This window comes from Watersipora subatra, chromosome 11 (genome assembly GCF_963576615.1).
Source record: "Watersipora subatra chromosome 11, tzWatSuba1.1, whole genome shotgun sequence".
Lineage (NCBI taxonomy): Eukaryota > Metazoa > Bryozoa > Gymnolaemata > Cheilostomatida > Watersiporidae > Watersipora > Watersipora subatra.
Genome location: NC_088718.1, coordinates 35,882,918 through 35,943,865, shown reverse-complemented (window position 1 = coordinate 35,943,865; position 60,948 = coordinate 35,882,918). Strand labels below are relative to the sequence as shown.

Genomic DNA, 60,948 nt, shown 5'->3' with positions numbered 1-60,948 from the left:
ACTGGTCCTCTCATAAAGTGTGCTACCTCTTTTATTATTAAGAGAACCGTGCTGTAAGAAAGCAGTATTGAATTGTTATACAAACGGAAACAAACTTTTTACATTATGGATTGCAGCAAATAAATGAATTATGGTTTTACTTTATGACTCAAGTTAAAAGTTCACAAATTAAAACATTAATCTTACTTACAAAAAATTACTGGTCTTTTGGAGTGTTTACACAAAACAAGTGCCCACTGACACAGTTGGAATAAAGAGGTTCTAAAATAAAAGTATTAAAAGTAATGAAAGTTGAGCTAACATTTCACAGCAATCTTATCAGAATTGTATACAAAGAGCAATTACACAGTATACTAAAGCATTTATCAAGAAAAAGACAAATTACTGATAGAATTTGACATTATTTCAGTACTTACAGCTTTTGATGCTACATAATTGTCTATGATTCTTTGCAATCCAAGTTAAGATAGGTATTAGAAAAATGGCTGACTTATTGGTTCAGTTACAGCTGAAAAACTGAGGAAGAAACAAACAACCACTTGGCATAATAAAAACTGGCTGTTTGTGGTCACACAAAAAATGCATTAGTAGCGATGACACATATATGATACACACTACGCTACCTACGTGTATACTAACTATGTTTTCTTATGTTTGGCCAACTCAAACTGTACCCATTAATTACTTCCAATACAGTTACAGACAGGTTCTCAACTCATTTCAACTTACGTGATGTGAACAAATTGCATACAGCTACTACCAATTATTTTTTTAAATATCATTGCAAGCTGTTTTAACAATCTTCCACCTAATATCCGTTCTCTTAGCAGAGAAAGGTATTGTAAACACTGTTTGTCAGACTATTTATTTTATTGGCTAACTGTTGCTCTTTTTTGTTTTATGATTGTTGTGTGGCACACTTTGAAAAGCATTTCCGTTTAAAAAACATAAATATATATTTAAATATATAAATAGCACATATAGCTATAGTGAGACAAAAAACCACCTTGTAATTTACCTGTGAACTTTTTAATCCAGGTAGTAACCTGTAAAGATAGAAAAGCGGCTCTAAGGCTAATCTAAAAAAACCGTGTTAAACGTATACTATGAAGCAAATGACAGATAACAAGCATTCTATTTATGAAAAAACCGTTTTGACATGAAAGAGGTATTTAACTTTTTTATTTATAGATAGATTATGAAAAATAAAAATGTAAGAATGAAATCAACCAAAAAACAAGAAGCGCAGGACGCTGATTAGCGAATGTATAAACAGCAACTGTAGCCAAAAGTAACTTTGAAAATGATGATGGGAAAACAACTCTTAAAACACAAACAAAAGACAATGTGAATGGACAGCTTAAAAGGGATTGACATAGTGAGTCAATTGGCCAAGAAAGTGTTGTTAATTATGTCTGCACGTAATCGTAAATGACAAACATTTGCACCGTAATAACTTTACGCGTTCTCTATTAATTGTTAATTAGCATTTTATACTCTTGAGGAGAGATTTTGCTTAATTAAATTAAAAAAATTATGTGATATGCATGTAGGGCATAGCATACGAGGTATAGTAAATCCAGCATAACATAAACATCGGACAAAGGACTTTGCAGAGTGAGCACAACTCCAGGCTGCATAAAAAAACATGGCATATTATGTCAGTAGTTTTCCAGAAATACTGACAAATTTATTAATTTTTGGGTTCTACCTAGTTTTGGTTTGTTACTTTGTGATTTAATTTACGGGTCTATCCTTAACTACATACTTCGAGATTCAAAAAGTGACGATAAAAGCTCATCAATGAAATGAAAATAAAAAAGAGCAGTTTTATCAATGTTAGGAGCTGTTGTTATTACATAGATAAGTTGGAAAAAATGAAAGACAGTGGCATAGAACACATGCGTCCATCAGAGGGTGAATAAAAAACAGTCGAATACTAGTTAAGAAATATATTTCAAGAATATCCATCCCAAGCTAGTATATCGTTAAAAGCATAAAAATAGACAAATTTCTATTTAGACCCTACACCAGTGTAGGACAAGTCCGTAACCATAAGGAAATGTCTACATAGAAAGGCTTATAAAACTGATTCCATCCCCACACCAATCCATAAAATATCTCGAAAATAGTGAATCAGAGAGACAGAAGACGTAAATAAGGAGAGTAGTCAGAAAGTGCATCCAGACCACAAAACCAACTCTTTGGCGCTAATCTCTGGCGACGCAGATAGCTATACCCATACCTCCTCCGACACACAAGGCAGCCACCCCTTTTTTAGCGCCACGCTTCTTCATGGCATACAGCAGAGTAACCAGAATCCTTGCCCCAGAGGCACCGATTGGGTGACCGATCGCAATAGAACCACCTTAGAAAAGATGACAAAAAATTGAGGACAAACAACTCTAAAATGCGGCTGTATTGTTATGGTCATGGCTGTTAGTCCATTGTCATAGATGCAATGTGAATTTGACCTTGACCTCTGGCTCAGCCTAGACTAAGGTAGCATTTGGATTTCCTACGTGATACAAGTGAGGTGTTTGGATCCCAATTGCAATATAAGAGAAATATTCACTGTCATACACTGCCTCAGCTCTAGATTATACTGCCTCAGTTCTATATTATACTGTCTCAGTTCTAGATTATACTGCCTCAGTTCTATATTATACTGTTTCAGTTCTAGAATATACTCCCTCAGTTCTAGATTATACTGCCTCAGTTCTATATTATAGTGCCTCAGTTCTAGATTATACTGTCTCAGTTGTATATTATACTGCCTCAGTTCTATATTATACTGTCTCAGTTCTATATTATACTGTCTCAGTTCTATATTATACTGCCTAAGTTCTATATTATACTGTCTCAGTTCTATATTATACTGCCTCAGTTCTATATTATGCTGTCTCAGTTCTAGATTATACTGTCTCAGATCTATATTATACTGTCTCAGTTCTATATTATACTGTCTCAGTTCTATATTATACTGTCTCAGTTCTATATTATACTGTCTCAGTTCTATATTATACTGTCTCAGTTCTATATTATACTGCCTAAGTTCTATATTATACTGTCTCAGTTCTATATTATACTGCCTCAGTTCTATATTATGCTGTCTCAGTTCTAGATTATACTGTCTCAGATCTATATTATACTGTCTCAGTTCTATATTATACTGTCTCAGTTCTATATTATACTGTCTCAGTTCTATATTATACTGTCTCAGTTCTATATTATACTGTCTCAGTTCTATATTATACTGCCTAAGTTCTATATTATACTGTCTCAGTTCTATATTATACTGCCTCAGTTCTATATTATGCTGTCTCAGTTCTAGATTATACTGTGTCAGATCTATATTATACTGTCCCAGATCTATATTATACTGTCTCAGTTCTATATTATACTGTCTCAGTCCTATATTATACTGCCTCAGTTCTATATTATACTGCCTAAGTTCTATATTATGGTGCCTCAGTTCTATATTATACTGCCTAAGTTCTATATTATACTGTCTCAGTTCTATATTATACTGTCTCAGTTCTATATTATGCTGTCTCAGTTCTATATTATACTGTCTCAGTTCTATATTATACTGTCTCAGTTCTATATTATACTGTCTCAGTTCTATATTATACTGTCTCAGTTCTATATTATGCTGTCTCAGTTCTATATTATACTGTCTCAGTTCTATATTATGGTGCCTCAGTTCTATATTATACTGTCTCAGTTCTATATTATGCTGTCTCAGTTCTATATTATACTGTCTCAGTTCTATATTATGCTGTCTCAGTTCTATATTATACTGTCTCAGTTCTATATTATACTGTCTCAGTTCTATATTACACCGCCTCAAGTTTGAAGTTAGAAAGCAATGATAGAGTCGGAGGCAGTGACCCGTAAATATGTAAATGGAAAATTGACAGTCAAAAATAATAGCCGAATATTATTAGCAAAATTTGAAAACTTAATTATAAAAAGCATAATCAAGCTCCTCTCTTTCGAAGATGCTAATTCCCATACGTGTTTGTACGGCGAGAGAAAGAAGGGAGTGTTTTTCCATCTTTGACCACAATAATGTGCCACTCGATGATTGACAAATAACTGTCTAACCTGTGGACAAGCTAACTGCAATCTGTCAAAATATTACGTAATTCAGCTGGTTGATCTGAACTTGAGAGGATGTAGAACTGGTAGTAAAATATTCATAAACAGGAGATATGTGATCAAAATTTTAAGGATATGGGACATTACACTAAATTCCATCAATCACAAATAATTCAAAGTCTGTGGCAACGAATATCTTAAAAAGCTGAACACATTGAAATAGTATTCAGCTTCAAGTTGATTAGCAATGGGAGTTATGCAGTAAACAACTAACTACTACGCTAATATTTTGATAGGATAAAAAGAAGATCTATGGACATCTTCAGTCCCTTGATTTTTTCTTATGGGATCCTAGTAAGCAAGTGAAAACTAAACATGCCAAGGCCTTCTTTCAGTTTGTTCTTTCTCAGAGTCTCCCACAAGATCGTTAGGTGTACCATCCGACGTTTCTCAAATACATATTCTACTTATCGCTTTCAAGTGTCGGGCTGAGATGCTTTGGGGAACTGCTCTTTCAACTGAACTTACGCCCCAGTAGACTCAGCTTCAAAATTTCACGTTTTTTTTCCGCACTTCCGGTTTAGGTGGAATTGCGAAAATATTGGTCGCTTTTTGCATCATACGTATCAAGGCTAATTCCAAGTTTCAAGGTGATTTGCTTACCAGTTTTTGAGATATCGCCAAAATTCTGAGGGCGCTTCAAACCAACCAGCAAACGAAAAATGGCTGCTGTCAGGACACTAGTTTCTAATGACAGACTGATTAAAATTCTCGGTAATGAAGGATCACAATAGACAAAGCTAAAAAACCTCTTCTCCTCCAAAACAAGAGCTTTACACTGAAATTATTTTCATTTTATTTATAACAATAACACATTTTATCCGACTCGGTATACTGCAACCACTATGTTTCTTCAGTCATGTCTAAAGAAATCACTTCTTTGAAAGGGTGAAAAAGCTGTTTACTTTATTTGATTCCTGTTTTTTTTCATCGAGTTTTGCAGGCTTTGAGCTTTCAAAAGATATTAACCCTTTCACTGCCATCCCTGTAAAAATTTAGCCATTGGCTAACTGCCAGCCATTTTACCGAAAATTGCCGATATTGCTTCATGGTATGTATACAATATTTTTTTCAACTTCAAACTATCTAGAACACTTTTGTTATATATTTTATTTTGCTAACATATTAACAAATAGGGCTATACAAACAATTCAATGTATCTATATTTTGTGTGATGATAAAGCTATGTGAAGCTACGATCGCTACGAAGCTAAAACGATCCTCCACAATGTTCCTTACTTTTACTAAACTATTACTACCACCACCATCAGAGTCAGTGCTGCTACTTTAAATATCTGTGCAATCACGAAAATCTGAATTTCAATTGGCTATAATGTCATCAACATAAGTAATTATCTGTTTTCTGACTCGCGTGGTCCTTAACAAAACTTACACAAAAAATGTTCATTTTTAGGTTGAAAAATCTCAAAACAAAAATTCTAAATTGCTTCATTATTTTAGGCTAATTTTATAGAGAAATCTTCAGACAGCACTGTCAATATCATAAAAGTCCTAAAGACCGGGGGTTATGTTATCAACGAATAATAAAATGAACTTACTATGCAATTGCTAGAAAAGTCGCAAAAATGCGTCTACGGCAGTCGGCCATAGAAAACGCATAAATACGTCTATGGAAGTGAAAGAGATTAAGTTCGAAAGGAATTGCGCTATTTTAAACGCTTTCAAATCCATGAAAAGTTGTTAATATGGTCTAGGATCAAAGAACCTGCTTGTGTATACAAGATTACGCTTCAAAGTGTTCATGACGATGACAATATTTTTTTCAACTTCAAACTATCTAGAACACTTTTGTTATATATTTTATTTTGCTAACATATTAACAAATAGGGCTATACAAACAATTCAATGTATCTATATTTTGTGCGATGATAAAGCTATGTGAAGCTACGATCGCTACGAAGCTAAAACGATCCTCCACAATGTTCCTTACGTTTACAAAACTATTACTAAGTTTCCTAACAATCCATATTCATGTAGATAGCATAAAGCCGTGGTCACACGGGCACCGAACCGAACTAAATGACGCAAAACGACGTCGTTTTCAGCTCTAAAAAGTTCGGCTGAGGACATTTCTGGCCGAAGCGAACTATTTCGGTACTGCTCGAAATTTCGTGCCGAACCCTTGCTCTTATTGGCTGGTTAAAATTCTAGAATTCTAGCGAGCACGCGTCACATTTTTTCTTACGTGCGTGTGAGTAAAGTTAAAAAAGAAATGGGACGATACTTTTATTTCGTTAAATAAACAACATGAAGCAATTTACGACAAGGTTCACCCGGACTTGTGATTGGGTTGCATAAATGTAAGATGTTGCACTTAGGTTTTGCATAAATGTAGGGGAATGGTTGTGATTTTCTTTCGTGTAGAATATAAGTAATGTGTCATATTCATCCTGATGAACTATCGTTGACTGATTTATTTTTGTAAAACCACAGTACTATGATAAAGACTGTTTTTGTTTGTTATGTACTCAGCATAGAAAAACATTCATATGTTAATAAAAAAAATATAATTATGTTGATGGGAAGGGTTAGCAAAATATTTGTATCGAGTGATTTATTTTGAGCAGCCGAACGATCTTCTGATAAATCTGCTGTGTAATTATAATTTATAATTGTTCCTCAAAGTTTTTTTGTTTACAATAGAAATATTTAACTCAAATACATAACAACTACTAATGAAACCGTGTCCTGTCTCTATACGTATGGTATCTAGGAATCGAAGTTACTTCGGTGGCCGTGTGACATGTGCCACGAACCGAACCAGCCTCCGAACCGAACCTACGTCGGTTCGGTGCTCGTGTGACCACGCCTTAAGACTATCAACATCTGTCTGATGGGCAGCAGGTGCTAGCAGGTTGCACACAAGCTGCTTCGACATACATGTACATGTATCCATGGCAACTAGTTTTTTACATACCGTTAACGTTAACCTTGACAGCCTCACATCCCAGCTGTTTGACCACTGCGAGTGACTGAGCAGCGAACGCCTCATTCAGCTCAAAAAGATCTACTTGATCTATAGTCCAGTCTGCCTTTTTCAGCTGCAAACAAGAAGTCAAGATTAACTCAATCTCCCAATAAGTTGAAATCTATCCATTGAACAATTCTTAGTGAGACAGTACAGCAGCAAGTCACAAACTTGTCGTTCTTTGTTGTATGGCTCATACAATGGAATGGCATTTCTAAAATATAAACCTTGAGATAGTTCGCGATCGCTTTGCATCGTATTTATTATGGAAGAGTAGAGCACACTGCAGCGAAGGTTCAACTCAAAATACAAGATTACTTCCAATTTAGCGTTATACAGCTAACAGGTGCTTTATACAGCTAAGAGATACTTTATATACCTACCAGGTACATAAAGATACTTTATACACCTACCAGGTACATAAAGATACTTTATACAACTAAAAAATACTTCATATAGCTACTAGGTACTTTATACAGCTAACAGGTACTTTATACAGCTAACAGGTACTTTATACAGCTAACAAGTACTTTATGCAGCTAACCGGTACTTTATGCAGCTACTAGGTACTTTATACAGCTAACAGGTACTTTATACAGCTAACAGGTACTTTATACAGCTAACAGGTACTTTATACAGCTAACACGTACTTTATACAGCTAACACGTACTTTATACAGCTAAGAGGTATTTTATGAAGATAACGTAGCCAGTTCTATTTTATGATTATTATGCTTATTTATTGACCTATTATCATTAGGCTTAACAAAAGGGTTAAACTATCAGGGTTAACATCAGCGTTAACTTACGCTTAACAAAATATGACTGTTTTAAGTATCCTAGGACACTTATGTATTCGGGTCATCTAACTTTCGCGTTTCCGCGGAGTTATCCTCTCGCGAAAATTTCATGAGCGAAACTAAACTATCATAACGAATGAGCGAAAATGCGAAATTAAATAGCTTTGTTCATTGATAGTCCAAGAAACAAATGACAGCAAGCGATCAAATTGCACTATCGATCTCGCCTACACATTTCTATCTGCGGTTCACAAATACAAACTAGTCATAAATTGAAAAAAATTTTCTTACCAGTGAACTGGACCTGAGGAATCTAATTATGTTTGCTCCACTGCATTTATTTTCACATCTCTATATTTTCGCACTCATCAGAGCTGCGAAATTAAATTGCAGCAAAATTTTACTTTGTATGCTACTCACAAAACTAAATACTAGCGGAATATAAGTGTCCTAGGGTAGTACATTGTGCATATTAGTCGGCCATGATGTACTATAGTACACTTGAAGACTATTATACATGTAATATTAAACTACAAACAATAATCACGACTGGTTCACATGAGAATACAGTTCACACTCTTATAGCATGAACCTCCTTTTACATTAATTGCAGTTAAAGTAAAGAATTCATGTAAGCTCTATCACGCATAAGAAATTCATTAAAACAGTGTCATGTCGGTGCAAGTTCTCAAATTAGCTTTGAATAATAAGAATCACACAATTAGTGTTTAACATATCGTTTTCTCTCTCAGCTATACTAGCACCCTGGTAGTCTAGTGTACTGTGAGTGATCGGCAGGTGTTCTGTTAAAACACAGAGAATAAGTAGTTGCACAATACATAGATGAATTCGATGGTGCGGGCGTGAGAGTGTTGGTCTACCAAACTGAACGTCACGAGTTATTCTCATTGAAAGTGATGTTTTATCCTAACCCTTTAACCTTTGGAAAATGAGCTGACAGACAGACACCGCTATTATTATAGTAAAGATATATTTTGTTTTACTTTATTTTAGATGTAATTTTTTGCATGACAGATCTTGCTGTGCAAAGTAAAGTGAAAAGATCGATTTAAATTGACATAGAAGGCATGCGCTTCTCTTAACATGAAATTACCGTAATTATGGTCGTAAACCGGGTGAAAGTGCTAAAAAAAGGAAAAAGCTGTTGATACTAGCCAATAATACCACAGTTCATGTACAGTCATTACATCTAGTCATATCTAGTTTTTTCTTTTTCATAGAGTTGAGTTTGGGAAAGTCTTAGAATGTATTAGGCAATTTCCATGTACAGTGCACCCTCAGGATACGATTTTGATCTGCTCCAGGGTTGGCATCTTATGGTGAAAAAATCGTATGTAGGGGTATAGAAGCCATACCAAACATATAATGCAAACATCCCCTGGTAAAACCTTCAAAATTTTATATAAGTGCTGTTCATTCTTGTGCTAATTAGTACTATAGTAATTAATAACTATAGTTACTAATTACTATTACTAACTAGAGTTAGGCCTGCCTACAGCAGCTTAATTATATTTAGCGAATTTATTAGTTATAATATGCACTAAAATGTAACGGAACAATGTGCAATGAGCAGCACTACGTACCATAGAAATTTCCTGCTTTCAAGATGGACGTACATATAACAAAAACTTTGAATTTACCTCAAATGAGTGTGAGTGTAGCTTACTAAACACACATACTTAAAGGTTGACTTGCACAAAATTCACATTACAGTTATTTGGTATCAAAAAATTCACCATGTCTTACTCTGTTGTGTTGTAGGTGCCAAATATGTGGAAATGTGATTACAAGCTCTTAAAAGCTAAAAAACGAACAGTTAATCGCCGCCATCACGAAACCGCCGTTGATTGAAATCAGTTTACTTCTCTGACGTAGTCATTACATTTGGTTATTGTTTTATGATGTGATGTTCTCACGTGAATTGAAAGGCCAATAAAAGGCTCAATATAAAACTTCTCGTAGCACTAGTTTATGACAAACACTTGGGTTTTACCAAAGAGCTTTTACCAAATATAAACGTTCGCTAGTTTACAGTTTTGTTTCGGCTTGGTCTAATCGTCTAGTCGTAATCTGATTGTGTGACCCATACTTACTGCCAAACAGCGCGAATAATTTCTGCAGCATTTTTCGACTATCACAGGTAACCAAGAGACTCGTCATGTTTATCAGAGGATGATATGTACTCCTTCGAGCTAAGGTTAAAAAATTAAACAAATTTTTACAGTAGGTTTTGAGATGTCAGTGCTCAAAGTAACAGCATTACAATGATGATGAAATAGACGTGTAAAAACAATAGACATGGTGTTATTGAATGTATGAAGTTTATTTGTGAAAATATTTTAACGAATGAGGCTGCGTGAAAGTGTAAACAGAAGCTATCTTGTACAACAACGTCCATTTGGGCCGTTTTGGAAAGAGACTCTAATCTACGGCAGTCTCATGATGGCGGCAATTAATTGGTCATTTTTGAGCTTTTAACAGCTTGTAATCACATTTCCACATATTTTGCCCCTACAACACAGCAGAGTAAGACATGGTGAATCTTTTGATAGCAAATAGCTGTAAAGTGAATTTTGTTGCAAGTCAACCTTGAACCTTTAAAGCTAAGTTTTAGTATTTATTTGTAACCAGTTTACAGAATTTCCACTTTTTATCCCTAAAATCTCACCACTTATCAGTTTCTGTCTTCACCTTCGCTATAACTTTTAGTGGACCTGTTAAAAACATTTTTCAAGCTAATTCAGCAAGAAAACTAGCCTGTCTTGACAAACTGTTGTTTTTGCGGAGTTGTCCCCCGGCGAGCAGGGCGAGCAAAACGACAGCTTGTTATGATACGCACTGCACCTGATGCATCAGCTGCACTGAAAGGGAGTTGTTCTCTTCTGTCTATACGGCTTGGCTGCGATGTCATGTCGGTCGCTCCACTGGTAATCATAACGCATTTAGCGCAAAAATTTATGGAGAAAAAAATAAAATAACAGGCTACAAAAACCGAAACGATGCTGTTTTCGTAATGAAATGCATTTTTGTTAGCAGGTTAGTGGAAGTTGTCTGACCACTAGACCTTCTGTATGAAGGGATTGCAACTCCAACTTCGCTACTGGTTTGAGGGAAAATAAATATTATTATAGTTTTTCTCACGATAATTGCGAATTGAGATAATGCGGTCATCATGCTTCTTTTAGGCGATGTGAGAATGTTTTTGTTATTTTGACATGCATTATAAGCACACCGACTGCCAAATTTGAACTGGGCAAAAATTTTGTTGAATTCGTATGGTGAAATAAGATTCGCATGGCGAGGTGGAAAAAATCATCATGCTCCACTTCGAAAGGCGAAAAAGTTGTATTTCAGGGCAATCAAATCTTGAGGGAGCATTGTATTGTTTTAGTAATGATTTTAGTAAAGATCTAGCTTTCTAGGTAAGTTACTCAAACCCATTAGGTAATTATTCTACTACCCGTGCAAGGCTGGGCATTCAGCTCGTCTATGTTATTATTACAATATTTTCCCATTACAACAGGTCAGCAAATCTAGATCTGGAAATAAGGTTCATTTAGTCTCAACAAAGTAAAGCAACTTTCTTCCACTTTCAAATTTTTCCTGTTAGGGGTCACTACAGCAAATGCTTTATTTTCCTTTACTTATATTTTTCCCATTCTCATCCGTCACCCTGAGGTCACACATAGCCTTCTTTACCACATCCATAACCATTATCTTGTTTCTTCCCTGTTCCCTTATCACAGGCAATTTCATGCTCAGCACCTTGGTTTTCAATCATACTCCTCAACTGTTCTCAACACGTGCCCATACCACCTTAGCCTCCACTCCCTCAATTTCTTCCAAGTCCTCTCAACACCTGCGCTTCTCCTGATGTACTCATTTTTGATCTTACCCATTCTAGTCACTCCCATTGCAGGTATCAACTCTGCCACCTTCAGCTCCTCTAGCTTAAGTTGGCAGAGTCGAGAATTAGTAATAAAAATGAATAAATTTATTTTTTCTATTTATTTGTAATTTAATTTATAGTTTAATTACAATTTATTCACTTATTTCGGACACAATATGTAAAGCAACATATTTTGTCTAAAAGCCTCTGAACATAATACAAATTTGACTGCCAAAAGATCAATAGTTTAGCAGAGTACAAAAAATGTTGTTGTGTACCAGCAAAAATGTCGTCGCACCAACAAAAATCGATAGAAATACTGTAGTTGCAAAAAAATTTGAAAGCGCGAGTCTGTTGAGAAAATATTGCTTACAAAAAGGTCAGCCAGACACATTAGTGCCATAATGTGTCTGTAAATATGGCTGACAAGACGCAGACCAGGGTTGGCTTGGTTTAAACCAATGGTTTAAACTGAGTGGTTTAAACCAACCGGAAAAAAACGGTTTTATGGTTTTTTCATTATTTTTTGTGAAAAACATAATATTTTAAGCTCCTAGTGGTTCATGTGCGGTAGAAATGCAATTATAAGTAATTGTCAGCTGTGGAAGTTTATTTAGGACAAAGTAGTAAATTGGTGGCAGAGCTCAAGTTGAAACTACATGAAACCCTAGCACAACAATGAATTAGTGAATTTCATTTTCAATTGGTTTTATCAAGTGATATGATGATCTCTTTACTGATGAAATATAAAAACCATGTGAAATATACTAATCCAATCATTGTCTCTAATAATGAATGAATACTTTCTCAAGTCTGGCCAGTGAGAAAGGATTACTTATAATTAGAAATTAAAACAATAAAATCCTTTTGGGCAAAAGCTTTAAGTTTGCAAACTAATATTTCATTTATTGGGCACAAGCCAAAGTAGTTGGATTGTTAGAATTCAGTTCATCAAGCTTTTTGTGTTTTGAAAAGTTAAAGTTGTGCCTCAAATTTCCAACATGTCTCGCAAACAGGATCCCGTTTGGCAGTTTTTCACTTGAACTGCAAAAGGCAAAGGTTTTAAGGCAAAATGCAATAGGTGTGCTGTCGTAACGCGAGGTCACGCAGATAGGCATAAAGCCCGCATAGCAAAATGTCAAGCTGAAAACACCAATTTAGACAGTGATGCTAGTATTCAGGTGATAGAAGTTGAGTCATCTGCCACTGATCCAAACACTAGCAATGCATCTGCATTATGCTTTGCTCTACACTACCACATGACCAATCACTTGGATTAAAATTCCTACTTATAAATAGAGCTGTATGTAAAATATTCACTTTATGTGATAAGATTTCTACTCTGTATTTCATCGATCATGTTTGATTAAAGACTCATTCCGACATTTCCATGTTTTCTCTCTTTTTTCCCATAACAACTCCCACAGTACTATCTTTAACAGATGATTCCACATATGTATGTTCAATACTCAATCATGCAGCTATGGTAAGTGATGTTAATTAGACTTAAAATCGCAAAAACCTTGGTAACATTATAAAAACCATAAAAACTGCTTTAAACCATAAAAACCTGTTTAAACCAAAAAAACCTGGTTTTTTCATAAAAACCGTGGTTTTTTCCGACCCAGCTATTGCTAAATCCTTCAATGGCTTTACTTTCTTGAAATAATTTTTTATAAGTCCTTTTAAGTTGTCAAACGTTGAACCGATAATGTTTTTTTCAATGACATAAAAATGATAGAATCTGATAACTTCAGCTTATCTAGGAATACGGTAGACGTACCTTCAACCTAAATAATCTGTTGCAAGAATGTTAATGTTACAGGGACTTTACGTTGTACAAACAGTAAAATATATGTAAATAGCCTAATCAGTTCCAAGAACTCCCCAGACTCATCCCTTCGGATTTCCAAAATGAAAAAACTAAACATAACTTTTTACTTTAATGAGTGTACAGTAACTGTGGTATTATTATTTTGTATAGACAAATTTTTCATTATTTCTTATCATTTACAATTGGTTTCGTGTTCATGATTACGAGAATTTTACTTTAATTGAGTGGTAGCGCACACCTTTGGTGTCACTTGGAATAGATCTGTTTTTCACAGCAAGGTATATGCTGCAAATGAAAAAAAACATACATGCCTAAACTAAAATTAAAAAATATATACAATAGATACCCAATACATTGTTTTTTTTTCGCACAAGTGTGGCAAAAGACAAAACAATACTTTTGAGGCTAACTATAGGATTCTCATTATCCAATCAAATTTGAGGAATTTGCGGACTTGATGCTTTCTGTTATATGGAATTTATTACGTATTTTGTGCAAAAACTTTTCATAAATTCTCCACATTAAGGGGAATTTATGTAAAAGGATTACATTATAGGAGCATCTAATGTGCTGAATAGACTGATGGTGCACATTTCACTGTTCAGCTTACATGAGCTGTCAAGGTAAAGTCATTACAGATTCAGCTCACCGCGAGTTTTACAGCAGGGATTGGTCCAGTGCCCATGATGTTAGGTTCTACGCCCACTTGCGCCCAACTGACAATACGGGCCAAAGGAGACAGTCCCCGCTGTTCAGCATTAGCAGCTTTCATTAGAACTAGGGCAGCCGCTCCATCGTTGATTCCTTTATAAACAGACATGGCAGCACTGACGACATTGCTCAAGTCAGGGTCAGTCACATAGCAGTGTGTATATGAAAACGTGAGTTACTTAAACATCCAATGCATGCAAGATAAATTATTTTCATGGCAATAAAAATATTAAACAAACCTTGAAAGTGTTGTATTAGTTATATATTAAGGTAAAATATTGTTCATTACCTTCCCATGCTTATATATTGGTTGTTGTCTTCTCATGCTATCGATTATTGTTTTACAAGTTCAGTATATCTCATGCTAGTTTTCAGTGAGCACAGTATCTGGATTAGTAAAAGTGGGCTACATGCGACATAATTTGATCGCGAAATAAAGTATCTCCCTGACAATCATTAATCGATATATTAGGTATATTTATATATGCTCCAATTGTATCAGTATGTTTTACATATGTGACACCAAGCAAGGGAGCGAGGGCGAGAGGTATATAAATGCCAGTACCTGAGGAGGATCCAGCAGTAACGGTTCCTGTACCATCAGTAATGAAACAGGGCCGCAGTTTCTGCAATGACTCAACAGTACATCCAGCTCTAGGGAACTCATCCTTGCTTACTGTTAGCGTCTCTGAAAGCAATGTATTGTCAGTACTTGGGTTATTCTCCTAACATCCTTCATACTCGAAATATACCTTTGTCAAAAAGTGAATTATGGTATATCGACAGTAAGATAATTTTTAACCACATACATGAAGTGAGCATGAAAACAAGGCACAAAGACAGCAACAATAACATCACAGTGATAAGAAAATCAAAGAAGAGTTTGGCAGAATTTCTGTTACTTTAAAAATCTGTCATACGATTGATTAGTCATTGTAAACGTTATGTCGTGTTTTAAGGCTTCAAAGAGACTGACAATGTAATATCCTTTATTTGAACACAATATGCCACACAATCTCTAATTGAACGCCATGGCACTCCATTTTTCAACTCTTCCTCTATAGTGGCGGTCAAATAGGGGTGGTGGTCAAATAGAGGTGACATTCAAATAGAGGTGGTGCCCAATTAGAGGTTTTATGGTATACAACAATTAATTTATGTAAACAGTTCACACAAGATGGTTAGACGTCAACCAACAACTTGCAAGTGTAAAAGTGAAGTAAAAATAAAAACTTCCTTTTAATGATTATTACTATTTCTCTTCAGCCTATTATTCTTACTATAATTTAGTACTTTCTAGTTTTACATAATGCATTAGTATTAGTATGCATTGTTAAGTTTTGTGAGCCATAAAACTGACTAAACGCAATATAAAGCTTTATTATAAGAGTATTTGCTTGAACATAAAACTGCAAAATACAAAGCATTAACCTTGTATATAGATGATTAATCTTATAATAAGATATATCAATGTACCTCAAGTTCTGTGTGTGCAAATCCAGATGTAAACTGTAAACTTGTAAACTCTTGATTTGATAACCGAAGCAAAATTGATGCAAACTCAAGGAGAAAAATGAATAGTCAAAAAATTTATATTGAAAATTAATGTTTGCAGATAAGTATAATATAGGATAATAAGAAGCAATTATTTTACATATACATACATGAACCAAAGTGAACCTTTATAAATGTTATAAATGGAAAAGTTTAAGCGGCAGCAGTATACAGGTAATTTATGTGAACGTTGAACAATGTTACAGTTTTAGAAGAAGTAAATCGAGGATTTCATATCAGTATGAGCATAAATATGAGGTTAAAAACATGTCAGGGGTGCATGTATACAAACCTTTTCGTTGCTTCACCTTTACCGGAACTATCTCCTCATTAAACTCCCCAGACTTTTGCGCTTCCTCGCATTTATTCTGTGATATCGCGGAATAGATATCCTGTTCTTGTCTAGAAATCCCAAACTTCTTCGCCACATTTTCAGCTGGAATTCAAACAAACGAACTTGAAAAATCTTTAAAAATAATAGCCAAGTGTTTGGATAAGCTGTTCAGTGCGTAAGCCTAAATTTGACGAAACAACTAATTTCACTGAAACAAAAGCTAGTCAGTTGTCTTCACCCAATAGGTCATGAGCCCCTCATCGAAAGCCTATCTGATTCTAAAGCTCTAAATGTAGTATTTGAGTAACAAACTGCAGATGTAAATTTAATAGAGAGACTAACTAAAGATAACTAATGTATTTGATGGCATATAAAAAGCACTTTTTATTAAAAAATGGCTTGAAATATTATCCTGGGTCCCATATACATTGAGCAACCTCAAAATTTGAGGACTTTGGATGAAATCCTACATGGTACCACAAAGGAGTCGTAACCTGGGCAATAATTATCCTTATCTGGCCTAACATTAGGTGTTACACTAATAACCCAGCCTAACATCCTGTGCTATCCTAAAAACCTGCCAGATTATAACTTAAAGTTTATCATAATTCTTTATCACTATCAAATTCACCATCACCGCAATTACTACCGCAAATGATATACCACATCAATATCTATGTTATGGTCGATCCTCAAAAAAATAGGTAATGAGGTAATAACATTATTGACGCATGCATATTATTTCATATTTATTCTAAGCACGCTGCTATATATTAGCAGTGATAGTACGGCCTCCTTCAATCGATAGTTAGAAATTTTTGCAAACAATCTCTACACAAACTAACAGTTTCATTCAGGTTGTGGATGGAAATTTTTGTTACATTATCATTGACACAATAACAAAACTCCATCTTGGTACTTCTTATCCACATTCTTATTCATGGCAAATATAAATACAGTAAGCAAAATATTATATAACGTTGCTATGTTATTATATCTTAATGTTTGGGTTGATTCGGTCAAAATAGGACCAATATAACCTAGAGGGCCACTACAGTTTCATCTAGTGGGTAGCATAGCTATGCAAGTATAGCCGAGGCTAAGGTGTTTCTCTCAATATCCTGCTAAAATAGCCATGCGTCTTTTGCAAACACATGTCTCCATAAGCCAGCAAATACAGTATTTAAAGTTTTGTGTATATAGACTGTTTGAATAATTGCTTATCAGAATAAATAAAGGGCAGACAATAGCTCTACTTCTCTATAAAACTATTTTTAAATCTGGATCATATATACAGGTTTAAAAATGTACATCAAACACTAGACATACATGAGCAGTTATGATTTAATTATTTTTGCATTCTGAACCTTCCATAAAGAGGCCATTTGCAAAAGCAGCCTGCACCAAAACGTAAACAGAAGAGTTTTAAAAGCACATTATTTTTATGACTAAATCCTTGCATAAGACACATTACAAAATTTCAAAAATGTCATTTTTAAGCACCTCTGTTTAATTCAGTTGAATTGTAGAATCATCTACTCATTGAAAGGGTGAACAATTCCAAAAACGATGGATGTACTGCTGTATATGCATTGTGTAATGTTTAGAACTATCAATTTGGTAGAATATAATCTCTCTACTCATCGATCTATCACATAATTATTTCAAGATAGTTACTCATTCAGAAAAAGAGATTGAAAAACCTATGAAGCAATTTGATTGAAGAGCCCAAGTAAAATGTGCAACATCTACAAGCTTAGATTTTCTGACAAAAGAACACAATAATACAGATACTCAATATGGCCAATCGCCACCAAGCACTGGCTGAACCCACATGTGAGCCATATTTAATAATGAGCTATAATCAATTGACAGTTGACCCAACAGCAAATGTAAAACAACAAGGCATACCTGTAATACCCATAGGGATCTTATCGAATGCATCTGTGAGACCGTCATAGACTGTAGTGTCCAGCAACTCGGTGTGCCCCATCTTCTGTCCATTGCGCATGTGGATGCAGTGGGGTGCCTAAAAATTTACTCATTAATAAGTTGAAAAGATTCATTGTCGTAACATACTGGTTCGAGGTTTTAGCTAAAATGGACAAAGATGGTAATATGCGAGAGTTAAGGCCTGACAAGGCAGCTGCCTAGATGGAGGTATAAAAGATTGAGTGAGCCAGGAAGAGAGGTTAATCTACGCTTACTGTGATGCTGTTACTCAGGAGGAATAATGGAACCCTGGCCAGAGCAGGGTCTCTGTGATGTTTCAACTTTCTCTTCATAATTACTCAAACCAATAAAATAATAATAATATATAATACTTACTATTACATTATAATTGTATATTTTATTATTGAATATACAATACAATAATAAAATATTTTATTATTATAAATAATATAGTATAATGATAAAAATAAAATGTTTTATTATACCTAATATAATAATAAAATAATGTATCAATATATACAATAATGAAACATTTCAATCTATTTAATAGCTTCATTTTTCACCAAGCATGTTGAACAATGTCATAGACTAAAGCAGAGCTTGACAGTATCACCAATCTGGTAATTTACTGCAAGGACGCTCCCCTATTTATGATCACTTTGTAAATGAATGCAGACAATTTTAACATGTGGCTAGACAGCAACCAGGACAATAGTCTAGAATGCCTGACCTACAATTCCCAAAAGGCTACCAATGGTAACAGTAATATCATCCAACTTTGAAGGGTCTCTCACGTCAAATTTTAAAAGATTCTATCACAAAGTATATAGATATTTTAACATCAGTTGAGATTTTGTTTGTTGTTTTAAATGACCTGACTGACAGGATGCTTCAAGATTGAAATCAGCAAAACATGATCGTGGTTGAAGATGTCTCTGAAATGATTTTAATAGTAGTGTTTTCTGTTTGTTCCTCTCATTATGACATTGGTTATTGCGCTCAAGTTGCAGCCTCACGCGTCAATAACGACTTATATTTTTTTTGCATTTGCTCATGATTGTTGGAATAAAACTTCAAATATAGCCTCAGATACGTTTCTATAGATGCCCCAAGCGATTTAAAGATAGGTTGGCTAAAAATTGTCCCATTTTTCCTCTAAATTCTGTGTGAACATATACGTACCCCGTGCCAACGAAACCATAAATTTATCACTTATTAACAACTAGCCGAATGGCCGGCGTTGCTCGGATAATAAAAAAGTTTTTGTACAAAAGATTTTTTTTTTATTATCATATATCAGATTCGACATTCTAACCTTTAGACTTCATAGCATGAGAAAAAATATTTGGACAGTTCAAATAAATTAAAAAAAGTAAAACAACTGTAAAGGTGTTTAAATGTGAAATAAAGCAAGTAATGACCAGATAAGTCTGTTTGGCTACAAAGATTACAATAAAAAATGGTTTGATATTGACCAATTAATATGAACTGAAAAAAGAATCATGAATATATTGAAATAATAATAGCAATGACTACATAGAAATGTGTGTATAAAAAGGTTACTGTTGCAGCAGAAGCTCGTTGGATTCACAGTTTTGATGAACAATACCGGTACCTCTCGATACTGGTATAAGCGTAAAATGAGATATCGGACCGCCTTTGTCTGATACTTTGTCTGATTAACCGGAGAGAGAATGTAGAGGCAACTCTTACTCAAGATAATACAATTATCCACGTGAAAAGTATTCAGCCTATATAGATTTAGCAATCGAGCCTTACGAAAAACCGAAAATAGGAGTGTAACAGTCCATTTGAAGTTGAAATGACAAATTTAAAATAACAAATTGAAAAAATAGGCGATGAACTTTAAATAGCCTTTTAAAATATTCCAAAAGAAAAGCAAACGCAAAGGGTATTATTAATTAATACTAAAAAAACATATTGAGTTTGTAGCCTTCAATCGTGATAAGGATAGATATTGAGCTGAAAACTGATAACAGCTTAGTCTAGTGGTTACATGTGCATTGTGTTTGTTGACTTATGATTTAAATGCCGTGAGTACAAATCCTCAGTGAGACAGATTTTTCCTTGCTATAACTTGCCAGATGAACAACAGATATACAGATAAACTTTGAGCTTTATATATAGACAAGCAGAATGACTGGTATTGCACGAGTAATATAATAACTACCTAAAGAATTTGTGTAACTTACACAAAAAACTAGATCTTTACTAAAATAACATCAGTGTTTTGGGTCAGCTTAACAATCGTTACGCGTAACGGTCAACAGTGCTAGTTATTAACCCCAAGCATGCGCTTTAAGCATAAGTATCTTAACTAATGTAATGACTATTTTCCCAATGAATTAATTGTAACCCTTAATGGTTAAGTTCACCATCTCTCGATCTGTAGGCTCCGAGATCAAATCCAGTGCTCTGCAGATTTTTCAATGCTAGATTTCAATTGCTATAACTGGACACAGAGTTTAACAAAAAGACAAACACTGAGATTTATATATATATAAATGCACGACTACTGACATTATTTTTAGAAAAGTTTAGGCACATTTTTATATCTGAGCATTTTAAAAAGCGATCAAATTTTAATGATTTTAATCTTGAAACATCGTGGCAGTTAGATTACCTAAAACAAACATTCGAATTTACGCAGAGTAAAATCAGTGCAAGATCTCAAATTTGATTTAAATAATGAGAATCTCATACATGTGGTTGGTCTTACAAATACCGTTTGGAAGACTTGGAAGAGAAAACAAAGTATAGGGGTATCTCTATTATATATACTAGTGCTCTGGTAGTCTAGTTTGCCGTGAGAAATCATCGGGTGTGTCAATAAAACGCAGAGAATAAGTATGTGCACAATTATTCAGAAATACCAAAAGGTGGTCAAGTGTTAGAGTGTTGGTGGTTGCCAAGCTGGATATCATTGAAAGCGATGTTTTCTACTAACCCCTAAACCTGATTCTGAACAAAGAGATGGACAGAGATGCTGCTCTTATTACAGTAAAGATAGATTTTTGTTTCACTTTTCAAACATATTTCAGACATATACTTTTTTTCCCAGCATAGACCTTACTGTCTAGAAAAAAAGTGAAAATTTAAATTGACAATGAAGGCATGCGCTCCCCTTAAATTAACATAAAATTACTGTAATCATGGACCTCAAATCATGTGAAAATGATAAGAAATAGTTGATACAAACTAATAATACCCCAGTTACTGTACAGTCATTAAATTAAAAAGTTAAGTGTAATTTTTTCATATCTGAAGGACCAAAGGGGTGAGTTTGGCAAGATCTTGGATTGGATTAGACAATTTACATGTATTTTACTGTTAGAATAAGGTAAAATCTCTATAACATAAGCGGTCTCGGAACGGATTATTCAAGTTGTATAAGATCCTGCAGCATATCAAGATTCTAAGAAATAAAATGGCAATCACCAAACCTTGCTCATGCTTTCCTGACCACCTGCCACCACTATTTCAGCATCTCCGCATTGAATAGCCTGGGCACCCAGACAGACAGCGCGCAGCCCAGATCCACAGAGCATGTTCACAAGAGATGCGGGAACCTCCTTTGGCACACCTGCTGCCATAGAGGCCTGCCTGCCAGGGTTTTGACATTGACCTATTAAAGATCAAGAGTAAATTGTCAACGTAACACCCCGACGAATACAAACATTACACCTTCATCTCACAAAACTTTATGAGAGATAAATACAGTTTGCAAGACAGTCACTATGTTTCCATGATGCAGATTTGGAGTTGTGCGCACATTGAGCTACCGTGTGACAATTGTTTCAACGGACATGTTGTGGATTACGCGGTCTCTTTGTTAAAAAGGTAAGGAATTCTACGCTGCTCAAATAAAAATAAAAATGACAGAAGTGCGGAAAATATTAAAAACGAAATATAGTAGACTGGGCGGCATTTTCTTTAGCATAATTTGCAAGTATCGCTTATCGTTTCTATATTTCGAAAGCATGAAACATTCGATAAAAAATTTGTGAGTATCAAAACTCACTTGACTTGCTGATTTTTACTGTTTTCATCTTGCGGATGATGCAAACTTGTAAATTAACCACTCCATGGAAACATAGTGCTTCAGTCTGCAACTGCACACAAGCTTGGACACTGAAGAATGATAATGATTCGTGCCATGTGGATAAAGGGACCACATAGAATGACTCATTTAACATGGTAGATTTGTAATTTGTGTGATGAAGCATGCTGCAGAAGGTTAAAATTATTCTATATAATGCTTTGCTATCTCAATAAAATGAATGACCCTTCAAGACCCAAAAAGTTACTCTAACTTGATCTAGAGTGAGCATTGCCTTTAGCTAAACAATAAAGAACGACATGAATGCAGCTACGCTGTGATTTGCCGGAATTTTAACACTTGTACACCAAAGTTACAGATACATTACACCTGATGTCAAGCAAAGTTACAGACACCTTACACCTGACGTCAACCAAAATTACAGACACCTTATACCTGATTTCAACCAAAGTTGCAAATACATTACACCTGATTTCAACCAAAGTTACAGATACACTAAACCTGATATCAACCAAAGTTACAGACACTCCACACCTGATTTCAACCAAAGTTACAAACACATTACACCTGATGTCAATCAAAGTTACAGATACACTAAACCTGACGTCAACCAAAATTACAGACACCTTATACCTGATTTCAACCATAGTTACAAATACATTACACCTGATTTCAACCAAAGTTACAGACACCTTACACCTGATGTCAATGGATAGAAACCCTGTGTGACCTCGGCTTTGACCATCATCTTATGTCATGGTTTGTTAAGGGAAAACAAACCCCAGTGATAATCATAATTATGAAACTACTTGAAATAACCGTGTTGTTTGTTATTAATTCGTTTATTGTCAAATATTCATTTATTAATTAAATATTCATTAGATGAATTACGACAACATGCACATCAATGGAAAGCTAAGTATGTTCGACATATGAATATTATTAAGTATCAACTGATATTTGCCTGTTTAGTCTGGAATTGGTGTAACATAGCAGTATTCGCATATCATGGCAAAAATCAATTAAAACGAAATTTAAATTTGTCAACAAAATGGCCTAATTTAACATGATTTTTGAACAGATGTATACATGTAACTATAGAAAAGTGAATCAGTGTACTTTGGAGTATTAGTAGCGTCTTAATATTTAGTTGGGCAGCTACTATTGTTCATCACCGAGTAGGATAAAATGGGTGCATAATAAATAGATTAAATTTCTTGAGACTATTTGTGGTGGCAGACAAGATGTCTACAAAACTTGTTTCTAGAATATATATAGTGGGCCTTGTCAGAGATAATAAAGAAAGTGAGCCATAAATGACAAAGAATTGAAACAAATTTCTAGATTGCCCTAAAATGACGATGAGTATATCTGGTGTTGTAAGGGAAGAATTTTGTTATTTGTTGATCAGAATCCACATGCATAAAATTGACCTTTATTGAAGATAAAAAACCGATTAAAAGTATCGATGAATATTCAACTTTTATAAGCATAATTTTTCTGAGAAAAAAAAACAAAAAGTTTGGGATGAAGAAAGATGGTTCATGGACAATAAAAGCGAACAGTTAACATATACAGGTAGTCATCAACTTACGACCAATACGACATACATCCACCCGACTTGACGACCACGTCAATGGGAAGGTCAGGCAGTTTAGTGAAAGGCGTAGCGTAAGCCGTTCTTCGTTATTTTTGTTAAGCTTTTTCGTTGGGCGATTTCTTTCTGACACACGATATCAAATATAATTTCTCTCGAAATTAAAATTCGACGATTTGTGTACTGATGATATGCGTTGTTAAGAGATATACGCTGCTTGCAATGGTGAGTTCAACGTTATCCGTTATGGTAAAAAACGGAATCGCAAACAGATAAATGATAAAATATTTGTTAAAAGTTTGAAGTGAACTAAAATACATACTAAATTTTCCTTCAAGCATATGTTAAGTAAGCTAAACTCATTAAGTTAGATCAGAATCGACAGAATATACAGAGTCAACTTTAGTCTGAATCGACTTATGACCGGCCGGAACCAAACGCGGTTGTAAGTCAACGACTACCTGTATAGGCCTACCATAAAGTTATAGGTTCAAACATGAAAAAGTTATTGCATCACCTTTCCTAACAATGTGGAGCCTCTACACACATTAGTTACAAACATAGTGCCGCAATGCATCGAGGGTCCATTCAGGAATGACAGTATTTGTGAGCTAAATAAGTGCAATGTGCTTTATAAACAGCTGGTCAAGTGCGATAAATATAAAAAGCATTTTCTCTCTGGACTAAAGAGCTGTGGCTTATTAGACAAACCTTCCACAAACTGTAACAATGTCTGTCATTTCTAACAAATGCAATCTTCCACATGGATAACTGCAAGCTGTCCTCAAATGTACTTGACATTTCCAATATTTCCCATGTAGTAGTGTAATCATGGTTTAAGAAGAACTGAGTGGCCAAGATCAAAACCTGTAGTTTCTGTTGAATTGTGACTCATTTTGATGTTGAATATGTAGTAGTGCTTATTCGAATCAGTTTACACACGAATGAGGATGTTAGGTATTTACATATGTAACCAGATTATTTTACATTATTTGCGCTAAGCATGTATTATTTAAGAAGCCATCTCTAAACAGGAAATACATCAGTATAAGCAATTCTACTTTTAACTTGTATTTAAAATAGAAGTAGATAACTTCAGAATATGTGATTGTCATTGGTAGCAGGACCACAAGAAGGAGGGCTGTTTGGTATTGCAATTGTGGATGTGGTTTTGGCAAGATATCTACTGAATTCTCCTTTCCACTGATATGTTTGTATATGACACAGGTTTGCTCCCACACAAAAAGGTACTTGATGTCAATGTGTTTGGTTCTTTGATGCACATGTGAATGTCCTTTGGTAAGAGCTACTGCGCCAAGGTTATCGGCGAAGGTGGTGCTATTGTCATCTTGTGGTATCCAGTAGGTTTTGCATAACGTTTATAGAAACAACATTTCCTTTGTGGCCTCGGTCAGTGCCATATATTCTGCGTCGAATGATGACGGTGCCACAGTAGGTTGTCGTCTGCTATTCCAGCCGATTAGGCATCTTCCTAACATGAATATGTAGCCAGTCATGGATCTTCTGGTAGTGTGTCTCGGGCCCAATCGGCATCGACAAAACTGACAAGTCTCTGGTCTGTTGGTGTAAATGACAAGTGTAGTCCTTGGGATCCTTTAAAGTACATAGCAACCTCTAGATGGCATTGACATGTATTGGTCCAGATTTCTCCAAGTGTTGAGATTGCTTTCCAACTGTCCATGCAATATCAGGTCGTGTTCCAGTCATGCGATGTATAAGGCTACCGACAACTTGCCTATATAGGCAGTCTCTAGAGACAGCGTGCTTTTCATTTGATGCTAGTGGCAGTTGTAAGTGTCCTTTCTTGCCGGTGTGCTGACAGGATTGCAGTCCGCCATGCCAAAGTTTTTAGGATGATTTTTAGGTAGCTATGCTCCTGAGACAGTGTAGCGATTACCGCCTTTGAAATTAATTCCAAGGAACCAACTTAGTTCTACTCTGTCATCCATGTTGAACTGCTCGTTGAGAAGCACTTTGGTTTCTGAAATAATATCCTCGTTTTGTGAACAGATCAAGGTGTCATCAACCCGGAAAATATGATGACCTTTGATGTGGGGTCCTGGATGTTCTCTTTTGTATAGACACACTAGTTCCCGGCTCCAGATTTGAAACCTTCCAACTCTAAAAATGTTGTAACTCTGTGGTACCAACTTCGGCCACTTTGTTTTAGTCCATATTTAGACTTGTTTAGACGACATGATAATTTTGTTGTGTCATCGGTCTTCTCATAGACTGGTGGCTGTTGTAGGTAGATTACTTAATTGATTGGTTCATTTAGCTAGGCTCTTTTTACATCCAACAGGTGGATTTTCATGTCTTCACTAGCTGCTTTTTGGAGAAGCACTTTTATTGATGTGAATCGTGCTGTGAGGCTGTATGTTTCTTCATAGTATCCTAGTAGTGTGAGTATCCTTTCGCGACATATCTTGCTTTGTGTTGCACTTTATCTGGTTGATTGCTTTGTTTTATTTACTTTATAGTATGCATCCATCTTCCCTTTGTTTCGGTTCTGTCATGTGGCAGTGTTTGTATGGGCGATTTGTTGGAGTCCTGGAAGGTGTTTACCTCTTTATCCATAGCTTTCTTCCACTTTTCCCTGTCGCCTGAACATTCCTCATAGCATCGGGGTATGCTGCTGCTGTGGTGTTCAGGAGGTAAGCATAATCAACATTGCAGAGGGAGTAGTCTTTCATGTAACATGGCTGTTTCTTTGTACTCTGGCCCATTCTAGTTTTGGACAGGGGTTGTATATCATGCTCTCGTGGAATGGAGTGTTTTGCATTATTTCTGCTATTTGGTGTGGGTTCTGGTGGTGTGAGTTTTGTATCCTCACTTATGCCTTTTTGTGCAGGTTCTTGCGGTATGGCATTTTTTGCACAATCTTTGCTTTTTATTGAAGCAGGCTCTTGTGGTCCGGCATGTTCTGTGCCATTTCTGCCTTTGATTGAAGCAGGTTCTTGTGGTATGGCATTTTCTGTGCTATTTCTGCTTTTATTGGTGCAGGTTCTTGTATCATGACATTTTCTGTGCCATTTCTGATTTGTGTGATCATTGTATTCCCATGTCTGACATTATGGGAAGTTACAATTCTGTTGTTGCGGATGAGTATTTTGCCACTCTGACTTTTTGGGTCGATGCCGAGATGTATACCACTCTGGTCTCAGTCAGAAAGCTTTTGTTTGTTTCCTTCAGAGTAGTAAGTGAACGGTGAGCTGAAGTTGTAGTTTTTTCACGTCAGGTTGAGTGCCAGTGAGAAGCTCGTAAGTTGTCCTTTTGGTTTGGCTTAGATAGCTCCTATTCCTCAGATACTGCGCGTGTCTGACAGCGAGGCCCCAGAAGCTTTTGGGCAAGTCTGATTCTATGGGTAGACATCGTGGCATGTCCATGCGACTCCTTCATGATCTTTACGATTTTCCGTTTTGGTATGAATAAGAGGGTTTTATTTCTCTATCACATAGGGTTGTCTAGAACACTTGTCCCAGGTATTCCATTCCATTATTAGTATGGATCTCTTTGATGTGACCAATCGGTGTGGCACCAGCAATAAATTGTTTTAGAGCTATGTGAGCGTCTATCATAAGGTCAGTACTTGTCAGTGTAATAAGGTTATATTAAGTGTCAACTGCACGCGTAAAATGTGTGTAAGCGGCTGATAAAACATAGCTAGCATCGGTAACATTATGGTATAAGGATATGCTGACTCAGCTAACTATAAGGCTGGTAAAGTGATTAGCACTCAGTGTGAGCACACACTGTGGCAGAGTCGCTGTTGTAAAGAAGGTTATACGAAAATAGCACACTTGAGTATTTGTCGCTGAAGTTGATTATAAAGTTGTGTCATTCTTTGGATGTCGGTGTTATTGGATCACACACACACACACCTGAGTGGACTCGCTGTGGGGTTTTGCGGTTTTAAAGTCTTCTCTATGGGGTTGTTTCGTGATTTTACTTTCCCCACAAATATTGCAGGTGGTGTTGTGTTTGGGTCCCACTATCTCAATTCCTTTTGTTACTATCTCTAGCTCGAGAATGTCGGCTGAGTTCATGTGGCCAAAGGTTTTGTGCATTCTGGTAGTGATTTTGTAAGGTTGATTGAATCATCTGCGATCGCTATGTTAAGGAAGTAAAGCCTACCTTTTGCTTTTATTGGAAAGTTTTTTTGTTCAGAGTTGGTTAGTGCTGCCTTGAATGTTGACTAGCAACAAAATTCACATTACCGTTATTTGATAACAACAGACTCACCATGTCTTACTCTGCTGTGTTGTAGGTGCAAAATATGTGGAAACATGATTGAAAACTATAAAAAGCTCAAAAACGAACAGTTAATCGCAGCCATCTCGACAATGCCGTAGATTGGAATTCATTTCCAAAACAGCTCAAATGGGACGTAGTTGAACAAAATAGCTTTTGTTTATACTTTCATGCAACCTCATTCGTCGAAATATTTTCACAAATACACTTCACGCCATCAATAAAACCATGTCTATTGTCCTTATATGAGTCTATTTTATCATCATTGTAATGCTGTCACTTTAAGCACTGATATCTCAAAACCAACCGTGAAAATTCATTTAATCTTTTAACCTTAGCTCGAAGGAGTGCATATCATCCTCTGATAAACATGACAAGCTTGTTGGTCACCTGCGATAGTCGAAAAATGCAGCAAAAACTGTTTGCGCGATTTGGCAGGAAGTATGAGTCACATGATCAGATTACTACTAGATGATTAGACCAGGCTGAAACAATACTGTGAAGTAGCGAGCATTTATATTTGATACGGGCTTTCCGATAGAACCGAAGTATTTGTCATAAACTAGTGCTACGAGACATTTTATATCGAACCTGTTATTGGCCTTTAATTTCACGTGATAACATCACATGTCAAAACAATAACCAAACTGTTGGGGTACGTCGGCCAAGTAATCAGATTCCAAACTACAGCGTTTTTGTGATGGCTGCGATTAACTCTTCGTTTTTGAGCTTGAAAGAGCTTTTAATCACATTTCCACATATCCTGCACCTACAACACAACAGAGTAAGACATGTTGAACCTTTTGATACCAAATACCTGTAATGTGAATTTTGTTGCAAGTAAAGCTTTAAATTCTGAAAAGGTTTGGTCTTTGTCAATTTGTGTGTGTACAAAGACCAAAGGTTGGTATGAGGATGGTAGACCTTTCAAAATCATAACGGTAACCAAATTATCGCTTATGTTTTTGTCAGCAGATCTTAGTCCTGCTGCATAGTTTTCTACACATATGAGATAGTCAGTGGTATTATCTGCTTCTTTCATCCTAACTGTTGCTTAAAAAGAGTTAATACCCATGATTTGTCAGTGCAGGCGTAGGGTTGGCGGAATATTTGAAATGCTTTCCTTCCATCGTTTGTAGCATCTCTCATTATGAGATGTAGCGATATCTCATCAAGGGCTTGTACAAGTTCAGCATAAGCCCGTGTGTTTTTACCGGCAAAGTTCTCAGCATTATCTACACATGCTTTTTTAGGTAGCAATGCCGTGTGTACACATTCATCTTGAGTATACAAGTAAGATAGGAACTGGATTTCCAGATTGAAAAACTCTTGAGATCTCCACCTAAATACAGTCTATTGTTAAAGCCAATGAGCCCATAACCTGTTAAATTGTGACTCATTTTGATGTTGAATATTGTAATAGTGTTCATTCCAATCAGTTTAGGCACGGATGAAGAGTTTAGGTATTTATGTAACCCAATTATTTTGTGATGTTGAACGGGAAACATGTATTAATTAAGAAGTCATTCTTGAACAAGAAGTATATCAGTATAAGCTATTCAACTTTTAACTCAAATGTAAAATATAAAATATGAGTAGATAACTTCAAAGTATGTGATTGTCAGTTTAACGATTGGTAGAAGGATTACATGATTGTCTCTCAATAGTTTCATGTAAAAAATGTTTACTGTTCTTCTCATAGCCACTACTTTTGAGTTGGGATTACCTTTTTCTAATTCTTCAAGTCTTCTTCACTAGCTACACCTAGGCAGATACCGCAATCATTTTTTCCGTAAGTAGCCTAACAATTTAATAACTATAAGTTGTTTGTTTATTCTCGCTTTTTTCTTCCAAGGCTGTGAAAGCTTGCAATTTCTCTGCCAAATTATGAGACTGACTGAGGCAATAAAAAACTATATTGAGGGAAGTAGGCTACTTACCAGCAGTTAGAACCTGGCCAAGTATGACTTCTGATACTTTTGAAGGTGAGATCTGTGCCCTTTGCAAAGCTTCTTTAATCACTGCTGCACCTAACTCGTGAGCAGCTAAACTAGCCAAGCAGCCATTAAAAGAACCTAGACCAATACGAATGAACGATAGACACGGAAAGATAACAATCAAATAATTGGTATATATATATATATATATATATATATATATATATATATATATATATATATATATATATATATATATATATATATATATATATATATATATATATATATATATTCGAATATGATTTTGGTGAACGAACTAGACTAACACGCTTTAATATGCAGATGTAATTTTTATAATTTGGAAAATGGCACGTTGTGGTTAATTGGATTCATTGAACCAAGAAGTACAGTTTACTACATTTTAAACTTTTAATTAAAGTTTCAAACTAATCGGTAAAATAAACTAATTTAAACAAACAACGATGATGGAGAATATGAAAGGATTAGGATCACATTAAGGTAACGGGCATACCAACAGGAGTTCTTGTCGCGGAAACGATAACGACATCTGAGACAGACATTGCGATTAGAAGCGTAGATCGACTGAAATAATTCTAGCAGCAGAGCAACAGGAATGAATGGAGCGAGAACACGCAAACATGTAAAAAGGATTCATTAACTTAGCATCTTTTCTTTGCGCTAGTAATCACGGGGTACAAAGACCGGCGGACACGGAGTATCGATGCATCGAATATTGTAGGCAACGAACTACAGCTATTCTCGTTCTCTGTTTTTAGAGTAACGAAAGACAACTTCTAATTATCAATTGAGTAGGAAGCTACTTGTTGCTTATGCCGTCTTACGGTTATTAGGGTTGACCTTTTCGACCAAGTAACACGACATCACGGTGAAGTGTTAAATTAAGCCTTTTAAATGACACTGGTACATGGTTTGTACTACGGTCGACTAAAAACAGTTCTACTTTTTGTAACAGTCAAGTATATTTTTATAAGTGGTCTCGAAATTCATCAGTATAAGAAGTTACAAGTAGAAAAGAAATTGCACACAGTAATTGACAAAACTGGTGCAAAAAAGAAATGCACCGGAAAATCAGTCAAAGTAGCTATAAAGACTTTCAGAACAACGTTGGAAAACCAACTCAAAAATGTGTAAAAAACCAATGAGCAAAGATTGGAAGAAGTTGATTCATTACAAGAGATTATCAATGTGCGTATTAGCAAAAGCTATGCAATTAAAAACAAACTTGTCTGGGATTAATTCATGTTGATTGCTGCAATAAATGTGACCATGATAAACAAACACAAGCATACCAAATTTTATGACGATTGGCCAAAATATGTGGGCCAACCGAACCGTTGGCCAATCATGAGCTCAAGTTTTTCATTGTAAGGTCGAAAGTGATCTTGTAGAGTTTTCAACAACTCGGAATCTAAAACTGGATGTTTTCTGCCTTTGGTTGACCGACTCATGCAAGATTTGGACTGATCATAGCCCTTAAAGCAAAAGAATCCTCTCTCCTTATCATAGTACATATTGTCACTAGTAACAGCATTGGGTTTGCCGAGAAACTTGGTGACTTTAGCCAGCTCAGGCAGTGGATCTCTGACGAGTTCCTCTCCGCTAACGAACACCATCTGATTCAATGGAAAATATTTGAGCCATTGTTCAATAAAATCAGAATACAAGCCGGTTTTAAGAAATGGCATAACAGGACGTGGATGATAACTCTCAGTGATTTGGCCATCTTTGACTTGAAGAAGGTCTGTAAAGGGTGGAAGGGGGTCGGAGCCATCTCCAAGTTTGTAGGAATTGATATGGGTGTATAAGGAGACCAGTCTCTTCACAGGGTCACAAAGCACCATGATTAACTTCATATCTACAAAATACATGATCCAGACTGTCGGCACTTGAAACGGTATGTACATTTTAATAGTTGTTTTATATTATATATAATGTAACATTGTAATTAGACAAACATATATATAATGTAACATGCAATATGCGATGTGTATTATATAATCTATATATATATACATCTATATAATGTATATATAAATCTCAAAGTCTGTCTGTATGTGTGTACTTTGGTATGTCCTTTGGTATGTCTAGCTATAATCATTAAAATTCAAGAATTAAAAGCTCACACTCTGCTGGATTTCAACTCACGAAGATCGCAGCCGCAAGATTCAAACGCAAGACACGAATCGTGCACTTAGCCACCAAGTTACGCTGTTCTCACAATTCTATCGTTCTTATCACACAACGTATATCCTTTTCTCGATCGGCCCCACTGAATGACGTTTTAATTGAAACTCTATGAACTCTAATTAACTCTATGAAACACGATGCTTTCTTATGTTTCCGTGAACTTCTATTTCCGGTTTTTCGTAAGGTTCAATAGCTAAATCAGTAAAAGCCAATTATACTTTCCACACGGACAATTGTATTATCTCAATTAGGAATAGTCTCTATTCTCTCTACGTTCGGTTAGACAATGTACCAGACAAAGACAGCCCGATATCTCATTTTTACATTTGTACTAGTATCGAGAGGTACCAGTAACGTCGTATTCAAAGTTTTGATGGATAGCTTCTGCTGGAACAGTAACCTTTTTGACACACACGCACGCACACACACACTTCTATGCAAGAATTGCTATTATTAATTCAACATACTCAGGATTTTTATTTGGTTTTCTCAGTTTGAATTAATTGTATCATTACCAAATCACCTCTTATTGTAATCGTAGCGAAACAGACTTACTTTAGCTATTACTTGCTAATTATATCACATTTACATTTAAACCATTTAATAGTAGTTTCATTTAATGTTTCCTTATTTATTTGACCTGCACAAAACATTTTTGTCATGATATGAAATTAGAAAGTTAGAATGGAAGCTGTTGTTATATGTTAAATAAAAATAAATTTTCTGTGCAAAGACATTTATTACCCGAGCAGCGCCGGGCATTCAGCTAGCATTATAACATATACAGTGGTGTGCAAAATTATGGCAACCCCTTTGCAAATTGTTGGCCGAGAGCATCTCTTGTCTCATATCTCATCTCAAACTAGCCTAATTCTATACATCTATATATCATTTTGAAGCTAATTTTATGATCTTCCCATTTAATTTGGTTAAGTTATTTGTTTCATTGTTTACAAAAAGTTAAAGAGCTTAATTTGCTTCTAGCCTCCAAACTCACTGTAAACTTTTCACTCGCCTAATCACCCCAAACCGAGTCTTTGAAGTATTCTAATCTGCTCCATATTGTACAGAATGTTGGAGACATGTAAGAAATTTATCAACAGTGCAAAACTATCTCAAAATTATCTCAAATCCATCTCAACAATGACCAGTTGGCTTTAAAATTCTGCTGGCAATGACCAGCGAATACATTTTAAAATTCTATCACAACATGCGATTGGCCGATGAGAAGAGAGCTTTAATCATTCACCTTCCCCAGCAAGAGGAATCAAACAAGCAGACTGCTAAGGAGGTTTAATGTTCCATGAAAAGTGTTGCTGGCACTGTCAACAGATGGAAGTCGACAGGCACGACAGATGATCGTAAAGGCAGAGGGAGAAAACGCAAAAGCTCTACCAGAGACAACTGCAGTTTGGTGCGACTTTCACTTTCTGACAGAAAGAAAACCAACACTGACCTGCGAGGAGAATGAAGGGAGTCTACTGGAGTAAAAGCCTCATCTTCATTAGTGAGGAGAAGACTAATTAAAAATGGATTGAGAGGATGTAAAGCAAGATGAAAGCCCCTGCTTTCAGAAAAGCAGAGGAAGACACGTTTGGCATGGGCAAAGATTCATTGCTCCTGGACCGAAAAACAGTGGCATAGAGTACTTTTCAGTGTTCTATTAACCTTAACTTTACATAATCATGCTGGAAATAATTATTTGAGGAGGAGACCGGGTGAAAAGTTCAAGCTTCGGTGTATTTAGCTTACTGTGAAGCATCCCAAATCCGCAGCAGCGTGCCAAGGCAGTGTCACGTTGCCACCAAATTTAAAACCCAATGGCCCTTTTCAGGGCCACCATCACTTGTACCAAGAATTTATTTTATAAGTTTTCCTCAATTGAGCAATGTTCAATGCTAAACCAGTTCGAGCACTTTCGCTATAGCGACAAGTGTTTCACCATTAGAAATATATTTTTTAGTTATGAAAAAGCAGTTGAAATGTGGTAGAATTAAAATGCATCTTTGAATTGCCCACAAATTTCTGCGCAAAATGATGTATAACATTGCCTAGTTTTATTGATTTTAAGCACAAAAAATACAAATGAAACGTGACGCTTGTCAAATTGTGCAAGGGGTTGCCATAATTTTGCACACCACTGTACTACATGTATATTAATATAGATTTTATGCAATATATAATATATATTACATATATTATAATAAATAATAAATAATAAAATAATAAAATATAATAATAAGGGTAATAAAATAATTGCCCAATGATTTTGAGTAACTTAAGCTAGTCTAACTCTTTACTACAATAGGAGCTGTTTGAAGCCAGCTTAATAATTATTACGTTACGCATAATGATCTCTCATGCAATCATGGTGTTCAAGGGTACTAGTGGCAACCAATAGTATTTTCTGAACGCTTTAGATGTGCTTATTTTAACCGGTGTAATTAATATGAACACAATTATCCTACTGTACAGCAGTATAAGCTTAGACTACTGGATAGAACGTCTGTCCACAGACCTGGAAGTTCAAAGATCAAATCCATAATGAAGCAGATTTTTTGTACCTAAGAGCTTCACCGCTATAACTAGACAAATGACCAAACAATCAACATTGAGATTTATATAGATATATCTCATGCAGTATATATTATATGATAATATACATTATATATATATATTATATATATTATGCAATATATATTATGCATATTGTAATATCATAATATATTCTAGTGTTATAATATGTTATACATTTCATGCAATAGCTAGACAAACACCAATACTGAAATTTTCAACCCGACAGACTTACTTAAGAGTAAATAAAAAACAATTAAACTGTCAAGCATGACTGACAGTAATCCAATAACATTTTGAGTTATTTTGACTATAGTATAATCATAATAGTTTTAGTTCAACTGTCAGTAGATATTATACGTTAACAAGCAGATATTATATGTTAACAAGTAGATATTATACGTTAATAAGTAGATATTATACGTTAACAAGTAGATATTATACGTTAACAAGTAGATATTATACGTTAACAAGTAGATATTATACGCTAACAAGTAGATATTATACGTTAACAAGTAGATATTATACGTTAACAAGTAGATATTATACGTTAACAAGTAGATATTATACGTTAACAAGTAGATATTATACGCTAACAAGTAGATATTATACGTTAACAAGTAGATATTATACGTTAACAAGTAGATATTATACGCTAGCTCAAGCGAGGTTTGAATAGTAGGTGAGGTAGAGTGCATGATCTATGATCGTACACTCAAAAGTGCAGTATTTCTTGCCTCTGATAACCTTCTCCAACAACTCCAACAATTTCGACAACTTCAACAACTTGGACAGCCCACAAATGCAGAATCAAGCTTGGTAAAATGAAACATCCCACTCAAGTCGTTACAATACACATAGGTCTTTAAGATAGCAGCCGTGGCCGAGTTGTCTAGATCACCTGATCTACATACAACAGGTTGGAATTCAATTCCCAAAAATACTGCCGGTGGTGACAGGAATGACATCCAACATTAAATTGTTCTCTGCAACTGGGTATGTATCCAGTCGTTGAGGCTCCTTCGCACTGGTCTCAGACATGCCGAGATCACAGAGCCATTGTTTGTGTAACAATTCTCTTAAAACCTGTACAGCATCCACTCGCTGTCTGATATGCGGATTTTTGAGGAATTTTTTAAATAAAAGTTGATCTATAGTTTATTTATTACCAAATTGTTAAATCAATCTATTCTATTACTATAATACTTGTTATTACTAGTCTATTACTTGTTGAGTTTATTTTCTCAACTAAGCTGCAGTACCATACCAAGGCTCAAAAAGGATTAGTTGGCCATATGAACTCGAGCAATGTTTGCTTGCTATGTCGTTGGGGCTGTTATGGACTGCCTTTGTAACACGGCCGGTAGCATTAGTGATCCTCATACCAGTGGATCACTATAAGAACCAAACTAATCGGCATCATTGTTTTCGGGGGAGGGAGAAATTTTAAAGCCAGATCCTTTTTCTGTCAGCGTCGGTGGACTTGGAACGGTGTCAGCATCGGTGGACGTGGTTGTTTCCATGTGACTTCACATGGAAACAACCTATTGTTTCTTCGTGAAGCTGCTATGAGTTTCTGACTCAAAACTTTGAACGACATCAAAAGCAGAATGACTTATTTAAGAGCAAGCAACTTCCCTAAAATAAGACAGTGAAAAGCTAACCTGGCTTGAGTGAATGCACCCTTGATGGAACAGCTGGATCCCAGAAGTAGGGAGCACATTTCTCAATGAGCACCTGTTTGTCCTTGACAGCAGGCATTTGGTCGATATACCTGAGGATAAACAGTAAGAAACTTTATTCAATAACCTGAGATCTAAGATATGCAACAACAACATCCAATTTTAACATCCCGTTTGGAACAAAATTTCTGATTAGTCCATTCCAAAAGTTAGTTATCTCACATCCATACAGACATCAATGTGTTTGGCATCTGCTTCTGATCCCAACAGCGAGTTGGTATTTTTTAATAAAATAATTATTTTATTTTGATTTGATTAACTTTCATTTTATCAGCTATTCTACGAGCAGCAAACACACTTTTTACTTTATAAGTAGTACAAAAAAGATAAAACCAATATTGCAATTATTGTTTCCACGATAAAAAATAAAAATGCTCTTGAAAAGCCTGACTAAAATCAGGATCAATACATTTCAGTGCAGGTGTTACTGGTTGATACTGTATAAATCCTCGAAATACATATCTAGTACATCTAACAGCTAACGCATTGGTACGACACTCATCCCCAACCATGATGACCCTACAGTAGCCATCCATTTAGTTTACTCGAGTGCACCACAAGCACAAGATGAAACAATTCGGGAAGCTATGGTCAGTTTATCAACTGCTCAAAAATTTAGGTAAACACGTCTCAAAAACATGCATAGAACGAAAAATTTAAATCTTTAGCAATAAAGCTTGAAATTAGGAATTGTCTTCTCCTTCATTTCAAGATTAATTACAATATAGCATACAATTCATGTTATCATAGTTTTTATCAACAATAATTTTAATAAATGTTCAATATTAATAGCGAAATTGTTTATTTCGGAATAGCAAAAATCGATTCAGATTTGATGTAATTATTTTAGTATATTCTGGAAACGCGGAGTTGTCTTGCCTTATACACGAGTAATGCCTATAATAATACAATTTTTTGTCTCCAAATACTTATCAACTCATACATCTGATCGATATATACATGAGTATATATGGTAGCTACTAATGGAGTAGACAGTTCATTAAGTTATATTTCCCAGCTATATTTTAATAAATGTTCAATAGCAATAGCCATCAACCCTTTGGGTGTCATTTTCGCATTTCTGCATGAATGCGTACCTGACACGAGTGCCCTTTTCCCTTTTCCTGCGAGTCTGCAATGGCTCAGAGTCGATAAAACTTAATGACCGGTAAATGAGCATAATATGTTTACAAAATATTTACAAATCTGATATATTCCCAGCAGAAATATATTTAGATTGCCTATGAAGAAGTTTAAGACAGGATGAGTATTTACAGTAATTAATAGTAAGTACTGTAAAAGGTAAAGGAAATGGATAATGTTAAATAGCATGCATTTACACGTGATGTCGCAAACACTTTTTAAATATTCATCAGCACTTTCAAAGCTTTGTGACAACTCCCTTAACCCGAGTTTCAACATACTAAAATCCTCTAGATACATCTATGAAATATTAAAAAGAAACCATGTATTGCTTGGTAAATACTTTTCTCACCAATAGAAAAAAGAATGTCTTGCAAAAGTTAATCATCCGAAACCATTCATTTCTAAATGATACAATTTTTTCTGTTAGTCGATCCTACGTTTTTCAGAGCTCCACTTCTGGTTTGCTGTATATTCATATTACGTTATACGTATAACTCTGCATCAATTTATTCTCGCTTTTCCAAACTGTTTTCACATTATCTTAACATTCCAACAGCAAATTAAAATGGATAGCTTTTATGCAATATAAACTAGAGCCCAGACAATTGTATCGTTATTTCAAACAAGCTTTTTTGTATTCAGCATCCTCCAGTTTGCTATGAAATCACCCAAAACAGGTACAATTGGTCATATTCGTTGCTAAAGGAATATATATATATATTCCAAATGTTATATATAATGTTATATATATGTTCCAAATATATATTGCTAATTTGGGCTAGATAGACCAATGAATAACGGAGCAAAAGCTAAAACCAAGTGCCACGTGTTTGAGTGAGAAAAATGAGGCACTTCACCACTTGGCGCAACGAGGAATGTGGCAGTCAAAGGGTTAAATTATGCGTTAAAATTAAATCTACAAATCAGACAATGAAGGAAAAGCTGAAGATCAAGGCAAAACGCACCATTGAGTCCCCATTTCGTAGTTTGTGTTAAAGTAGTTGAGCTCCTTCATGCCGGACTCAAATAGAGTGTTGATAACAAAACTTCTGCTCGTGTTCAAGTAGGTTATCAGGGCATCCGTTCCACACTTTCCTAAAACATATACTTCAGTAACTAAACAAGCCCAACTACTCGTCACAGCAACTGAAAAAGTTTAATTACCTATCTAGATGGATAGGTAATTGCCAGCAGCGTCTATACATAGTTTTTATATACTCCTCAAACAGAAATACTGAGACTTGTGTACTATGTTGGCTACGCAAAAATATTACATACTAAATGCGTTGTATGAACAAACAAACTAGTAATATGTGTTGTAACCATAAACTTTTATACCAGGTTCTGAATGATGATTAAGACGCCTGACTAGTGCTGGGACGATATTAAAAATTCGTTTCGGTACGATATGATGGCGTAGCCAACCGATATATCGAAATATCGAGTATGTTATTCGGAGTTGTCTTACCTGCCAGAAAAAGCTGCCATGAGAGAACAACTCCCTAATGAGTCTTGTATTAGTATAATTCTTTGAAGAATCGGGTATCAAATCGAGTAGAATATATATATTATCGTCGATATCGTCATATATCAATTATATCCGATATTTCGATATGGGCAGAAAGCACTCGGTATGGTCGGTATCAGAAAGTGGTATCGACGGTATACCGAAATGCCGTAATATCGTCCCAGCCCTACACCTGACCCTCTAACTGAGGCTAGCAATGATGAATCAAAAGGGTCCACTCTAAAGAAATTTACATCAAACATTGAAGCTCACTGCTAAATCTATTTTATGTTATATTCCGGTTTCTTATTACCAAATTTATTCTCCTTGATGCGTAGCAGCATTAGTCTTTGGCTCTTCATGGAGTTCAAAGAGACCTTCCGCAAGATGTGAGAATGCAGACAAGCGAGTCCATTTAGTTATAAAATCAATGATCCAGATAACCTAGTGATGACGCTAATTCCTTGTTACTTCCCTGTTCACTTTTCACAGCTTCAGTGGTGTAAAAAGTATTTATTAAAAAACTTACAGAAGATAAAAACAAAAATTTAAATACATAAACCTCTCTCATACTCTGGCCCTGTGAGAGCCCTTTCAAAAGCATTATTGTCCTAGCAGACACCACAGCTCGCAATTTCCTGTTACATTTTGTAAGGTATAAAAGTGCAAAGTGCTTGTGACGTCTAATAAACCTCAAACCCAGTTTCCATATACGCTGCAAGCACTGGCGACAGCACCGCAGGGCTATTAGCGGTGAAATGTTAACCTACGCGTCGAGTACCGCCGGTAGTTGCCGCCGGTCAACGCAAGAGTTCAGCGCTGTTCAACTTTCGCGAAGAGCAGCAGGCAAAACCTTTCCGAAATGCCCTTCACAGGTGATGGTCAGCATTTTTGAAACAGCATGGTGAGCGAACAATTTTTTATGCGATTATTAGCAATGCAGCTTTATGTGAACAGAAGCCGCAGAGCCTAGCGTCGCAAGTGTTCTGCTGCGCAAGATTACCGCCGAGGTTTCACAATCGATATGGGAACCAGGCTTAAGAAAAGGAGGAAACTGTTTACAATTAATGAAAAAGTGACTATATGATTAGGTTCAATTGCATAAATTTTCACTTTTTACAAGAAGCGACAGTACAAGTTAACCGCAAAAAGTGAGGAATGGCTATACTTTATCGAACTAGCAAAAGGTCCGAACAACCACAAGAGAAGTCAAACAGGGAGCTTCCTTTGTCCATCTCAACTCACCAGACTGATTGAATTTGTTTGAGCAAATAAGAACTTACAGCGGCCTGCAAGATAAACAGGACCCTCATTGGTTCATTGAACAAATTTCTCAAACTTATTTATATTTTGTTGTTCCCATTTTTGTCACTAGCAGACAAACATAAATTATATACCACTAGATTCAAAAATCTTGTCAAGATTTAGAATATCCCAACAAATAATCTGTAGGATGCACTCAAATCAGATTAGATACAGTTCCTCAATACATATCACCAGGTTTTATGAGATGATTTTTAGTTTTTAACATTTATACATATAAATTAGTCTATTTATTTCCAAAAACTAATCTCATGGGCAAATCTAGTCTTGAAGCAAACAAAAATATATGTGGTCTGATCATATCTGTACAGATTGTTATTTTTAACCACTAAAAATGAAATGTGCAGAACTTAGCCTACCTAATCATTCAAAAGCACAATTTTACAGCTGTTTGGTTTACATATTTGAAATCAGGACAAGATGAGGATTAATTTAATATATAATTTATGGCTATTGACTAAATTCACTATGAGTAACAATGTTGTTAATGAGAGTTTTAGTTTTCTAACAAAAGGGTTACTACCACCTACCAGTTTATTTCGCACACCACTGTATGTAAGGATAGCGTTATATACATATATATATATATATATATATATATATATATATATATATATATATATATATATATATATATAATACCCGGTTTAAACCAGCCCGAAAAAACCAGTTTTTATGGTTTTTTCGGTTTTTTCATTATTTTTTTGTGAAAAACATAATATTTTAAGCTCCTAGTGGTTCATGTGCGGTAAAAATGCAATTATATGTAATTATCAGCTGTGGAAGTTTATTTAAGACACAGTAGTAAATTGATGGCCTCCAAGCAACTTCTATGCCAATTTCTATGTTTTCATGGTTAATCTGCAAGTTTGCATAATCCACAAGATTGAAATGACAAAAACATGCAAGCAAGCTAGTTTTGCTACTCGCAAATTTTTGCCAAATGTTTCACGTTTTGCGAAAGATGTAATTGTAAACATTTTCCACAATTTAGTCATTCCTATTCCGATTTGAGCAGTTCCGAATGCGCCGCTTTGACCTATGGCACAGAAATCCTGTCGTTTTAAACAAAGTTCCTGCGTTAATTCGCAATATATATATGCGAATGTTCATTGTAGAGCAACTCAACTTGTATACAACTTACAATCGGCATCCCCTGCACAATGGAAACAGCGCTTGAAAAAATAGTCTATGTTCACAAGTGTCTAGAAAGTTAGTTGTCTGGTTACTAGTGATGGAACTATTTTCAGCTACGAATTTACAGGTTTAATAAGATTTATTCAATGCGGTTAATAACCTCAACGCTTTACAAACACTCAATATTGTTGTATTAATGTCGAGAGTGAATACACAATCTACATGTATATATATAAATCTCGAAGTTTGTCATCATCTGCTGTCGTTCGGTGTCTGCCTAGCTATAGCGATTAAAATCTAGCAATAAAAAATCCGTAGCGCAGAAGATTTGATCCCGGAGCCTCCTGTTCACCAGACGACGAGCTAACCCATTAAGCTACACGGGATACTGGGTGCTGTGTGTTATTTTCTGGGTTAAAATACCATAGTGACTATGCGTTGCGTGTAATGTCACAAAAGCTTGCTCTCACTGGTCTTGTTAGTAAGTTTAGCAATACGGATAGGCCTACTAGCTTACTCAAATTGGCCAATGGCAACTAGATTATCCAACACCATTTTTTAATACCCCTGCAACTCCGGACATTCGTCTAGTATATACCATAATGAGAGCAATGCCTGAAGCAACGCTAAGAGCATTAGGAAAAAGATCACCTAACCCGAGGATCAAACTCAGATATTCCATTTTGCAGACAAGCACGCTACCAACTGTACCACTCAAACACCTTCCACATTGAAGACTACTTTTAAACGTACTTATCACACCTAACAATCTCTCATGGCACACAGGACGGCCAGCGCACTAGTGTCTAATAATGTTAAACTTTCAAGGTTATCTTCAACAATACATTGTATTCATAGCTATGAGAAGAATAGTAGTGCGAGTAGCTTTCAGAAGTTAAAAGGGGACAGTGGCATTAAAGTAGTTGTCCCATGAGACAAATGCCCAAGGCAACTCACACAAGACCGGCACGCTGATCCAAAGGTGTTTTGGAGTCCCTACGCTTACCTAGAGGGAAACTCATGACAAACTATCAAGAAGATATCTGTCCTAGAATGACACACAAAAGTAAACATTCAGTTTTATACATTGATAAACTTGGATGTTATCCATTGAAGATGAACTGACATAAAATTTTTGTAGATTTGATCAGAGCGTATCCATATTTTTTATCATTTGTGATTGTTTTTGATGTTTGAGGTGATCTGAATGTCAGGATGTTTCAAGGTTAAAATCGACAAAACTTGATCGTGATTAAAACGCTCAGAAGATAAATACGTGCGAAATGACATCACTAGTCGTTTGCATCACATTAGTTGCTGTCGGCTATTGCGTTCAAGTTTAAACGTTACAGCGTTATCTGCCTCTATTCTATCGGTTTTTTCACAACAATAGGCTTGAAGAGACCGACATCTTGATCTGAGCGTTTAAACAGTGAGCAAGATTTGTCGGTATAATCATCCTGGCAGTCAGATCATCTAAAACATCAAAACAGTCGCAAGTGATAGAAAAATATCGCTACTTTATGATAGAACTAGCTGTGCTACCTGGCGTTGCCCTAGTAATAGAAGTCTTTGAACAGAAAATTGATTTGTATTTAACATATAACAACATTTGCCATTCTAACTATCAAACTACATATCATGAGAAAAGCGTTTTGTCATATAACCAATGAGAAGTAGTGAGAGTTTTTGCTATTGGCCTGCACGCTATTAGCCAGTACGTTTAATAATGTGAGCGAACAGCTTCTCGTGACGTTATGGTATGACCGCGTGATACGCAAAGCAGTTAGGTATTTGCTCTCATATAATGACTTATATAGGCAATCAAGCAATTTGATTTCTGTAGTTTAGTGGGTAAGGCGTCAGACTGGCAAATGGTAGGGTCCGAGATCGAATCTTCTTTGGTACGGAATATTTATTCCAAGATTTTAAGATCTATAGCCGGACAATCAATCAGACAAACTTTGAAAAATATATATATAGATTTACTAAAATTTGGTGTAAGTTCATCTTCAAGGGATATGCAGCTGACACGGTCTCAAGGTTGGAAAAAATCGTGATTTTTTTTGTAAATCAAAAAATCAGATTTTTTGAATTAAATCAGATTCTTTTTGAAAACATCAATTACCAGCTTTTTTTAATAACCGCTAAAATAATATTATTTTATTTTGTTGAAGTGTACCACATGAAAACATTAGCAACATAACAAAACAACTTTGCATCACTTTAATTTATTAAAAGTTGTTTTCATTTTAATTTTGACCAAGTTGTGCAGTTCATATTCACAGTAGACCCTCTTTAAGTCCTATTTTTTGACATGGAAAAAGTAAAAAAATCATCAAACATGATTTTTTAGGATGATTTAAATAATGATTTAAATCAATGTTTTAAATCATTTGATTCTATTCGGCCAACCCTGCATGGTCATTACTCTATTGGTGACCTGCATATCCAACCACAACTTCTAGCACATGCCAAAGGTGCTTGATGTAAGGCTAGTGTTCAGTTATTGTAGCCTCTATGTTGTCTTAGGGTATATGCTACTAAAAGCATGGGTAAGCCTATTTGTGTGTTGCGCACGCAGTGTCTATTGTGGCAATAGACATCCACACACGGCGAGTGTGTGGATCAGCACATGACTAGATTACACGTCTACGAGAAGGATGAGACAACCTCACTAATTGTTCCTTAGAGTTAAAAGGTGCACACAGCTGCGTATTATCCACCAAGGTGAACAGTGAATCATATCAATATATAAAATGCGAAAACAAGATATTTATTATAATTATGTAGCCTTAGTTGCTCACTAACAGGAGGGTACCTTAGTCTACAAAGAGACTCTGGAATACTTGATCTCCTAATGATATCAAGTGAGCACTTAGAGTTATAACAAGCTGGTTTATTACATATTCCTTTGTTTTATTTTCCCTCTATCTTGGTTATAAAGTCAAAGTGCTTATATTCAAAGACCAAAGCATATTCAAAGATCGAGTCTTATGTCTGCTCAGATTAGTGAAAATATAAGCTGGGCACGTGTTTTTAGGAGTATTATTACGCAAAAAATGGCTCTGTGATCTTGGCTGGACATGTCTGAGTCTAGTGACAAGAGAGCCTCGACGGCTGGCGACATTCCAGTTGCAGAGAGCAATTTAAGGTTGGATGTTATTCTCATAACCACCAGGGCTTTTTGGGAATTAAACCCAAACCCGTACGCCTATTTAGGTATACCGTGTGTAGTATAATACTCAAAGTTGTCTCTCCAATGAATGAGCCAATTTGCCGAACAAGCTAATCTTCTGATATGGTTTGTCAAGTATGCTGACACTTCAAGTCAGGTGCTTGTCATTCTGCCCTACCTATAGGTTTTTCTGTCATACAAGAAGCCTAATTATACAATGGCTCTTGGCATTAATAATCAATATGAACAGATGCAGGCATGACAGCTAAAAGGCCTGACAGCCTGCCTATCCTCACCACGTTAAACCCGATAGACTAACCTGGTAGATATGCAAATGATGACAAGGGCAAACATAGTTTTGTATGTCAAGGGTTATAAATGGGAAGCGTAACCAAATGATTACCACCAACTTGTCAGAAGAAAAACAAGCTCTGTTCTGCCTGGCCTTTAAGTGTAAAATAGGTGGACTCTTCAGTCAGCAGGAACAGTATTTTTTCCATGGCACGGATTTGGAGTTGTGCACACATTGACTTACCATGGGGTAAGTGTTGATTCCCATGTTACAGATTAACATGGGTGCTCTGATAAAAAAGACAAAAATTTTTACGCCAAAGGTCATAGCGATGCATTTGGAACTGCTCAAATAGAAACAAGAACGGCTGAAGTGTGGAAAAGGTTTAAATTGGAATAGCTTGCACTACATTTTTTGCATCATTCGCAATTGCCCTTATTCATCTTTCGCAAGCTTGAAACATTCAGTAAAAATTTGCGAGTAACAAATCTATCTTGACTAGCGGATCTTTGCTGCTTCATGAAAACATGCACACTGAAGTCATGTTCAGAGGGCTTAACAAAGCAATAAACCTCTCACCTTTCTAAGTTTCTACTCGCAACAAAGAATTGGATATCTGACTCAAAAAGTGGAGAGATTTTAGACAGCACGCCCTATATTGCCCCCAACACCAAATAGTAACCATTGAAGAATGAGTTTCAAATCTTTTTTAAATATCAGCAGCCGAGTTTGTCCAAGTTGCTCCAACTATGGTGTCAGCAGTACAACAGATGCGCACAAATACTTCATCTTCAACTTGGATGAAAACTCTGTCAAATATTGCACCTACCAGGAGGGCTAAAGCCAACAAAGCATTTTTAAAACTGAGAAAACATCAACAAAACAGGAGGGATAACAGAAAGAGAAAACAACTAGCTCTTGCAGACTGATCTTTGTTGCTAACAGTATGTATATTGAACATTTCCTTATTTGATCTTCAACATTACGCAGCATTGTTATAGAAAAACTAAGTACATTTTTGTTTTTTTATAGGAAAAACTACAGTGATGGCCAAAATAGTTGGGACGCCTAAGTCCAAATTCTAATTTGGACTGAATGTCATATTGTCAACTATGATTAGTGTTTGTTATTGCAATAATAACAATAATAATAAATATCAAACTCACTTTAACATAACGTTTAATGAAAACCTCCACAATATTGAATAACTGCTGGCTATTTGGGAATGAGCGATTGTGGTATAATGGTTATCCCCAGGACTTACACACAACGGATCATTAGTTTGAGCCTCACTATGGGATGTCAGGAAGGACATCTGGTACTAAATTTCTCCTGTGTCTCAACAAATCACGATGTTAGAGCCCTATAGCAGGGTTCTTTGAAAGCTCCCCAGACGTTTGAGCTGAGCTTTTCCTCCAACTCAGGAGATTTTAAGACTCAAGGCAAAAGAACCTCTTTGTCGGAACATTTCAAGGCAGCTTAATTAGTCCTGGTAGTTTGTTTCAAAAGAGAGAAACGATCCAAGAATTGTTAATTATGACAGAAGCGTGCCATAGGCAAACTACTATTATAATAGAGTAACTTCAAATGACACATCAGTAGATAGCTGTTATGTGTGATGTATATTACCTCATCACTATATTCAAAAATAAAATTCACCGGAAGACAGACGATATATCCCACAACATTCTGCCTTTCGGTGTTCTTCATACCACGCCAGCCTAACTCTCCTGGAGTATACAGCTAGCCTTTTCATTATCTTTTGAACAATTTCGGCAGCAACATTCTTTACCAGCTTGTCGCAAACCAGGGTGGTTTAAGAGCAAACCACTATTGTTGCTTATCCTCTCAGCACAGAATATTCACCTTGCGAATCAATTGGACAGCCTGTGTTATTACTCATGATTACATGATGAGTAATTTTGGCAATCAGATATCAACACCCACTGGAGACGCCCACAAACAGATGCCACCTATTTAGGTTCTAGTGAGCTAAGGTTACCACCTCATGTGGTCAGCCACCTGAAATTGATTGAGTTCAGAGCTAGTAAGAAATTGTGCTACAGCCATATACCATGACATGGCAAACATTTAATTCTGCTTGTGAATTATTGGCCTTATATATGGTATCTTTAGAAATGCAATTAATACCATTAGGTGATAGTTAAACTAGTCAATGATGACCTACTCATCACAAGCTTACATCTTGGTGACATATCCCAAATTTTCCCCGTTAAATTCTCCTATCCCCAACCCACTCGTGATTTTCGAGACTACCCGCTCCATCAACAAGTTCCTCAGTTCCACTAAAGCAATGAGATTGATTAACGCAAACAGCCATTTACGGAACCTGTTGACTAATGTCATGTACATGTTATATGTTATACTTCATGTACAATAAACACCAAAAATATGACAACAAAATAAATTGCATAAAAATTTGATAGATAACATATTTACTACAAAAAGAGCCTTGTTCGTTCGAAGCCACGCTAAGAGCTTTAGGAAAAAGGATTACCATGCACTGGAATAAAACTCTGATACTCTATTTTGCAGTCAAGCACACTATCAATTGCAACACCAATTGGCCAAAGTGAAGAATAATTATGTACATAGTTATTACACATGATGATATCTCACGGTGCTGCTAGCGTACTAGTCCATATAATTCAAATTCATTGATTCACAACATGTCACGCGTAGTTAATAATTCTGTATATAACTGAGCAACAGGTTTGAACATGACATTGTTTCTTGGTGATTATCAGTCATAAGTAGAACTAGATTAGCGTAAAGAAATGCGTCACAGCATTTCAACCATTCCAATTGATTGCTTTACATCTCAAAACAACAACAGAGTCAAGAGGATGGTTTATTATCAGATCTTCCTAAATATTCTAATGATTTAGGATGCCATAACAGAGTGCTTGCCATACAATGAACGGCGATTATTGTATGCTAGATACTGTAAAGCCTGTGTTTAAACGTCATGACAATCTATTTTTCGACTGCCCTCAGATTGGCACTTCATTGGAGATCGGTTCAGATAAAGGTTTAACGGTAGCTATGTTTAATTAGAATTCTTATTAGACCTTCCTTAGAGTAATTACCGTGTTGATCAGGTATCATCGACAGCAGCGTATAGATGACAACTCCAGGTTAATAGAGCTTCGTTGATTAAAGATAACAACCATTTAAAGAACCTGCTAACTAATGTCATATTTCATGTACAACAAAGACTAAAGATATGACAACAAAATGAATTTCATAAACATTTTAGCCAGATGTCAGAAGGGTCAGCTGGGGTTAAGTAGTTAGTGCCTGACTCATGGTCAGTAGTATGAGTCACCTGTAACCATTGTTGGTGTTAGGAAGAGCACCTAACCAAATTTGCTCTTGTCTTACATCTGTCCCAAGTCTGTAGACCAAGGTTAGAAAACAAAAATCCCGAAATGCACTTTTTCATGGAGTTTCAGTTGATATACAATACATGAACCTTTTTTAAAAGCACTGACCTTCAGTGGTTCCCCAATGTAGCATTTCTCTGGACACACAACAAACTTTCACATGTTGAGGTTGGCATTACATATCTCTTGATTTTTTGTAATATTCTGGACTAAAAAGCTGGAGCGGATGCTTAGTCATTAAGAACTTGTTATAACAGTGTTGTGATTGGTAAAGATTTCTCCTCTGTTGCGGGCTAAACGAAAGCTTATTGTGTACCCTATCCTGCAATAAATTTGTCTTTAGCATTTCCCAAGCGTACCACTCTCAGTTACGCATAGGTAGTTCAAAAACACTCTAAATATTCTGAAAACCTTGGAAGGAGTCATTAACTACCAGACAAATACCTAGCATATTAGGAGATTGTATCAAAGTTTAAACCCTACAAACCTCAAGTGAAAACTAATTGTGACTCCGGACTAGAATTCCTGCAAAACAAAACTTACAGACCTTCTACCTAGTAGACGATACACTACATGATCCATAAACGCCGCACTCATTGCTTAATTGACCCTATCATAAGCACTTCCTACTGTAAATGTCAGGAAGTGTTTTGCCTTCTAGCTTATCAATGGTAAGCAGGGAGCTCATAGATACCAAGCCCGCAACAGATTAGAAATCTCTACCAATCATAACACTGCTATAACAAATTATTTGTGACTATAAGCATCAACTCCAGCTTTCCAGTCCGGAATATTACAAAAATCCAACAGAAATGTAATGCAAAACTCAACATATGAAAGTTTTGTTGTGCGAACCGAAAAATGCAACTCAAGAGAACCAGTGTAGGTCAGGGCTTTTAAAAAAATTAATGTATTACATATCATCTAGGACTACTGTGAAAAGGTGCATTTCGGCACTTTTTTGACCATGGTCTACAGACATGGGACTGATGAAACACAATAGCAAACGTGGTTGGGTGCTCTTCCTAACACTAACAATGGTTACGAGGGTGACTCACACCGCTGACCATGAGTCAGTGCACTAAGCATTAAACCACAGCTGATCCTTCTGACTAAAATGTTTATTTGTTATAAATGTGTTTGAATTTTTGTTTAATTTTGACTGCTCTACTAATGTAGTATATTGTGGTATTGAATGAATAGCGCTTTACAGGTTTAAAAATTATCTGAAATCTGGCTAGAAGCACTGACATATTGTTTATAATCTGATAACTGTGAGAATACAACATTACAGGTTCTTTTTGTCTATAGACTTTAGGCTGATGTGGCACAGGAGCAACCGCGGTTGGGTGCTATTCCTAACACCACCATTGGTTCATGTGTGACTCAAACCACCGACTTACTGATCATGAGTCGGCATCCTATCCACTGAACTACAGCTTCAAAACTGAAGTTTTCTAACTAGTAGAACAATTCAGTTCACAAACTGACGAGGACTTGCCATGTACACTATATACCATACTACTGTTTGTGACGGAGGATAGCAGCCAGGTCCAGTGCAGAAGAGGAGCATTAGGGCAGTCAACTGTGCTGAGGTAAGGAGGACAGCCCAGCCAAGAGACTTGGGCTGGCCCTGTCAGACTGAGGTCAGAGGAAACCATGCCAATTCACAATCTGATCAAGCCAGCAGGAAACACGACCGGCACGCTGCCATCCAGTGGTGAAAGACAATCCAGCTGGCTACAGAACTGGGCACCAAATGGACCTACCTGGTACCGAGCCGGCAAGCTTGTCCAAAGCCATGCTTAGATGTTAAGAAAAATGTTGCTCTCACAAGATTTGAACCCGTGACTTTCGGCTTTCAACCAATACTTTACTGAGTCAGTCAGCCGCCTTAATGCTTTTCGGAATAATCGTGCATATAGTTATTACGTCTGACAATCCCTCACACACAACAGACTGCCATGATACGAGTACATGTTTACTATAATGAGAGCCGTGTCTGTCCAAAGCCTAGCTAAGAGCGTTAGGAAAAAAGATTCCTCCTCACATGAGATTCAAACTTTCATATTCAGATTACTAGCCAAGTGTGCTACCACTAAACCACCTGGCCACATTCTGGAATAAATGTGCACATAGTTATTACACATCATGATCTCTCACAGCGCACGGGACTGTTAGCGTACAAGCATCAATAAAAATATGAACCATAATTTACCTGCTCCAACGACTATAGCATCTGGTACACGTTTCCTAGCAACACTGTCATCCTCTAAATCAGCAGTCAGCTCCTTATGCGCTGAATCATGTATGCTTGGTGGACCATGAGCATCGTTGAATTCTATTGGTTCTTTCAATGCTTCATTGGATGTGGTTGGTGATTTATAGTCAACAGCTGATTCATGCACATCCCATGGTCCACGAGCTACAAGACATCCTGATTAGATGGATAAGGGCACTGAGAAATGTTAGATATTTTAATTAAAAAAACTTGAAAATGAACAAAATAAATGTTATTTCCAAATCTATCAACTCCAAAAATTTGACAATGAGCTCCAAGCAAGTTTTACCAACAACCACATGAAAAGACAGGTCCATTTGATTAGAAACTAGAGCTGGACACCAAACAACAATTGTCAAACTCCAAAAGATTGTTCAAGCCCTGCAAGGAGTTTCAATGAACTTCTTGATAAAAACTACTTGCTTATGTTATCAACAATTTTGCTCAGGAAACAAAAACTTAAACACAAGTACATACAATTATGATTCTACATTTTGATTGGGCAAGTAAACGATTTTTACATCGTATAGATTCTTTACTGTCTAATTCAGCATAAACCTCTTGTAAATAAACGATCACTGGGAATATTATTATTATTTCAATTACCCTAAAAAAGTGCATTGTTGGAATGTTCTGTTAGGGCACTTATGAAGCTATTAACAAAAAATTACAATTAAAAATTTACTAAATTCGCTTGCTTCAAGTGATTGGTAATAAAAAGTAGCCAAACATATCATCTTTTTAAAACAATAGGAGATGTTTAAGCCAAGGATTCCAGATTTTATATCACATCAGGCAAATATGTTGCGATTAACTAAATTATTGGCTACCTAAGTACATAGAAATTTCGAGAAAATTTCATTGCCATAATACAATAGCACTATAGCACATAAATTCACAGACTAGAAAGAAAAATCCGCAACGACGACAAACGTAACCTAGTAGCTATGAGTGCTATTAACAAAACAAGCTAAAGGCAGACCTCTCTACACTGTCTGTCTGAGTGGAATGGGAAGCATGCAATGACATCTAACAACATGTACCTGAATGGAACAATAAAGCTGTGATGAATAGTCCTATGCATACAAACAGAAGCGATTTCGGGCTTATCATTGCTCTCATCCTGAACCATCCACCTAAATAGGTAAAAATAAAATTTAAGATGAAATTTGATTAGATAACTCACACTTCTTAGGGGATAAGCCTCCTTGTAAAACAAACATTTTCACATAAATAGTCCCTAGCATAAATGTGTGTCAACAGCTTTCTGTAAGTCTTGAAATGAGGCATGTAAAAACCTTGCACGTTATAAGGTGTCATATTTCTATTCTCATTAAAAGATTTGGCACATTTCAATTGGTTTGATTTGTTAAATCAGTATCATAATTTGATTAGTTTTAATGCATCGCCTTATCCAACTAATTTGCAGCTTATCCATATTTGGATACCCTAGGACACTTATGTATTCGCGGCATCTAACTTTCGCGTTTTCGCGGTGTAATCCTCTCGCGAAAATTTAATGAGCGAAACTAAACTATCATAACCAACGAGCGAAAACGCGAAGTTAAATAGCTTTGTTCATTGATATCCACAATAAAATCGTAATATTAGAAATGCAGGCAACTTTCGTCTGTGGTTAGGATAAATGGGAAATTTCTGGTAAACTCATTATAGCTAATACACCAACTGAGCAGCATGGCAAAGCAATATCAGTTTAGTCACCGAATTTGTAACTGATGAGGATGAAAGTCTGGTAGGTGAAGTCGTAAAATTGAAGAATAATTATTGCAGTGATGAATTTTATTACCATCCAAAAACAATATCAACCCTCATCAGGTCCAACCACATTATCTCTTTCACTGCCAATCATGTACAAATTGGTTACCGGCCTAGTGCCAGCCATTTTACCGAAATTGCCGATATTGCTTCATGATATGTATACAGTATTTTTCAAGTTCTACTTTAATTATCTGTATAATCACAAAAATCTAAACTGGCTATTATGTCATCAACAACTAATTACCTGTTTTATGACTCGCGCGGGGTAGTTAATGAACTCACAGAAAAATCTTCGTTTTTGGATTAGAAATTCTCAAACAAAAGTTTAAAATTGCTTCGTTGTTTTAGGCTGATTTTATAGAGAAATCTTCGGACAACACAGTCAATTTCATAAAACACTTAAAGACCGTGGGTTATGTGGTCAACAAATAATAAAATCAGGTTACCAGACAATTGCTGAGAAAGTCAGAAAATGCGTTTATGTCAGTGGCCCCTAGAAAACGCATAAATGCGTTTATGGCAGCGTAAGGGTTATACAGTTTTGGTTGTGAAGTTGGTTGTTACCTATCTATTTTCTTTTTCTTGGGATTCGAGCGTGAAAGTCACGGCGGGAGGGACCTAGATGTCATTGATAGTCTAAGAAACAAATGGCAGCAAGTGATCAAATTGAATTGTCGATCTCACCCACACATTTCAACCTGTGGTTTACAAATACGAACTATTCCCAAATTGAATTTTTTTCTTATTAGTGAACTGGACCTGAGGAATATAATGTTTTTCCACTGCATTTATTTTCACACCACTATAACTTCGCACTCATCAGTGCCGCGAAATTAAGTTGCAGCGAAATTTTACTCTGTGTGCTACTCACGAAACTAAATACTAGCGAAATATAAGTGTCCTAGGGTATATCGATTGTTTCAAACTTGATGATGGGTCTATTTGACAATTAAAGTGTTATTTATCAGTAGCTAGGACTTCAGCAATTAAATCAGCTTCCCAGTAAAACTCCAGCGTAGATGAGGAAGGTGGCTAGCAACCCTGCGGGACTAAAAGCAAAACCTGGCAAAGAGCGGAAAAGCTCATCTGTAAGACAACATCAAGCTAGCTAGAAATGGTGTCTCAATAAAAACATCCAACTGAAGGCAATAGCAAACGACCGTTGAGACCTGCCAAGTCATGTTTATTGGACGTGGGGGAGATGATTGCCTACGTGTTTGCATGACATGGTACCTAAAGAGAGCGATTAGTAGCAGCAAAGTTACTGATATGCACATCGTTTCATATATCTATCAAAAGTGATTGATGACCAAATCAATAGGAGAATGAAGAATGAAGTAGGCAAAGCCATGACCCTAATTAAAGCTGTCGCAAAACAAGACCTGTATTCTTTATCTCCATCAAGGGTGTAACAGTTCCTATTCAAAATAGATACAATGTAGAAAAAGCTAACAAATAAGCAAAGTACCATGTCTTCTGTCAACATCAAAGGTTAATATTGCTGGCAGTCTATATACAAAGTAAAATGTCTACAGTAGATCTAGGTCTGAAGGTACAGCCACACACGCTGAAATCACAAAAAATACAAGAATATTTGGCTATAATGGGCGAAATTGTCAAAGCTGTATATGCACACCAAAATCGTCGACGAAATGCTTTCAGTTGGCTGAAACAAATTATTAGTGAGCACAGTTTTACCAGCTTTTGCGATTGGTATAGTCCAAGGCATATAGAAAAATACCAATGCAATTCAACATAGTAAATACAATGCAACTGATTAGAAAGGATTACCATCTCTAGTGCGATCTATTCAGTTGCATTGTATTTACTGTTGACTTGCATTGGTATTTTTGGCGTGTCATCATATGTGTCTTAGACTATACCAATAGCAAAAGCTGCTAAAATCACGCTCAAATATTTTGCTTCAGCCAATTGAAAGCGTTTTGTCGACGATTTCGGATTTTGGAGAAGATCTATATATTGATGCAATTGTGATTGAATTCAATCTCTTTTAATTTAATAATTGATATGGTGTTAATTTCTATGCATCAAGTAAACAATAATGTTTCACTTATCTCAGTTTAGAAATAAAGTATAATACCTGGTATAATACGCTACTGGTGCAACATATGCCATTTCAAATAAGCCGTTAAGAAAAATGCCACCTAAATTGAAAGAAGGTAAAAGTTACCAAAAGATTCCCTGAGAACAGGAAGAATAAGCCAAAAACAAGTCAGTGGTCTCGTAATTATTATCACAAAACGAATGAGAAAAAAAGATAAGTTAAGAAGAATAAGTATTCACTACACCAAAACAGTGTGCTATATTCCTGAAAATCAGCAGATATAGGGTGTCACACCATACCGTGCTGTCGAGTTGATTAGTGACTAATAAGTTTAATGTTGCCCTTTTGCCGCACACATTTGCATCCCGATGAGACGTCATAATTTAATATGTAGCCTAAAATATAATAGGCTATGCAATTTTAATATGTAAAGTATCTTACACCCATACCAACTATGCCGAGTGTTTGTTGTTACACATGTCTCTTTTATGGATTCTACTGATTATAGAACTCTTTTGCGTTTTTCGGTGGTTTGATGTTTCATGACGAATAGGCCTACTGCTCGGCTGCTTCAATAGATGTAATTTTCGTGATAAACTTAGTGTGCGGTACGGTAATGTAACAAATTCTGTTTTAACATGCAAACTTGGCAGGTATTCAATAAAATAATAAAAAAATATGCATATACTTCATAAGCAAAAACTACGTTTTAGACGAACCAGAATAACCGCTGTGTACGAAGTCACGCCAACAAACCAATACCCTTTAGAATAGGTGTATATGATGAGAATCCTGAACGATTAGTTGCTCGTGTAATCTACAGTGCCGATTATGATATATCCCAAAAGTAGCCTTAATAGAAAACCATATAGACACTCTACCACACTTTAGTAAAAAAAAATTCTGAGCTTCACAATGAACTACCGATGCGGTCTACGACTTAAAGCGAATAACGAGTGTTATTGGAGCGGCTAGAGCTGGGTGCGGTCTTTAACCTGATGCTAGTCTTAGATTTATTGTCGGAATGCGAGGGCCGGATGAATGTAATCAAAAGTTTACACAGAAGACAATCTCAATTAGTTAAAAGAGAAAACAACTTCAACCTAATGTAGTTACCGAGTTTGGCTGTCTTATACATTTACATGTATTATTACTTCATTTCATATTGAAAATGGGTTTACGTGCATAAAATTTTAAAAATTATACAGATGCAGTTGAGCAAATAAATTCTTGAAAACAACATAATACAATAGGCTAGCCTACAGTCTGAGAAATCTTAACATTGGAATGGTATTAACATGATAAAATAACAACAACCAATGATGGGATGTAGTGTGACGGCAATGATATACAACCCCAACATGGAGGGCTGTAAATCATTGGTGACAGCTGTTGGTTACATTTATTTATAGAATTGTTTTAATGATTTTTACAATCACTCAAAATACACTATGTTTAACTTTGTAAATGTACCATTTAACTCACTGACTATATCAATATAGCACACAGAGTGATGTTTTATCTAAAGTTGTATGTGAGGTTCGGTGTTTATTGCTTAAATGCATTTTTTGGGTTGTTAGACAGTGATGGAGAAACCTGCCTGCAATGACTACACTTATGATATGCTAAGGTTATATAATCTAATTAATATCATAGTAGGTAAAGGTAATCTGAAATTATTATTTAAAAAACAAGCAATTTTAAATGATAGAAACTGTTTCTAGTGACCTTCAATACAAGGTGGTAAACTTGGTGGGCTCTTAACAAACATTGACATTCTAGTAGCAAGACCAAAGTTGACAACACGGTGTTCAAAATTATCAGTTCTGTAATTATTATTGAAGATCAACAAATGCAAAGGCAATGTTTCCTCAAATTACACAAGGAAAAGTTAAACATAACTTCTTAATGAAGTTCGTGTAAGCTGTACATGGTGAATGATATAGCTGTGCAGTACTCTAAAAAGTGATTGGCAAAGTAATCATTACATTGTACTTTCTATCACTTTCTTCTCCACCATCATGCATTTCTGCTTTTAGCAAATAAGTAACAGAACTTTATGGCTCAAAGCTCAAAATTTTTGTCAGAATGTTTACTTTAATCATTTTGTTATTTAAGTCAATCAAATATGAACACAGATATTATTTTATAGAAACTTCAAGTGTTTTGGAAAGTCACAAGTCACTCTCTTTTTCTCGAGAATAGAAAGTCTTAAGAAAACTGAAAGCTTAATAATACTTCCAAAAATACTTGAAGTATTTAATAGAGTGAGTCAGTTTTTGAATCTACATATCATTTTTAAAGCCCTGCCACCATTATTACAAAAATATTTTAGCCTAAGAAAAAAGACAAAGAAAAATGGAAGTGTTATAATGCTTCGATATCTAATTGAAGTATTTTAGTAAATCCAACTTAGTGAACAGTCTCTGAATGTACATAAGATTATGAAAAGTCATACCATGGTTGTTGCAACAAATTTTTAGTGTGGAATCAAATAATAAGTTTTAAGATATATTTTAGTGCTCAGTCGTATTACAAAACCATAGCCATTGTGTAACGTAAAGATTCAGAAATTATTTTAGTAGTATAGAACAGATGCTTTAGTTATTAGAACAGTGTATGCAATACATATTATATATATTTTATATTATTATATTATATATTGTTATATATATTATATATATGCAAAATATATTATAATATAAAATAATAGATCATATCGTATTATATTATATTATACACATGTACTATTATATTAATAATATTATATTATAATATATAATATCAGTTTATATCTTATTGTTTATATTATATTACATCATATTATTGTGTATTACATATATTATATACTATATTACATAACATTATATAATACCATATAAAACTCTGTAATTATTTTATAATATATATTGTATTATATCTATTATTATATTGAATTGCTTTGTTTAATACAAATTATGTATTGTAATTATGCAAATTATTATATTACGATATATTATATTATAATATATTATGTTATACAGATTATATGATTTCTATTGTAAAGAAGCTGCCTGCTCACTAACAGCTATGTAGCATTGTTGGTACCAACTCCATCATACAGAAGTAGTGAGCATTCATCTCAACAATGATTCTTAGTTCAGTCTCCAGGACATTTTATGTGCAGATGGGATCAGATAAAAACCATTTACTTTATATGTGAGAAACTAATCCTGTATTGATTATCGCTTTTTAGCCTTACAAAATTGTGCTTAATGGAGACATCCAGTTTACGGCAATCATGACATCAGTGAGTATTACCAAAATGTATCACACGCATACAAGCTATTATTTTTGGGTTGATATGGGCTAAAATCTATTTTCTGCGTAAATGTATGTTTTACTAGATTCACTTTAATATGAGAAGTATTAAAGTAAAGTGTTTACAAAGTAGATGACAGTGCTCAGATTTGTGGCCAAACGGAAAACCCATGATGTCTGTTAAGGAAAATTTTTTTTATTTTACATTACTGCAGCTAGTCATGTAATCTTTTCAGGATCAAAACGATTAGCCGTTTTTTAAAGTCCATTTGTAAGCCTGAGTGCAATTAGAGATAATTTTTATAATTCTATAACGAGAGTCGTGTAGGTCCATTATCCTTCTGTCTGAAGCTATGGCTGGATGTTGGAAAAGTGTTGCATTGCACAAGAGTCGATTTCCCGCCTGAATGCAGCAAGTATCAGAGAACAGCAACTATATATATCTACAATTCTGAATCCGTTCTTCTGTAAACAAACTCCGCCTAGGTTTTTCCTTTTAAAGACAGGAAATTTCTAAGCTAATCAATAAACGAAAGAATAAAAAAACTTAAAGATTTGTAGGAACAGATATGATTGATAACACAAATCGTGTGTTGCATTTCAGAACTATATCAGACTCAAGCTAGCTTTCTAAACCTCAGGCTATCAGCGAGAATGTGGGTAAAGAAGGATTCACATCAACATACCTCAAGACATTCTGTAAGAAACTTATTTTCTTTGGTATTTTTCATTTTCTTTCAATTTTTCTTCAAAGCTGTTTTATTATTAATGCTAGAAAGCAGTACATTTTTTTTAATATTTCCAAGGTCTTTTTTTAGACATCGGCATTGCTTGAGTAAGATAATTGCTGAAAGATTTAGGTACCATCAGAACAGATTGTAAAAAACCAAATATGATAGATTTTAATGGATTGTCGTACTGCAACTTTCAGAAGGCTCATGCATTAGTATACCGCTATGCACATTTTAAATAGGTATTAACCCATTTCAATTGTCTATTGCTGTCAATTTGCAATGCAAGCTAAAAGTTCTCAATTTACTTATATATAAATATGTTATTTTAGCAATGAACTTTTATTAGCTTTTTGGCATTACTATAGATAGTTTATATGGAAAGATTTAGCACTGATCATTTTTTTTGCAATTTAAAAAAAAATTAAAATTGTATTTTTCCATATTTTTACTTCAGCAAATTGATGAATGGTCATGATAGAAATTTCACTAAGTTTTATGTTAAATATTTATTTTTTCACGTTAAAATATTTAAAGATTTTCATATTCATTTTGTCAAAGAACCCTTCTTCCAAGAATAAATCTTGGAGAAAAATACAATTGCAGCAGCGTCATATATCTTGACTGCACACTACTCGCTTTGTAGCTTATGTACCAATTTGATTGGAGTTTCTCTGATTTATATGTCATTACAACCAGGTTTGTATAATTGCTGACAAAAGTGTGCTGGCAGAAACTACATGTAAATGAGCATAAAAAGGTCTAGGTTATAAACCTCATGGTATAAATTTGACATGTTATAGTAAAACTCAAGAATGCAGAAGGAACTTTAAATCTAACAATACGTTTTATCTAAAGTAGAGTATTCTAACTTATCTGAATGTGGTCATATTTCCTTTTAAAGCTAATCTCCATAGACTGTAATAAAACAGTCGCTTCAAATTTTATTTCTTATCAAAAAGATAAGATTTGAATAAAGCTTATCATAAACCATTTGGATAAATAATTATAGCTTTAAACATTTAAAGATATTATGAGTGGCCAATGTTTAAAACATTAAAACTGTTATTTCGAGAGTTAGTTCGATTGACCACACGGTTTAATTTATTTTCTCGTTTACACGAATAGTGAGGTCAACTCCTTTATGACTACCTTATCGGTAAGCTAATCTACTAAAAACCTATCGTCAACTTCAGTGAGCTTATCATAAAATACACATAATTCTTTTGGCTGACTCAAAAGAAAGATTAATAAAGTTCAAGACATCAGTAATATACATGTAGTTACATGAATATTACTGATGAACAGTTGATGATGATGTACAGATGATGTAGTTACATGAATATTTACAGATGAACAGTTGATGATGATGTACAGATGATGTAGTTACATGAATATTTACAGATGAACAGTTGATGATGATGTACAGATGATGTAGTTACATGAATATTTACAGATGAACAGTTGATGATGATGTACAGATGATGTAGTTACATGAATATTTACAGATGAACAGTTGATGATAATGTACAGATGATGTAGTTACATGAATATTTACAGATGAACAGTTGATGATGATGTACAGATGATGTAGTTACATGAATATTTACAGATGAACAGTTGATGATGATGTACAGATGATGTAGTTACATGAATATTTACAGATGAACAGTTGATGATGATGTACAGATGATGTAGTTACATGAATATTTACAGATGAACAGTTGATGATGATGTACAGATGATGTAGTTACATGAATATTTACAGATGAACAGTTGATGATGATGTACATATACATGTAGTTACATGAATATTTACAAATGAACAGTTGATGATGATGTACATATGATGTAGTTACATGAATATTTACAGATGAGCAGTTGATGATGATGTACAGATGATGTAGTTACAGATGAATATATACATAGCCTTTGTTGGTTTTATCAGAAAATATTGATATTCTTCAATCATTTGCAATTGTTTTTGATGGTTGAGGTGATCTGACTGCCGGAATGCTTTAAGGTTGAAATCGACAAAATTTGATCACTATTAAAATACTCACAATCTGTGCTATTGTGATGTAAACTACAAAAAATGCCTATGCTTTCTGATAAAATT

General features: G+C 35.3%; 2 protein-coding genes across 2 annotated transcripts; both read right to left on the bottom strand.

Moving 5' to 3' along the window:
• Positions 1-1,937: 1,937 nt before the first annotated feature.
• LOC137408313 (acetyl-CoA acetyltransferase, cytosolic-like) lies at positions 1,938-30,797 on the bottom strand. Its single transcript, XM_068094797.1, has 9 exons — positions 30,671-30,797; positions 30,139-30,273; positions 21,713-21,894; positions 18,207-18,324; positions 16,254-16,397; positions 14,973-15,095; positions 14,346-14,500; positions 7,103-7,226; positions 1,938-2,368 (listed from the first exon to the last, which is right to left on the bottom strand). The coding sequence occupies exons 1-9, from the start codon at positions 30,717-30,719 to the stop codon at positions 2,211-2,213; spliced, it is 1,188 nt and encodes a 395-aa protein (XP_067950898.1). The 5' UTR covers positions 30,720-30,797; the 3' UTR covers positions 1,938-2,210.
• A 329-nt stretch (positions 30,798-31,126) lies between these two features.
• Positions 31,127-55,672, bottom strand: LOC137408264 (heparan sulfate glucosamine 3-O-sulfotransferase 1-like). Its single transcript, XM_068094714.1, has 6 exons — positions 55,561-55,672; positions 51,998-52,090; positions 50,892-51,098; positions 38,795-38,924; positions 36,606-36,715; positions 31,127-32,035 (listed from the first exon to the last, which is right to left on the bottom strand). The coding sequence occupies exons 2-6, from the start codon at positions 52,074-52,076 to the stop codon at positions 31,476-31,478; spliced, it is 1,086 nt and encodes a 361-aa protein (XP_067950815.1). The 5' UTR covers positions 52,077-52,090; positions 55,561-55,672; the 3' UTR covers positions 31,127-31,475.
• Between the last annotated feature and the right edge of the window lie 5,276 nt (positions 55,673-60,948).

What these genes read in the sequence shown, in the direction of transcription:
- LOC137408313 (XM_068094797.1), bottom strand. Translation starts at nt 30,719, where the DNA reads ATGTCTGTCTCAGATGTCGTTATCGTTTCCGCGACAAGAACTCCTGTT. An exon ending in CGCGACAAGAACTCCTGTTG is followed by an intron (nt 30,274 to 30,670) that starts GTATGCCCGTTA and finishes GTATTGGTCTAG; the next exon opens with GTTCTTTTAATGGCTGCTTG. An exon ending in TGGCCAGGTTCTAACTGCTG is followed by an intron (nt 21,895 to 30,138) that starts GTAAGTAGCCTA and finishes GATCTTTAATAG; the next exon opens with GTCAATGTCAAAACCCTGGC.
- LOC137408264 (XM_068094714.1), bottom strand. Translation starts at nt 52,076, where the DNA reads ATGAGAGCAATGATAAGCCCGAAATCGCTTCTGTTTGTATGCATAGGA. An exon ending in AGCTTTATTGTTCCATTCAG is followed by an intron (nt 51,099 to 51,997) that starts GTACATGTTGTT and finishes GATGTCTTGTAG; the next exon opens with CTCGTGGACCATGGGATGTG. An exon ending in TACGAAATGGGGACTCAATG is followed by an intron (nt 36,716 to 38,794) that starts GTGCGTTTTGCC and finishes GTTTATCCTCAG; the next exon opens with GTATATCGACCAAATGCCTG.